The sequence below is a fragment of the Telopea speciosissima genome, chromosome 1 (genome assembly GCF_018873765.1).
Source record: "Telopea speciosissima isolate NSW1024214 ecotype Mountain lineage chromosome 1, Tspe_v1, whole genome shotgun sequence".
Taxonomy (NCBI): Eukaryota; Viridiplantae; Streptophyta; class Magnoliopsida; order Proteales; family Proteaceae; genus Telopea; species Telopea speciosissima.
The window spans coordinates 59,160,204-59,232,292 of NC_057916.1; the positions used below are offsets into that span (position 1 = coordinate 59,160,204).

Genomic DNA, 72,089 nt, shown 5'->3' on the forward strand with positions numbered 1-72,089 from the left:
GCAGCACGGTCACAACGTCTCCGAAGAGCAAAAAGAGCGGCCACCAATTTTGAAGAGTGTGGAATAGTTCCTGTATCAAAAAACTTTAGTGTGCCATCAATCAAAAAGATATAGGACCATCCAGCTGTAGTTAGTCCAGTGCTAGAGTATCCTGCACAAATTAAAATAGTAAAATTAAACCTAGGAAGTTTAAAAGAAGATGGAGGAATTGATAGGGAATCAACATGGTCCATTACAGCCAAGGACGAAGATGTGGGAGGGGGGGATATGTTGAGATCCGAAATCCACTTTTGAATGTTTTTTAAAACCCAAATAGGATCCGACTTTTCCAAAGCCACCACAACTCTATTTCTAAGAGCCCAAATAAAATAACATGTAATAAAGAAAACACTAAAAAACCATAGACATAGATGTTTGTTAGACTTGAACTGGAGAAAAACAGAAAGGCAGATGGATTTGATATCAGCCAAGGATATACGGTCGGTTCTTAGCCCCAAAGGACCTCCCGCCCAAATGTGTTTGACCCAATCACAAGAAAAGAACAGGTGCCATGATGATTCAACACCAGTTCCACATAAAGCACAAGTGGAGTTAATCTGGATCCAGTTCGAGAGAGTATCCTTAGTAATAAGTCCTTCGGAAGCGCTCGAACTTTCGACTCTGAAGTCTCAAGATTGCGCTGGTTAATAAGAATGGAGAGTTAGAGCGCTACAGCACATTATTCGGAATGGGCTAGCCGGCTAGGTAGATATAAGCATAATGTCACGGCCTTAGACCTTATTAAGCAACCGCGCTTGTACTTAGCACTCTTGCTAGTACTAAGTTAGCCTTTCACCACTCCTTGAGGGACTTGAGAAGAGAACTTAGAGAAGATAAGAGAGAGTTTGAAAGAATGACCTTGAATTGAACTTTGAAAGCTTGAGTACAAGGCTTGCTAACTTACTTGTTTGGTTGGTTGGGTGGTTGGATGGTCCAAACACCCTTGTTTTGCTGAACTGATCCTTCGGCTCCCGCCGCCACAGCTGGAGAAGAGCCAAATTGGTGTGTGCCAAACCCGCGGCGGGAATGAACCGTATTTGACGGGCAAAGTAGTGACGATGGATATTTGAAGCCGCTTCCCTGTCAACATGCTTTCCTCCGACGGAGCGCATCTGTAGCGACCCAATTCAACCATGGCCTTTCGTTTTTCACCATCACTTCCAATCCAAGAGAAGAAGAAGAAGAAAATCAGATGGAAAGAAAGGGGATGTGAAAAAGAGTCAAGAGTCGGAGAAAAGTATCATAAAAAGTTGATGGAAAGAGAGGAGAAGGGAATTGCAACTTTTGTTTCGAAATCTATTCGAATTCTCTCCTTCTATGTCTGGAATCGACAATCCTAAGAATAATGCATAAAAAGGAATCGGGAGTGGTCGGTTACTGAATGATTGATGGAGGAGGAGGAAGACCAGCTGAGCATCAGCAGTGCAATGGATGAGGAAGAGACGTTCGAGGACCCCGGAACGCCCCTTTCCGTCATAGCAGAGGCATTTGAGGAGCTCGCGAAGACCGTCTCCATCAACTCCGAGGATCTTCGCTTGGTTCCTTTCTGCGATGCCTGTTCCCTTGTCTCCGTTCTCTTTGGGTGCCTCGGCTTCGCTTTCAAATTTGCCGAATTGGAGTACGTCGCCAAGGTTTGTTACCTTAGGTTATTTTCTCTTTGTTTCTTTCATTTTGATTTTGCGTATAATGGAAAATGTTTTTTCATTTTGGTTTCGTTCAATGGGTGAATTAGTATAACTTTTGTATTCTAAAATTATTCTATTTGCAGCACACCTTTAGTAAATGGAATAATCATGTGATGCATTTGCGATGTGCGCAGCACTTGGTATATGCAATTCCGTTATCTGTGTTGGTTGTCTTAGATGGAAAAAATAAAACCAAATTGAAATCCTGGAGAACCCACATTTCCGAGAGTTCTTGCAATAATACCAATTAGAAAATTGGACGTATCATTCCATAGTTTACTCCATAAGCTGTTGAGATTTTTAATGCACACACTCTCACACTCCTAGTGGATTTACTCTCTTCTGGGTTGGATCAAATTCTTAACGCATTGATGCCTTGATCTATAGAAGACAATAGTTGACATCCAGAGTTAATGAAGAAAACCAAAAATAAAAAGGATCCTACTTTTATCAGTTGTACTTATATAGAATCTAAGCTTATGAAGTTGCGAAGGAGAGAAAGAGAGAGAGAGAGAAAGAGAGAAAGAGAGAAAGAGAGAAAGAGAGAAAGAGAGAGACTCGTGGTTTGGCAGTGTTGTTGGTTTTTGATACTGAAGGTTTGAAACCAGGCTCGAAACCAAAATATTTCTTCGACGAAACTATACACTTTTTCCGACAAGTTTTGATGATGGGTTTTGAGGGCCAAATGACCAAATTAAGTCCTGAAACTTTTAGGACACCCTATTTTAGGAACCCTTAGGTTTTAAAAAATACACCCAAAATGGTAGTTGGACTTAGGACCCTAGGTTGATACTAATATGGCCTATTCCACATAATGTTTAGTACTAGAACATATGCAATTCAAGTAAAACAACTTAAATATGAATTAGTAATGAATGGACAAAGTTATAAACCATTAAATAAATCACACATCATACATGGTTAATTACAAAGAGTCAAATATATTAGTGAACAATAAAAGCAACAAGTCACCCCTATGCCCATCCTAGAGTCCTACTCTCCTAGTACCACATCGAGTTTTGGGCATGATCAAAACCATTAGAATGATTTGCTGCCGAATCAAGTTATCTTTTGGCTGTATCACAAAAGTTGGTCATGTCATAATATGGCTGAAGAAACGCTCAAAGTCTTCCACAACAGCCCTATAAATGGAATCATCAACATACTGGAGGTGCACTAACCTAGGGTATAGATCTCTGAATTGTGAGGTACTTGATTGATAGCCACTACTACTGGGTGGTGGCTATGGAACCGTCCCCGGCATGTATGGTTAGGGGGCCAGGAACGAGAAGATATTTTGTACAAAATTTGACCCAGTGCGTGATTAACCCTCACTATCTTTCATCTTTCATTTGTCTTTTTTTCTTTTTTCATTTCTCACCTCTTTCCCCATCTCTCTTATCCCATCTTTTCTTCCCTTTTTTTTGGGGGGGGGGTTAGAACACTGTTTTCCCTACTTTGTTTTGTTTAGATCCATGTAGCCAACCCTATTAAGTTGGGATAAGACAGAGTTTGTTGTTGTTGCGTGACTAACCCTCATACTCAGAGGGTATTGACGATGAATAGCTAAACTGCCCATAGCCCCCATACCCAGCATAGTCGGAATCAGTTCTCCCTGTGGCATATGTTGGTGCACGCCATTGCCCCATACTACTCTCTACTTAGGACTCCAAGAGTATCAGTCAAGCTCATTACATCGACGTCCATGGACTCCATTCTATCATCCGCCTTAGGTGGTGGTATGAATTGACGATGCTTGCCTCTTGAGTAGCTTGTAGTATGGGGGGCACATGCACTGTTGTCCTCATCCTGGGTGGCATGATCGAATCGAGTCTCGTCTATGAAGCTGATCGGCTCAGGCTCAGGCTTAGGCTCTAGCTCCAACTCTGGCTCATGGTACCTCTTAGGCTCTCATATACCTATATGTCCACCGTCACCACCACCAACACCAATGGTAGTTCTCAGGCTGTCACACATCCCTATATGTCATCATCATCATCAGATGGGGACGCTGTGCGAGTGTAGCCACTAGAATGCAACAAGTAGATGTCCTCATCATCATCCCTGCTAGCATGATACTCAAAAGGTCGTTGTGTCTGTGAATGATCTTGAGATGTAAACTCGTTGCCATCAATACCCATCTGAGTAGCTATCTTGGGGTCGGGCATAGTTGTCATGGCGTCGTGGCGCTGGAGAGGGTTGCATGGCGACCCTCTTTGATTTCTTCTTCCTATCTCTCTTTCCCTCTTCGATTTCTTCTTCCTGTCTTCGATTTCTTCTTCCCTCTTCGATTTCTTCTTTCCCTCTTCAATTTCTTTCAATTTCTTCTTTCCCTCTTCGATTTCTTCTTCCTGTCTTCTTTCCCTCTTCGATTTCTTTCGATTTCTTCTTTTCCTCTTCGATTTCTTCTTCGATTTCTGAATTTTCTTCTTAAAACTTGAGAAACAATAGAGAAAAAATAAAACATGGCTTGAGTATACATCTATTAACACATTAAAAATAGAGAAAATAAAAAATAAAACATGGTCGACCGTTGCCATGGCGGGCGACATGTCGATATATCGACGTGACACCCCTCCACCGACTTGGATCGCCGTGACGCCGTGACAACTATGGGGTCGGGCCTACACCCAAGCCGATCCATGTAGGGCTGCCTCAATTCCTCACCCACTTGTACAGGGGATCCTCCTCCTCATTTGACTCCACTTGGAAAATGTTGGCAAGCTCGATTGGATCTTTATCATCCCCTATGCCTATGTGTATGTGTTGCATCTTCAGTCTCATGTTATAATACACATACACCAATTGCTCCAACCGTGCTTGATCCAATCGATTTCACCTCTTGGAGTGGATGAGTGAGAAATGTACTCTAGTTGCGCTCACATCCGGAGGCGGAACATGTTTAGAAGAGCACCTTTATTGCTATCTTTCTCAAGTTAGGTGTATCACTCCCATAGAGCACCCACCATTCACCTACATTAGGGTATTAAGATTATTCATGTTAAGTGATTGTACTTGGTACATATGTATATGAATTGAATGGAGACAAATGACAAATAATGCAGTGAACCTAACAAGAGTTGTGGTTTCTTGACCAGATTTTGTGGTTGCACGGCCGAAAGTCCCAAAAGCATCCTTGAAAGTCTTTATCTATACTCATTTCAAACATGCGAAATGTTACATGCCTTATAAATACTTGACAAACTAGTGACTACCAAGTCTCACCTCATTATTGCACCTCGACTGTACAGTTGCATTTGGCTCCAACTTGACCACCACATTTTCCACTGCATCTATCATTGATTGATGCATTCCAAGTCGGCGCTTGTATTAGTATTTGAAATTGAGATAGTATGTTGGGGGATAATATAAAGAACTTGTCAATGCTTAAGAATATGTAATGGAATGTAAATCAACTTGAGTACCTTAAACTAAAAATATAAATTCACCAGCCTAGACAGTGAATGGCATCAAGTGCTTCTCACATCGATCCTCAACAATCTTTAGGTATGCGCTCCCACCACGAGGTAGCTCTACCCTTGCATGTTCCTTTATCATCTTATTCATCTCTATGGCTATATATAGGTGTAGCTAGGGGTGCAAGTTTCCCTGTCGGCCTGAACCTGCCCTAGCTCGCCTTGAGCCCGAACAGGACTTGGGCTGAGATACCTGGATCAGGGCTGGAAATTTCTGATCTTGAGTCAGGGCTGGGCCAGGGTTGAGGCCTCTGGCTGAACCCGACCCAGCACAGCTCGGCCCTATTTACGTCAGATATATTTTGTTATATAATATATGGGAGAGGGTTGGGCATGCCGCTAGTTTTCGGTGTAATAGAGGCATGCACCAATCACAAGGCTGGACATAGGAGGGCAAGAGAGTCTTTTCCAAAGGGGGAGGAGAAAGGATGAGATGTGCTAGGCACCCTGGCGGCGTGCCCAATCTTTTCCCATAATATAATATATATGAAGATAATAAGTGATATAATATATTTTGTTAGGGTGTTTTTTATGTAAAATTGATGATTTTCTCCCCGGCTTGGCCCAGCCCAGCTCATGCATATCCCTTCCCCCTCCTTATGGTCAGGGCTAATCAAGATCAGCTCGGCCTGGCCTTGACTCAGGGCTAGGGTTGGATTTTTTAGGCCTTGGGTTAGGGTTGGGCCGGGCCTAGGCCCAGCTAAGGGGACTCAGGGTTGGGCTGGGGTTTTAAAAGCCCGACCCAATCTGACCCTATTGCAGCCCTAGGTGTAGCAGAGTAGGCTTCTTCTTAGAGTTGACCATCCTCAATACCTTTATCACTGGCTCCAGTATAAGAACGACCTTTTTCAGGTCTTGACAGAACTGGTCACTAAAGATGGTTGCCTGTGCTGCCCTACCTTGTGGCGAACTCGACTCCCTCCAACCAAACCGTTCCTCTGAAACGAACATAGACCTTTGACCAACCATCTTCGCTTCAAAGCTCTTCAATGCAATGTAGTTGGTGGCAAATCAAGTAATGCTAGGCCTCACCAAATCTCCCACTGTACTTCTCCCTCAGTAACTGTAAAGTGTATCCATGGTTATAGACAAATGTGGTCACATGTCTTGTCCGCTAGATCACACCCATTGGCCAATACCATGGATCTCTTTCTCATGTCCTTAAGCATGAGGTCAATGCAGAGGGTTGCACATGGTGTCCAAAAAAGGTGGTTACCTGCTGTTGTGCATCAATCTCCACTGGCCTCTTAAAGTTGTTCTTGTTGTCTGTCACCACTTGGACAACGTTCTGTACCCCTGCCTCTTGTACACCTTTCAGTAACTTATAGATGTACTTTGCATCCTTCTTCTCTTTGAATGCATCTATAGACTTCAGGAAGATAGTCCTACCATAACAATAGACCAGGAGTTGATGATGGACTGTGTAGCGGGTTCAGTCCAACCATCACACATCAGAGTCACTCAATAACTCTCCCACGTCTGGTAGTATGGTCCCTCAATGGCATTATCTGGGATGCTATGATAAAAGAACTTCGAATGGACATCGCCCACTTTACCTTTCCAATCACCCCAGACTTGCTTAAGCCTTCTCTATCTGGTATCCTGAGTCATGTATATGACAGGATCCTGCTAAAGGACCTCAATGGGATCATCATCATCATCTGGTACTTGTGGTGGGGGGTGCCCTCACACTCTGATCTCTTGAAAGGCAACTCCCATTGCCTCTGTTTCTTCCTCCTCTCCCCTGCCTATGGTGCAACTGGTCTAGAACGAGAGGAAGTAACTCCTTTCCCCATCTCCGCAGCCCTAACCCTCTCTACCTGATGCATAACTCGGCTCGTTGCCTGACCCTGTTGTATCTGTCTCTTCTCTGCCTCTGTCTCCACATCAGCAGGCATGTAATCACTATCAGAATCATCAGAGTCAGCCCCTGCCTCAACAACTTTTCCAATTTCCTTTGTCTTCCTCCCTCATGAGAGTAGCCATGGCCTTCTGTGCCTTACCAGGATCCTTGGAGCATTTATTGGTACTCCATGCTTCTATGCTATGTCTGCACTTCCGATGTCAACCATTGTGCAATCTTCTTAGTTCTTACACTGTTGCATCAAAAAATGCTATCATTATTAGCTATTCTACATCATTTAAAAGTAAAACTCCTAATCACATAGCTATTTTCTAGTTTTCCCCAACTCTTATATTTTTTTCTTAAGTAAAAATAATTTTTTTAAAATAATAATAGAATGAGATGTTAATCATCATTTTCAGTTGTAAATACAGCAACAATACTTTCATAAATTTTAAAGAATTTTAAAACCAAAACAGAATTTATTTTTCCCTATTTTTTTCTGAATTTTCTGTAATTTTCAAAATAATTTTAAAATTCAGAAATTAAATAAGCAAATTTTTGACAAAAAAAAGGACTTTGTGAGGCCATAGAGCTCCAAACACCAAGTATTAACCCTATATTTTCAAAATTTTGTTGCAAGAAAACAATTTTTAACAGAAAAGTTAAAAGATATTTTAAAAACGGAAAATAAAAATTCTGGCTCCATGAAGTCATAGATCAAGCTATGGTGTGTTAGCACTAAGTATTTATCCTATTTTTTGCAAAAAGTAGTTGTTGGGAAAAGTGATATACCTCCAATTTTGAATCTTGCCCAAATCTTCCAACAACACTGCAAATCGTCTCTTCCAGTGCATTCTTCTATTACCCAAGTACTTGTTTCAATCTTGTACAATAGTGATGTGGCCATGAAATCTCAAAACCTACTTTGTTTTGTTTGGATCCATGTAGCCGACCCCATTAAGTTGGGATAAGGCTAAGTTTGTTGTTGTAGGCTTTTGATGATGTAACTCAATTTCAGCTGGCTTTTCAATAGATATCTACGAAAGAGGAATTTGGTGAGGAGTTTCAGTAAATATTGCCAGAATCTCAATGTTTCAACATATATATGTCAAGTAACATAAAAAAAAATGGAAATGTCTGTATTTGTTTGATTTTATTTTATCCACCACCCCTCCCACCTCCCCCACCTCCCCCCAAAAAAAAAGAAAAAAGAAAAAAAAAGAGTAAAAGATAAAGAAATAGGAGAGAAAAAAATGAGGGGGAATTGTTGCCATAGTAATAAAACATGTCCTCATCTACACTGTGAAAAGTGCTACCATTTCACAAAATTTTTATTTTATTTTGTGCTTCTTAATGGTATGTTTGAGTCCAAATTTCTTCACTGAATCTAATGCAGTTCTGATCCATTCAGGTGCGTGATCTAGTAGAAGCATCCAAGATATTTGACACTCTAAAAAGTATTCTTGAACATGATATTGAAAATGATACAGTGAGAACACCGGGGAGCCATTCACGTAATTTACGTAGAGTTAGACAGGGTCTTGACCTCATCAGAGCTTTATTTGAACAATTCCTTACATCTGAGTATGTTTTACTTATTTTGTATGTGTTATCTTTTTACATTTATGCATGCAATGTTTTATCATTAATTGTTTAGCCTTCAGTAGTTGGGTACTGGTATGATGAAAATACAAGTTACAGATTCCATTCTCAAGTCTGTCTACATGTTGATGGTGATAAATCTGTAGTTCTGTTGTTTATATAGTTGAGGAAAAAGTTTATGATTAATTATTTAATGCAATAACTTGTTCCAACTGGAAAATCTAGAAGATCTGACTAGCAGAACCAGGATCATCCAAAAACAGAGTAAACTGAACAGTTTAAGGAGAAACTTATAACTCAAAGCACAGAGATCAGAATAGCAAGTTCCAGTGGTGTCCTAATAGGTTTTAGACTTTTAGCAGAATAATTCTAACTGAAAGCTATAATTAATAGGATGACAGGTTATACGAAAACAGAATCAGAAATAACAATTTCAAAAACTTCAGGTAGAGAGATCAGAATGGCAAGTAGCCTCAGTCTATGGGTTAATGAGATTAATAGAATAGGTCTTCAAAAGTCTGAACAGTATCTGATATCAAATCAGTAGTAGTCTGAGAAATCCTATTGCTAGGAAAACATAAAGCGAAGCAGAATTGAAGCATCAACCAGTAGAATAAAAAACAGAAACTCAGATAGAATAGACTGAAGTTATGTTAATACAGTTGATAGTTTTAAGCAGATCTTATAAGTAGCTGATGCAGTGTAGGGCCAGTCCAAACAGGCCCCTTAATGGTCCACATGGGTTTGGTTATAACCAGCCCAAGCCAAGGCCTATTCCGACCATTGGTTTAAGCCATGATCAGTCCCATATTTGGGCTCATGTAGTCATGTGTTGGTGTTAAATAAACCCAGGTCCAGTCCTATCTGCCCTCAAAATAGCCATTGATCATCAGTATTTAAAGATGAGATTTTGTCAGATTTTTATGGGGTCAGCTTGGCTTTTGCATGGAGGTTTAACTGGGTGATTGTTTCCTTGATTTGGGAGGATTCTTTGAAAATATTTTGTCAGATTTAGTGGGCCTCATAGGGTCCTTGCATGGGAGAAGATCTAGGAAGATTTTCCAGCTGTGGTGGAGCCCATACTGTGATACTGACTAATTGCGTGGGAGTGATTTCAGGAAGACAGTTTCTGCCTTGCATGGGATAGTCTTAGAAGATCTTGTGGGTCCCATTAGAAGATACCAAGTGGAGAAAGATTGTATCCTAATGGTTCCATCATTAGTTTCTATTTTCAATAAATTTCTATTATATCCTATAATTTGTTTATTTGATGTTGATTCATATTAGGTCATTACAAGCATAATTTATATCATATTGCATCTATGGCTTCTATGTTGCATATAAGCATTAATTATATAATTATCTTTTCTATATTATATATAGCCATATACTGAACTCTTAGGGTGCCTAGGCAACACTTAGGCAAGCGCCTTGTCGCCTAGATGCCCCTCAAACGCCTTGGGTTGCCTAGTTGCTATGACAACTATAGTTATGACAGCTATAGAATTCAACTGCATATTCCTTGAAGGGAGTACTAGGCCCAACATTAAATTTGCAATCTGAAATCCTATGACCATATATGCATTGCATTTGAAACAATAGCCAGGAAAGTGAGAGTTAAACTTAGGTTGTGGCCTTCTCCAAGTTGCAGGAGCCATGTATGTTCTTGGCCTATGGTGGGTAACCTTGTTGAAGCCATTGTGCTCAGCCTTTCTACCTCTCCATTGAGTCCCCTTTTTCTTCACTTGATTTTCTCGAGGTCTCTTTTCTTTTATACTCAAAGGAATTTCAGGTTATGCCCTTGTCCTTTGCCTTAGTCTTTTACAGATTCATTTGTGTCCTTCACCTTAGTCTTTTACAAATTCATTTGTGTCCTTTGCCTTACTTAAAATTCCTTAGTCTAACTTGTTGCTGGTTTCTTCATTCTCTTGGTGAATGCTTGATTTCTTCAGCTCTGCCAACTGTGCTCTCAGTGCTGTAATTTCTTCTTCAAGTTTACTACAGTCCCCAAGTCTTGGGATGAGTTGTGCTTCAAGACCTTTAGAGATCTTCTTGGTCTCCTCTACTTGCACCTTCTGCTCTAGGATAATCTCATTTGCTTACTTGAGATTTTTGGTGGTTTTCTTGTTTTTCCTTCGTTCGAAACTTAGCCCTTCTAGAGCTGCAACAAGTTCTCCTTCTAGGTTGATTTCAGTCTTTATTTTCTCTCCACCGGACCTTCCTTATCTTCTTGCTCTTCCTCTTCAAAGGCCATAAGTGAGGACTCAGTTCCTTCATCCTGAGAGTCATTTCAGAAGAGTCCTCTGATGAATTGTTGCATTTTCTTGAGATGAAGCTTCTTTTTGGCTTCCCTTTCTTGAGGAAGGGTTCCCTCTTGTCACTACTCTCTTAAATGAAATGTCTTCATTATTATTCTTTCATTTGAGTGGACATTTTGCAGAAAAATGTTCTACACCTCCACAGTCAAAGCATTTGAACGGTAGCTTACCTCTATACTTGTCGTTACTTCCTTTTCAGTTTCCTCACAAAGTTAGCTTACATTTCATCTTCAGTGTCATCCTTTTCTAACTCTTGCTTGGTCTTGTGACTTTTCTGAGCTTTAAATGTGGCTTCTTTATCGGTGGATTTGGATCTACCAACCTTCATCTCATATGCTGTCAAGGAGCCGTGCATCTCATCCATGCTAAAGGCATCTAAGTTTTTAGACTCTTCAATAGCTGAGACTTTGGAGTCAAACTTGGGAGGCAGAGATTGAAGAACCTTCTTCACAATCACAGAATCCTTGATTCCTTCTCCAAGTCCTCTGATTGCATTGATTACTTCATTGAATCTCAACATGTAGGCTTCCATGGTGTGTTTGTTGCTTTGCCTCCTTAATTCTTTCATCACCCTCATGGATACTCCTCAACTTTCCCAAATTTTTCTTGCAGTCTTACAGCCCATGTAGTTTGACTAGCTCACTGCCACCTCAGAACATAATGGCATTCTTGGCCTTGCAGTCAAACTTAAATATTGTCTTTCCTGTTGCATCAGTAGGAGAATCAGCAGGCGGGGTGTATCCATCCATTACTGTGTTCCAGATGTCATATCCTAAGGCACTTGGAATATGTCTCCATCCTAATCCTCCAGGAGGCATAATTTATTCCATTAAACAATGGTGCATTGTTTGAAGAAAAGCCTTCACCTAAAGCCATATGAGTTCTGTGGGATCTTCCTTAGTTGGTTTAGTCAATTAATGGTACCGAGAGCTGATACCTATTGTTGAACTCATTGCATCACTAGGAGTGGGTGAATTTGTGATTCTAAAAAAATTCTTCCCTTTGGAGATGAACTGCATTGCAAGTGTTCCATTTAATTTGTTAGCAATAGTCTCTTTAAAAAAAATTTAACATCAGGATCAGCTTAATTATGGTTGAATGAGTTATCTATGGTGTATAAAGTCCAAGAATCAAGATTCTAGAATTAGTGTTTAGTATACGGTGGCATTATCTCCTTCGTAAGTTTAGAGACAAGTTTTTATTATATTTTGTGATAAATCCAGATTTCCCCCCACTTTTCTAGGGCTAGACTTGTCTAGAAGTTGTTAAGCCCTAAAATATATTATTAAAGATATGAGTGGTAACTCAACTGATGTAAATTGTTACTCCATCCCAATAACACCCTGATGCAGAAAAAGGTTGATCAATCTGCTAGAGATGGGCTCACTTAAGAGATGTGAAGGTGAGATCCTGATCTGACGGTTAAGATCGCTCAGATCTGACGGCCAGAATTTAGGAGGATATCTACCAATATCAATATCCAATTTTCAAGATTAAAGGCAGAGATTAGGAGTCTAATTTTTTTTTGGGTTTGCTGTGGTGGAATGGAAGAGAGAAAGGCTGATCGATGGTTATTAGAGAGAGAAGATAACCATTGAGGGGGAGAAAAGGAGGATAGAGAAATCTGTTGTGCTTATATAAAACAATAGGAAAGAAAGAAGGGGGAGAGAGCGAGAGAAGATAACCAACTTGCTACCTTTTTGGCAACAACCACAATCAACCAAAATTATCCATTCAATTTCATCGTTTGTGTGTGTATGTTTCATATTTATAGGAAAAAGTAACATAAGAAACACAATCCTTTCTTAAGTAGGACTCTTGGACTAAGGATTCTAGAGTGTATATTTCCTAAATTAACTCTTAGATAAGGATGCCAATATCCAACATTATCCACAGCTTGACGCGGACTTACAAGGTTTGGGTTGAGGGAAATTCGATATGACAAAATTTTGACATGACACGACATGGCACACTAAATAAATGGGTTGGGTTAGGGTTGAGTGTTCGTGACACACTTAATCCGTTTGGCATGATAAATTTTTAAAATTAATACATATTAGGTGCAATAACAATTGGTGATATGAATGGCACAATGTTTTGATCTATGGTTTTTGTGAATTAAGATTGAAATTAAGTATTTTCTTGTCAATTTTTTTTAATGATAATGTACCGAATTGAAACAACCTGACATAAATTAGTAATAATCTAACATTACCTTTTGATCTAAATTTACTATGGTATTAACATGATATATTCTTATAGTGGGTTGTCACGAACACAATCCATTAATTAAATGGGTCGGGTTTGGGTTGAGATACTTTGACACGATTAAGAAGTGGTTTGGGTTATGGTTGAGGCAACTTTGACACGACACAAACATGACCTGGCAATGACCCATTGCCACCCCTATTGTTAGACTAATGACAACTAGTCAAGAAATTAAAAAAAATATATTTTAAATTCCTAACTGACCACTAAAGAAAACCCGAACAACCAACTCTTGATACATAATATAAAAGTGTGAGGGAACCAAATATAAACCGTTATTTAGGAATTTTTGAAGGAGCTGATCGATTAGATTATAAACTGGAACATGGGTGGGCACACTTGGCAAAGATCGTTGGACCAGAATTTCCCCCATTATCATATTATGATCCAGACATAAAGAATCATTCTATTATTAATTTCTAAGAAGAAAAATGACAATAATGTTTATATGGGGCATGTAAACATGGTTGTCTACCCCTCTATTGTATCAGTTCCATCATGATCTTTATGTAAGTGAAAGGTGTACAGATCATATCTGTTATGCAATGATGTAGCTAGTACCTGAATTTGATGCATAGGCCTAACATCGCCCTCATTTCTGAACTTCAGTACAAGTAAGACTTTTAGTAAAGCTTGTAAAAACTGTTGGAAACTTTACATTTTGAAGAAAACTAAATGAGTAGAACTACAATGGCAAAAAACCCAAACATGGACCAGATAACATAATTGAGACACCCAATGATCTCTTAATCGGTCAGATTGGTTATATTAGTCCTACATGTGGTTCAAAGTATTGAACACAGATGGTCACTGGGGGCAGGGGTGAATCAGTGGTGTCCAAAAATCAAAACCAACTCATTCCCTCAGATCTCTCAATTGCAGGTGATGACTTCTCGTAAACAGCCTTGATATGAATGCTTGAGTGATTAGAATCGATCACCCAAGCCTCTTTATTTATAATAACTTGAAGTAAATCTAATCAAAGTACAAATAGGAATAATAAAACCTCAGTCCTAGTCCTACTAGGAATTCCTAATACAACTAGGAATGCCAGAATAGGACTCAGCTGAGGGTAAAACAATAAAAATAAAATAAAAGAAAAGAATCTAATCTGACTAGTACTACTCCTAACATGACTAGGACTAATCCTAATCAGCTAGGAATAGTAGGACTAATCCTAATCAAACTAGGACTGCTTACCCCAATCGTGTAAGCAGCCTATTTCAACACTCCCCCTCAAGTTGGAGCAAATATGTCGATCATGCCCAACTTGACTAGATTGGGATGAAACAATTTTCCAGACAATCCCTTGGTGAAGATATCAGCAAGTTGATCCGCAGATGTCTCAAAGGGAATACAAATCAGCCCAGCTTCTAACTTCTCTTTGATGAAATGCCTATCCACCTCAACATGCTTGGTACGATCATGTTGTACTGGGTTGTGTGCTATGCTGATGGCAGCCTTGTTGTCGCAGTACAACATCATAGGAAGACGAATAGGAACACCAAGATCTTGTAGCAAACCTTTAAGCCATAGTAACTCACAAATACCTTGTGCCATAGCTCGAAACTCAGCTTCGGCACTAGAACGAGCAACCACATTTTTCTTTTTGCTACGCCATGTGACAAGATTTCCACCTACAAAGGAGCAATACCCAGAAATAGACTTCCGATCTGCAGGACCAGTCCAATCAGCATCAGTGTATGCTTCTATCCGTAGATGACCATGAGTAGACAAAAGAATTCCTTTTCCAGGAGCTGACTTCAAATAGTGCAAGATACGAAGAACAACCTCCATATGAGAAGAGTAGGGATCATGCATAAACTGGCTCACAGTACTCACGGCGACAGCAATGTCAGGACGCGTGTGTGAAAGATAAATCAGCTTCCCTACAAGTCTTTGGTACTGGCCTTTATCAACAGGCTCACCTTCTTTCTCCTTGAGTCGAACAGTAGGGTCCATAGGAGTATCTGAAGGATGACAGCCTAGCAACCCGGTCTCAGCCAATAAGTCTAGGACATACTTCATTAGGAGAGAAAAATGCCTTTAGAAGATCTCACTACTTCAATCCCAAGAAAGTATCGTAGTTTCCCTAGATCTTTAATCTCAAATTCTTGTCCAAGGAAGGTCTTCAACCGTCTGATCTCATCACCATCATTGCCAGTAACCACTATATCATTAGCGTAGACTATAAGAACAGTGAGTTTTTCACCAACCCTCTTTATAAAGAGTGTGTGATCAGCATTACTCTGCTTATAGCCCACAGAAATCATGGCCTTGTGGAACCGGCCAAACCATGCTCGAGGTGACTGATTCAGACCATAAAGTGCACGCTTCAGTCTACATACTTTTCCTTGGTTTCTGTTACAAGAGAACCCTGGTGGAATGTCCATATACACTTCCTCATCCAGTGTTCCATTTAGGAAGGCATTTTTTACATCTAGCTGCTGCAAATCCCATCCAAGGTTGACGGCACAAGATAATAACACACGAATAGTATTTAACTTTGCAACAGGTGCAAAAGTTTCTTGGTAATTAATGCCGTATGTCTGAGTGAACCCTTTGGCCACGAGTCGTGCCTTATACTTATCCACAGTGCCATCCACCTTCTGTTTCACCACAAACACCCATTTACATCCAACGGTTTTCTTCTCAGGTGGAAGAACCACAAGCTCCTATGTGTTATTTTTCTTCAAGGCGTCCATTTCTTCCATCATAGCTGCCTTCCACTTTCCGTCTGATAAGCTTCCTGCCAATTGTTAGGAATACGAACAGAAGAAAGAGAGGAAACAAAGGCACGACAGGATGGGGAAAGGGAATCATAAGAAACAACATGAGATATGGGATACTGAGTGCAAGTTCTAACACCTTTGCAAAGAGCAATAGGTAAGTCAGGATCATTACCAGGTGGAGAGGCAGGTTCTGGATCCGGGTTCGGCAATTGGATGGGTACTGGAGCAACAGTTGATTGAACCTGCTTATGTTTCCTTGCATAGGTCTTCACATTACTGGCATCAATCCTCCTTTGAAATTCATTAATAGTCCTCTGGATAGGAGTCTGGACTGGGGTAGATTGCTCCCCCTGAATAGAAATGGTCTCCCCCTATATAGGAACCTCTCCCCCTGACTCAGGGGGAGTACTAGGGGCAGACCGAACTGGTTCAGACTCATGGTAAACAGACTGAAGTGGAGGTGGAGAGTCAATAGTCAACACATCTTCACTAACACTCTCCCCCTGAAGAGGTGGGGATACATAATATGGAACATTTTCATGAAAGACAACATCCATGCTGACAACAGTCTTGTGGGATGGAGGGTAGTAACATTTGTACCCCTTTTGGGTAGCAGAGTAACCCAAGAAAATGCAGCGGAGGCTACGTGGGTCAAGTTTACCAGGGGACCTTGTATCCCTAGCATAACAAACGCAGCCAAACACCTTAGGTGGGACTATAAAGGAAAAAGAGCCAAGTAATAGCTCAATAGGGGCTTTTGAAAGAAGAACCCGATTAGGCAGCCTATTAATTAAATAGGCTGCAGTAAAGACAGCATCCCCCCAATAAAGGGAAGGGGCATTGCGAGCAAACACAAGGGCCCTAGCCACCTCCAGGAGGTGGCGGTTTTTTCTCTCAACCACACCATTTTGGGCTGGAGTGTCGACACAGCTGGTCTGATGGAGGATTCCATATGTAGCAAGGTATTTTTGGAACTGACCGTCCATATACTCTTTCCCATTGTCACTCCTCAAAATTTGAAGAGTGGCATTAAACTGGGTCTTAATCAGTTGATGAAAGTGTTGAAAACATAAAAAAACTTCACTCTTTGTGTGCATAAGGTATACCCAAGTGAACCTAGAATAGCAGTCAATGAAAGTGACATACCACCGATGGCCAGTCAAGGAAGCTTTCCTACTAGGCCCCCACACATCAGTATGAACAATATGAAATAAGGAAGAGGATCTTTTATTAGAAATAGGATAAGTTGAACGCGTCTGTTTAGCCAAGACGCAAGGCTCACAAAAAAATTCTTCCTTATTACAGTCTTTAACTAATGCTGGAAATAAATTTGATAAAGTACCTAAGGGGGGATGGCCTAGTCTAGAGTGCCATTTATGTAAATCAGAAGAGAAAGATGCCGAAGGTGAAGCCTAAGTAGGATCGCCATCAAGCAGGTACAATCCGCCATGCACTTTACCCGATCCAATCGTCTTCCCCGAGTCCAGTTCCTGAAAAACACAGTGAGTGGGAAAAAAGGTCACTTTACAATTCAGGGATTTAGTGATACTGCTAATGGAAAGAAGGTTAGTTGTAAATTTGGGAATATGCAACACAGATGACAGTGTAAGGGAAGGAGAACAACCAATGGATCCTTTCCCTGAGATGGAGGAGAGGGACCCATCAGCAATTTTGACTTTATCCTTACCAGAGGCAGGAGAATATGTATTAAAAAGGCTAGAAGAACCTGTCATGTGATCAGTAGCACCGGAGTCTATGATCCATGGAGTGGATACTACTAATGCACAATGACCAGCAAAAGAAATACCTGTACGGGTAAAGAAGGAACCTGAATTGGCAGCAGACGTAGTAGAGGCAGTTGATGTGTTCAACATACGACGCAAAGCCTGGAGTTCTTCATGGGAGAAACCAATGTCAGCTGTGGGAGTTGGAGCTACACTTTCAGTATGATTAGCTTTATTTTTAGACTTAGCACGACCACGTTTGGCCTCAAAATCAGCTGGCTTCCCATGTAATTTCCAACACTGAGCCTTAATGTGATATGGTTTGTGACAATGCTCACACTTAACAGGCTCTTTGGTAGTAGTAGTGGAAGCAGCAACACTATCAGAAGAAGCAACAGGAGTGGGACCAGCAGTCTATAAGGTTGATCTCTCAACTTTAGGAGTCATCATCATGGCAGCCCTTCGTGTCTCTTCACTGTGAACATAAGAAAAAGTCTCCTCTAAAGTGGGGAAAGGAACCCGTCCAAGGACTTGCACCCGAATAGAGTCATAGTCATCATTGAGGCCAGCCAGAAAATCATAGACACGGAATTGGTCTACATAGGTGTGGTAGGCAGTAATATCAGCAGTAGTAGTAGGCCAGAATCGAGCATAATGATCCAATTGCTGCCATAAACACTTGAGGGCAGCACAGTAACAGACATCTCCTTCTGAGTAGTGGTTTGGAGTGTCTTCCTGATTTCATAAACCTGAGCACCACTTCCTGATCGACCATAAGTTCCCTTGACAACAGTCCATATCTGAGTAGTAGTGTCAAGGAGGAGATATTGACTGGATAGATCAGTGGTCATAGAATTTAAAACAAATGACATCACCATAGCATCGTTCGTAGCCCATTTAGTACGGGCAGCACCTTCTTCAGCTGGTTGTTTGGTGGTGCCAGTAAGATGGCCAGTGAATCCCCTACCAGCCACAGTCAAGGATAGTAATCTGGCCCAGATTAAATAATTCGTACCATTAAGCTTGATGGCAGCAGCATAGGGAAGGAAGTCATTCCTAGTTTGACCATCCCCTCCAGAAGTAGCAGTAGTTGTCTCTGAATCTCCCATAGTTCAGGTAGAAACCGATCCACAAATTTGAAAAAAAACAAATCTTCAAAAAACTGAATCATATCTGAAGTATGGGTTTTGAAGTGGCAGCAATTGTAGCCGTCAGAATAGGCTGAAACTTGGATCGAATGCCCTGCAAGTGGTGGAGAATAAGCCTGCAAAATATCAGAAAATTCTGATGATGCAATAAGAAACCCTAATAGGGCTGGTTACAGTATCGAGTGAAACCCTGGGTTTTGAAACTGTATGAGTTTCAGCCGTCAGAACAGGCTGAAACAAGGATCGAGTATCTCCCTTGTCGTGGAGAAGATTCCCTAAAAAAATTGGCCCCTTTGGATGAGCCAATAAAAAGCCCTAAATTTAAAAAAAAATTTAGGTATATCTGAATGTAGGTAATTGCAGGTTCGAATCAGATGTGGATTAAATTCAGATCTGCAATCTGAAATATGTAAGGTGTAGATAAGCAAGTGCAGGGATCAATCTCCAAAAACAGAAATCCAGCTTGAATAATGTAGCAGCCTGATCTCGAAGGGTTGGAGGAAACCTGCGGTAGTTTCAGATCACACCAGTGTTTGTATAATCTTCAGTGAGGTGTCATTGAGGGCAGCAGCTAATTCTTCATTGAATCACCTCAAAGATGCTGCCCTGAATGAAATAGAGAGTCCGAGAGAGTTGGAGAAGAAGGAAACCAGTAGCCGAGAGAGTTGGAGAAGAAAACCAGAAAAAATCGAGGGGGAGGCTGCTCTTCAGATCAGAGATGGCTTTGATACCATGTAAACAGCTTTGATATGAATGCTTGAGTGATTAGAATCGATCACCCAAGCCCCTTTATTTATAATAACTTGAAGTAAATCTGATCAAAGTACAAATAGGAATAATAACACCTCAGTCCTAGTCCTACTAGGAATTCCTAATACAACTAGGAATGCCAGAATAGGACTCGGCTGAGGGTAAAACAATAAAAATAAAATAAAAGAAAAGAATCTAATCTGACTAGTACTACTCCTAACATGACTAGGACTAATCCTAATCAGCTAGGAATAGTAGGACTAATCCTAATCAAACTAGGACTGCTTACCCCAATCGTGTAAGCAGCCTATTTCAACACTTCTCTTGTACTCAAGTCACTCAATCACAATGTCTGACAGCCCTCAATCATGTACACACATTTCCCAAGAACTGATTGGTTGGCACTGGCCTTTTTACTAATCACACACACATATAGTCGTGTGACACACCTTACCTCTCAACCATAGGTATTCACAACCACATGGCAAGGTCTAACTGGTGTGTACACCCATCCTGTAGAAAATGCACTCCATATATCCATCCACACATACAATGTTCAAGCAATCACCCACAACACAGAATTTTTATGGTTCGGCAGTGTGCCTACATCCACGGTGCAAATGGCATAACCTGGCCTCTGTATAATGCACAGTACGTTGATTTAACCACATCTACGGTTAGGAGCTACAACCCCTAGTTTATGGAGCTACAACTGCAAGGAGCACCTACTCCCGCTACCAAGCTACCAAGCACCCACTTGGTAGCCAAAGATTATAAACATTGGCCTTATATAAGTTGCCTCAATGAAGCTCATGAGTATGTACAAATCCCACCCAATGGCTTACAAGTTACAAGTAACAACTTGGGCAAAAACACAAACACTAGCCTACAGTCAATTACAATAAAAAGAATTTGAAAAGGTTACCTACATAACCGGGTAAGCTCCGGAGGAGCTGTAGATTGGACATCTTCAATCAATGAACCATTCCTTATCCTCTTCTGTCTTCCTCTTCTTCTCTTTCTCTTCTTCTATCCTTTTCTTCTCAAACCCTAGCTAAATCTTTATGGATTCTTCAATCACCTTCTTGGAACTATCAATAGAACAATAACCCTCTCAAGAATGATGAATAGAAATAGGGTAAACACATGGAAGCTCTCTCAAGTTCTCCCTCTCTTTTTTCTCTTCTCAAACCCCAGCTAGATTTTCAAAGCATTTCTTCAACCACAGATCTTCTTGCATTTGATGGAGATTGTAGCACTCAAGAATGATTGATAGCTTATTTCCCATTTCGTTCCTCTCATTTCTCTCCTCTCTTCTCTATCTTCTATTCTATTCTCCACAGATTTCTTATTCATTTCTTCTCAGAAATCCCGCTTTAAACATGACAAAAAACAAGCTATTTTCTGCTCTGGTTGAACCGTGTGTGGTTGGACCAGTTTCTGTGCACTACCGGAAAAATGACCATATCTTTCTCATTTGCTGTTGGATTGACTTGATTCCAGCGACATTGGAAAGAAGACTTGAGCTCTGCAATTTCATGGTTTAAGCTTCAACCCATGCAGTGAAGAATACCTTGAAAAACGTGCTGCAAGTTGCTGTATGTGCAAACATAGTATTCTGGTCACAGCTCTGGGATGGACATTCGAAATGGTTTCTCCCTCGTCCGAACTCCGATTGAGGTGAGACTTAAGGCACTTGAATCTCCATTTTTTTTTTGGCCCGAACTTCTCTGGGCCCCGGGTCAGCCCTTAGATTTTATTAAAATCCACCAAATAATTAAAGAATACAAGAGGGGGACAGGCCGCCTTACCTCAGCCCATAGCTCACATCACTAACTGCCCTCAGAGGGTAAATCCCACTCCCTATGCAAAAAATAAACTGCACATTAAAACCCAAAGACAGGCATTCCTGCCTTGTCCTCTCTGATAATACCTGTGAGTCCCCCACTCGGCAGCCTGTCCTGGTAAAACGTGGCAGAAGCACCTACTTCACAAGCGTGATTGGCCAACCAATCCGCTGCTCTATTGCTCTCGCGAAACGCAAAGGCCACATTAGCCTGTGTTGCTGAGATCAGCTCCATCGCTTCATTGAACCAGTACCAACCCTTCCAGGATAAGCACTTCTTTTGGTTGATCATTCTCACCGTGGTTGATCATTCTCACCGTGGCGGCAGAGTCAGAGTTAACCACAACCCTCTTCAACTGGAGGTCCTGGCACAGTCGCAAACCATCTCTCAGGGCCCTGAGCTCTGCTAAAGAGTTTGTGCAGACTCCGTAAAAGTTTGCAAAAGCTGCCAGCACCTCCATTCCCGTCTCTAATCACACCACCCCCCCTTCCCTGACTGGGATTTCCTTTACAAGCATCATCCACATTCAATTTAACAGAGCAAAAAGGAGGGCACCAATATATGGGTCGGGGCAGTTTCAGCGTTAATGGAGGCGCCGAAATACCAAACCATTGAAGAATTAAGTCGTTCCTTGCGGATCCCTGCCTTTCTGACTTGGGAGGCATGCTCACCTCCTTAACCTAGCCTTTCACCCGCTCTATAATGGCAGCCGCAGTTCGCCGTCTCTCACCGTGCCTCCTGTTGTTCCTCTCTTTCCAAAGCTCCCAACAAATTAAGGCTGGCATAATTCCTGTTATAAAGTCACTCATGCATCTGCTTCCTACAGACTCATGCCACAGCGCAATGCGACTTCTTACATCCTAAGAGGGCAGGAAAGGGATGTCAAAGAGCCTGGCAAAGAAAACCCAAACCTTAACAGCCACCACACCCAGGCCAAGGATGTGCTCCGTTGTTTCCATCTTTGGCTGTCCACAACAGTTGCATCTGGACGCCAAGGGAATACCAAGAGCCATGAGAGATTCGTCAGTGGGAATCCTTCCTGTAAGCAGTTGCCAATTGAAGAAGCCCATTTTTGTGGGCAGCATCTGATTCCAGATCCATTTAGCGAAAGGGACCCTAGGAACTCCTTGCCGGACCTCATTCCAAGCTGACTTTGTTGTGAAACGTCCATCGTTGGCAGGGGACCACACCATGACATCCTCCCTGTCAGAGAGCACAAAGTTCCCCTGAATAATGCTGTTCCTGACTGAGTCTGAATCAATGATGTCTAAAAGATCCTCCCTCCAATTTCCTTCCTCATCCACCGCATCCTTCACACAGAGTTCCGGGTCTACAAGTAGGCCATTATCAACAAAATCAATCAATGGCCCCACCCCCACCCAGTTATCGAGCCAAAGGAGCACTTTACCTTCCCCAAGCAGCCACCTCGACCTTTCCAACATAAACCCCTTGTATTTCAACGAGTTACGCCAGGTTTTGGAAGCATTCCCCTCTGTGCCTGCCAACGCCACATGCACATTTTTAAAATATTTGGCTCTGAAGAACCTGCTCCACTGTGACTGCTCAGATAAAGCTTTCCAGAGGCTTTTAAGCCTGAGCGAGAGGCCTACCTCTTCTAGAAGCCGAATTCCAAGCCCTCCTTCCTCAAGGGGCCTGCAGACCTTTTGCCAATTCACCCAGTGCCTGCGGTTGCCCCATTCAGAGCTACCCCAAAGAAAATTAGCCAAGATCCCATAAATTCTTCAAGTGACTGCTTTTGGCAGGTCCAAAGTGGTGAGAACATGAATGGGCATTGAAGAGAGGACATGCCTAAGCAATGTTACTCTCCCCCCGGTCGACAATAACCTGCCTTTCCAGCCCGCCACCTTACTTCTGATCTTCTCCACTAGCCCATCAAAATACAAATTTTGAGCCTGTCCGAAAAGAGTGGCGCCCCCAGGTATGTGATGGGTAGAGACCTCCTAGGGAAGCCAGTGACCAAACCAACCATACGAGCTGCTGCAGCTGTAGCCCTGTCCCCCACCACAAAGCGGCTTTTTTGCTTGTTGACCATCTGACCTGACAAGCCTTCATATCTTCCAATGAAACCCATTATTTGAATCTCCATTTATTGGGTATTTTAGTTTTAAACATTTGCACAGGAACACAGTACGGTGCTGAAAAATGAAGCCAAATTCAAATGTACATGCACTGTTCTCTGAAAACACAGTGAACCATGCATGTTGTCTACCTGTAACTCTCTCTGAATCACTCCAAATCACTTGACTTCAGTTCCATTAGAAGAGAGATCCTGGCAAATACTCCAACTCTCTTGTTTTAACTTTTGTTAGAAAATCAATGTATCAACTTAAAAAAACCGCTCGAAAAATTCTTGTGGCAATACCATTCTGTGCTGTTACCACATGCTGCTGCCAGTGCCGCGCGACAATATGGAAATGTTTATATCTCTCTCGTCTTGAATCCGATTGATGCGATTCTTGAACTGGTGGAAAGCTGACTCAGAGATCTACATTTCTTATGTTTCAATCTTCTACAAATTCCAACTAGAAGATAGCTCAAAAAATCCTTGAAGATGCTGTACAAGACAGTTACAGTATTCTGAATAGTGTGTACCAAAACTTTTGTCCAACATGTAACTTCCTCGTCCTGCGTGGGATAGACCTGATTCTTGAGACACATTAAAGACACCTCAAAGGGATAAAATTTTTGTTCTTTTGGGTTCAATCTAGAATATTAGTATGAGGTATGAAACTGGGCGTGAAGTCGTCGGATGAGCAGAAACAGAGTGCTGAACTCCCATGTCATTTTTTATGTTTGAACCATAACTTTCAACCATGACATCCAATAAACATGATTCCAGTTGCCAGTGAAAGATGACTTGATTTCCTCAAAATCTCGTGTTTACCAATTCATGGTCTGACCAACATAAAAGAATATGTAACTCATTCAATTAACTGGCTTGACATTTGTTACCTGAGAAAATCAGAGAAGAGAAGAGAAGCTCACATAGCCGTGAGCAGTATATTCAATCAAATAATAAAAGATGTACACAGGGATATATAGGGCTAGGGGCAAAGTAGGAAAACCAGAGAATAAAAAGACCACATAAAATGAGACCCAAAAGGGCTCTCGGTATTAGTGCCAGACGCTAATCCCGAGAGCCATAATGGGCCCACAACTCCTCTTTTCTAACACTCCCCCTCAAGTTGGAGCATATATATCAATCATACCCAACTTCTTACAAATATAATTGATCCGCCCTCTACCTAAAGGGTTTGTAAACACCTCTGCAAGCTGCTCTCCAGTTCTAACATGACTTGGAAGAATAAACCCATTCTGCATCTTCTCACGAACAAAATGGTAGTCAATCTCAATATGCTTCGTCCTCTCATGAAACACAGGATTGGAAGCAATATGAGCTGTTGTCTGATTATCTTACTACAGTTGCATGGGAAAAAGTTTTAAAACCTAACTCAGATAACAACTACTGTATCCACATCAACTCACATGTCAAGTGTGCCATAGCTCTATATTCTGACTCAATGCTGGAATGGGCTACAACACTTTGTTTTTTGCTTTTCCGAGAAACCAGATTTCCTCCAACAAATGTACAGTACCCTGTAGTCGACCTCCTGTCAGTTGGAGATCCTGTCCAATCAGTAACTGAAAATCCTTAAACTCAGTTGTGACCATGATCTCGATATACTATCCCTCTACCTGGAGCTTTTGGAGGTAGCATAAAATACAGATGACAACATCCCAATGAGAAGTCCGAGGAGAAGAGAGAAACTGGCTTACCATACTAACAGGAAAAGCAATATCTGGTCGGGTAACTGTTAAATAGCTCAACTTACCTACCAATATTCTATTCCTCTCAGGATCATCAAGTACATCTCCTCCTTCAGTAGTTAAGTTTCACATTGTGATCCATAGGAGAGTCAATAGGCTTGGACCCAAGCATGTCTGTTCCAGTAAGTAAATCCAAAACGCAATTTCTTTGTGAAAAAAAAACTCCCTTATGAGATTGATCCACTTCAATTCCCAAAAAATACTTCAACTTTCCCAAATCCTTGGTCTAAAATTTCTATTGAAGATATGACTTTAAATCCACAATACCTACTGAATCATCACCAGTAATGATAATATCAACAACATATACTATCAAAAAAATCCTCACTATACGTTTGTAGAAGAAGAGTGATCACCATCACACCTAGACAGACCAAACTCAAGAACAACTTCAGCAAAGCTACCAAACCACGCACGAGGAGACTGTTTCAGTCCATACAAGGACTTTTTCAGCATACAAACCAGACCAGACTCCCTATGAGCAACAAATCCTGGTAGTTGTTCCATATATACCTCTTCATGCAAAGTACCATGCAAAAAAGTAGTTTTGACATCCAGTTGAAACAAGGGAATGATTAGAGACATCAAGAGAAATTAGAATATGAACGGAAGCTAGTTTGGTAATAGGAAAAAAAGTATCTAAATAATAGACACCATACACATGTGCATAACCCTTCGCCACAAATCTCACTTTCAACCGAGCAAGAGAACCATTAGGGTTAACCTTCACGGCATATACCCACCTACAGCCAATGGCAATCTTCCCCTAAGGCAGCGGAACAAGTTCCCAAGTTTGATTCACTTTTAAAGCCAACAATTATTCTTCCATAGCTGTCCTCCAACCAGGACTAGATAATGCTTCTTCCATAGACTTAGGTAGGGGATGGGCCTCAACAATGGACAAAAAAGAACGAAAAGGATAAGACAAACCAGAATAAGAAACATAATTAGAAATAGAATGCTGAGTACAGCTATGAGCACCTTTCCGTTTGGCTATAGGGAGATCAAGATAAAAAACAATAGGGTCAGCTGGAGGAGTACTCTCATCAGGACCCACTGTGGAAGAAGATGTGACAGAGTCCGGAAGTACAGGAGGGGCAGCAGCTACCATCAGGACCAATTGCTTCAGCGGGAGCTGCTATCGGTATTGAAAACGTCCTTAGTTCCTCAAACCATTCCGTGGCACGAAATCCATCATTGGCTAAACAATCATTTGATTATGCTATTTTGGGCTTTGCTCTAACCGAAGCTATTGTATCGCGGCTATCGCCTGCTGTGGAAGAAGACGTGACAGAGTCTGTAAGTATAGGAGGGACAGCAACTACCATTGGTTTTCGACTGTAAACATTGGTGACAGGAGGGCGTTGACGAGGAGCAATTCAAGCAGGACCCTGTGGCAAAGTAGACTGAATAATATAGACAGGAAAATCACCATCTAACTCGGGTGCATCAATTGGTTCAACATGATATGGAGTGGATTCAAAGAAAGACACATCAACCGTGACAAAACATTTAAGCAAAATAGGAGAGTAACACCGATACCCTTTCTGGGTACGTGAGTAACCAAGAAAAATGCATTTGATAGCTTTAGGATTCAATTTAGACAATCCTTGCCGATGATCACGAGTGAAACACACACATCCAAAATATGAGGAGGTAATGTAAACAACGGTTTAGTAGGAAACAACAAGGAATGAGGGATTCCTCCCTTCAAAACAGAAGATGGCATGCGATTAATAAGATAACAGACTGTCATCACAGCATCAGCCCAAAAAGTTTTGGGGACTTTCATCTTAAATAACATAGAACGAGTAACTTCCATTAAATGCCGATTCTTCCTTTTAGCCACACCATTCTGTTGAGGTGTGTCAGAATAGGAAGACTGATGGATTATACCATGCTGAAAAAGGAGCCAAAAATATAATTTTTTGCATTGTCACTACGCAAAATTTTCACACAAACACCAAATTGGGTATGAGAAACAATGCACAAAAAATAGAGAGTAACTCGGAACAATTTTTCATTAAATATAACCATGTAACCCTTGAATAGTCATCAACAAATGTAACAAAATATTTGAAACCCAAATTTGAAGTAACAGGACAAGGACCCCATACATCCGAATGAACTAAAGAAAACGGACAAGCTGAACACTTACTGACTCTAGGGGGATAACTCACACAATGAAGTTTCCCAAACTGACACGACTTACATTCAAGACTAGAAAGAGACATAAAACTAGGATCTAATTTTTTAAGACTCTCCAACGATGAATGACCAAGCCGGCAATAAATTTGGTGATGAGAAGCCATACCGGAGCCAACAACAGAGTAAGAACCGTCAAGCAGATACAACCCTTGACTCCCGTCCTCTACCAATCATCTTCCTTGTAGCAAGATCTTGAAAGACAAAAGAATCGGGATAAAATGTCACAGGACAGTTGAAGGCTTTGGTCAATTTACTAACAGACATAAGGTTAAAAGGAAAACTGGGAAGGTAGAGAACAGAAGACAAGGATAGAGATGAACTAGGATGAACAGTGTCAGTGCCTTTAACCTTTGCTAAGTACCCATCAGCTAAAGTAACACTGGAAGATGACGGAGACAGAGAAGAAAAGATACCTGACATTCCAGACATGTGATCAGATGCCCCTGAATCAATAATACAAGGACGAGGTGTAGTAGAAAGACAAACAGTTGCATTACCTGTCCTCACTAGAGTAGCAATCGAAGAAGTGGGCTGTGAAATCTGGAACTGATTGTACCGTGCAAACTCCTCCTCTGACATTACGACTACCTTACCCTCAGAGGGTTGAGGCTGAGGGACTGAATCACTACTATTAGCAGAATTAGCCAACTGCTGTTGTGCTGGTTTCCCATGGAGCTTCCAACAAAACCTATGAATGTGACCAGGTTGGCCACAATGATGGCAAGTCCGTACAGTACCCGAGCCATCAGAAGAAGTACCATACTGGCCAAAAGCTTGTCGATTTTGACCCCTTCCTGTGCCTCGACCACCACCACGGCCACCTCCATGGCCACGGCCTCCCTCACGGCTTCCACCATCTTCTCGTCCACCTACACCAGCCCCTGTTTGTGACACAAGGGCAGAACTCTCAACTATAGGTGTAGCATCACGAGAACTCTCACGAGATACTCGAACTCGAGAAAAGGTATCCATGAGTAAGGCAACAGTTTCACCACCAAGGATCTGTGATCTAACCGACTCAAATTCCTGTCCAAGTCCTCCCAAAAAATCCATAACGGCCAATTGCTCTCTTTGCTTCTGTATCTGTTTCACATCAGAAGAGATAGAAAGGAGTGAATGTAACTCTTTATACATCCTCTTGTAGTCAGCAAAATATTGAGTGATAGAGCGTCCCTTCCTCTCAGTCCGATAGAATTTCTTAGACAATTCATAAATTCGAGACAAGTTGTTTTGGCCAGAATATAAAACTCCTAAATAATCCCATAGTTCCTTCACAGTATTGATGTGAGTAACCCAATCCACTATATGATTCTCCATCGAATTCAACATCTGTCCAAGGATTTTGGCATCAATAGTATCCCATGTCGGATCACCAACAGGTTTGGTTCCTTTTAAATGTGCCTGCTGATCACGACCTGTCAAAACAAGGTTCCCAATTTTTCTCCACTGCTGAAAATTTGTGATACCCTCAAGTTTCTTTTTCGTAATCCGATTGGAGGATGAGGACACAACCTCCGTAATCACTGCATTCTTCTGATCATAATCACCCATACTGTCCCCTTGGAGATAATACCAATGGAATCACCAAAAAATTGATAGACAACCAATCGGCAACCTGCTGCCACCAATCTGATCGAGTATTACACCACACACACCAATCTAATCACCACAAATTGAAAAGAAGTAACAAACCAGCAACCTGCTTCTATCAACTCTTCACACTCACCACCATAAATACCAAAAAATAGCAATCCAGCAACCTGCGGTCATCAATCCTTCACAAAGAGCACCATAAACACCATCCAAAATCTGCTTTTGTGTTGTAGAATAAGCAGATTTAATCCATCATCAATGTTATCGAACCCGCAGCCAAAGAACAAATGAAAAGAAGGGGTGAAACCACCGCTGTTCTTAAGATCGCAGACCTCTGGTTAGGTTAACCAGAAATCGCAGAAAAGGAAAAGGGAAAAGAGAAGAAAAGAAGAAAGACGGAAAGGGGAATCTCGCAAGTTGTGCACCAGTCTTAGTGGATCTGCTCTGATACCATGTTACCTGCGAAAATCAAAGAAGAGAAGAGAAGCACACACAGCCGTGAGCACTATATTCAATCAAATAATAAAAGATGTACAAGGGGATATATAGGGCTAGGGGCAAAGTAGGAAAACCAGAGAATAAAAAGACCACATAACACGAGACCCAAAAGGGCTCTTGGTATTAGCGCCAGGCACTAATCCCGAGACCCATAATGGGCCCACAACACCTCTTTTCTAACAACATGAAACCTGAGATCTGCTCACTTCAACCAAGACATCCACCTCAACTCCATCAAGCAACATCACCTCATGCACTAAGGACTTGCACATGCCTCCTCAGCGCGCCAATCACATTTTTTAACTGCCAACTGACGATGATGCCATTGTACCAACCCTACTGCCAACTGTAAGCTATTCCAATTAAGCCATCCATCTCACTGACACTGACAATGACAACTGTACATGATGCCTTGCCAACTATACCATCTCAGCACTATCTATTGCCATATCACCTGCTCAGTAGACTGCTACTCAATGAACTGCACATCTCCATAGGACTCACCTTAACTCTTCTGCTCTGCTGCCCTGCCTGACACAGTGTGTTGACAACAATGACAACAACACCTGCTGGTGTGGCCAACACAAATCAGACCATCCTCTTGGTAAACCAAAAAAAGATTACTCTCTGCTATTTATTAATCTTTCAAGAATCAGAAAATATTCAAAATATGTATAACCATTATCTTGACTATGATTAATTAATGGGAAAAGAAATACTAAAACAAAGCATATATTAGAGTATGAAAAGATGCTTCCTCCCACTATTGGGAAGTTTACATTTTGAAAACATCTAGATGAGTAGAACCAAAACAAAGCTTATATTAGAGTATGAAAAGATGCTTCCTCCCACTATTGGGAACTTAAAATTTTGAAAACATCTAGATGAATAGAACTACAATGGAGAAAAACCCAACATGGACCAGATAACATAATTGAGACACCCAATGATCTCTTAATCAGTCACATTGGTAATATCAGTCCTACATGTGGTTTTCAAATCAGACCATCCTCTTGGTAAACCACAAAAAAATATTCTATTTATTAATCTCACTGTACTTTATACAGGCCTTAAAGAACATCTTTCTATAAATTCTTCCATCTAAGAGATGTCTTCCCAAAAAAAAAAAAATCTGCTATTTATTAATCTCTCAAGTATCATAAAATATTCAAAATATGTATATCTGTTATCTTGACTATGATTCGTTAATGGGAAAAGAAATTCTAAAACAAAGCTAATATTAGAGTATGAAAAGATGCTTGCTCCCACTGGAATAAAATCCTGGTTTTGCCTCTGCATGCTTTCATCTTCATGCAATGCAAAAGCAATCAGTTCCCAATGTTCTTTTAAATAACCGTGAGCAACACTTGTAAGTTACATATGTTTATAATACACATTTGCAAATTTATATAAATTTATTTCAAACTTCTTTTGCAATTTACTGTCCATTGCCTTTTGGATCAAATATTACAATTGTAAGTGAAATTCAAGCTTCTGTATAGGTATGCATTTCTTTCTTTTTTTTGCTTTTCCTATTGGTGATCATGTGCATTGCAATCAATCGAGAGTCAATCTGACCTAAAAGTGGGATAAAGAGAAAGGAAATATGAACGAATAGCATTTGTCAATTTTGTTTTCTTTGAATATCCCTGCCCTATGGGGTTATCAAATCAATGAAAATTTGCAATTTTAGTATAGGTTCTTGCATATTGTTGTTGCTACTTGCTACTTGCTACATTCAATTATTTCATTGTATTTTATTTCATTGTATTTTAACTTTGATGGTTTGTATTTTACACTCCTTGCCTCTTCCAGTGATTGTTCTTTGAGGGAAGCAGCTTCAACAGCTTATGAACGGGTCTGTGCCCCATACCACACATGGGCTGTCAGGACAGCAGTTTTTGCTGGAATGTTTGCTCTTCCAGCAAGGCAGCAACTTATAGAGCAGCTAAATGAAACAGGTGAGTTTTGATCACATGTTCAATAATAACTGTTTGCGTATATAGGTCACTTTTGGAAGAGCAATCTAATCAACCCTTTTCGGTGAGTATTTGGAATGAGTATGAAGCTAGACCACAGTATATATGGGAGCTGATATGGATCTCAACTGTGGGTGCCCGTTGTTTCCTCATGTTTCTGTTTTTCCTATTGGCGTTGTTCTTAATAGTATTTCATTGGTAAATTCACTAGTGCATCCAGAATCCTGCCCAAAGTAAATTGAGGGGCAAGTTGGACTTTTTCACAAGAAAAATACCCTCGGTTAGCTCGTTGGGATCACTGCAACTCAGATGCCTTCATTTCTTTTGGGTTTTCCCTCGCATCTAGGTCAGGCTTTCTTGCATGTCATTCCTACCCATGGTTGAGGGATGATCATGCAGCCAGTAGATTTGCATCTGATATGGGGCGAGATGTAGCAGGGTTCATTTTGGCATCAATGTGTGTGGTCTTCTCTTTGGCATTCTCAAATCCAGTGGGCCAAGGTGCGGAATAGCAAGCTCACATGATATGGCCACTTAGGACTACAATTTCATTTGTTTTTTTGGCACCAGACAGGAAGCAAGCCAACTCCACTCCCCTTTGTATGCCTCTTAAATCAATTATAAATTCTAAGGAACAACTCTTTGAGTAATGTCAATTTCACCAGGATGCACTTTGTTGGAGATCTAGTCTGAGAAGGAATGTGAATTGTGATGATAGTGGATGGAGTAACCCCATTTAGGGAAGAGGAGATTACTGTTCTACCACTCCACGTGTAAAATGGAGGGAAGACCTCTCTTTCAAATTTCTGGACAGTATTACCTAAAAGGTGTAACTTACTGTAATTTCCCTTGATCAGAAAGTAGTCCCAGTTGTTGGTAGGGGTATAGGTCATCCTATGCTACTTCGCCTGCATGGATGACCCCTTACTTTCCCCAAAGTTACTATGCTTATGTATTACTTGAGATCCAAAGTAAACGGATGCAATTGTACTAGTCAAGAAAGCCCAAATCTGGGTATAACTGTACCTTATTTGTATGTTCTATATGTCACTGACAAAGATGAGCCATGAACCAAGCTTTGGACCCAATTTCACCACAGCCCTTGACTGGAATCCAACCCAGGTCAGAATCAGAACCAACTGCGCAAACACTTGTCCTAAACAAATTTCCTTGTAAAGGATCTAATGTTATGATTCACTCCTGGTCTAATGGATGTGGATCAGATCTATTTTTCTGTGTCTCATGCCCCTGCATTTGGGTTTCTATACTTCGGTTTCAATTTTAATTTTCTAGGTAAGTAATTCAAGTACCAATCTATTATATTGCTAGGAAATTCTACATTTCTTTGTGCTTTCCTGTTATTGACCTAGTATGTATACCTTCGTTTTTGCTGCAGACCACTCAGTAGAGAAGGAAATGAGAAGATACATTAATGCCTCCCTCCCAGTAATAGAATTCATCGATAAGCTTTACATCTCAAAGAATATAGACTTGGACTGGTGACCTGAACTGTTGTTGTTTATCTCGTACTGTAGCAGCACTGAAGTCCACCTTTTGCAATTTTGAAAGTGTGATTAGGTGTAAGAAAGTCTGCAGCTTTTTCAAGGCAAAGTCAAACTCCACAGTATATAGCTCATTATTTTCCTCTGATTCTGTGTTCTTTGGATATGTAATACTATTCTGGTTTGTGTGAACTTTGAAACGTTGGTGTTTGATGCCAAGCACTGTCGTGATAGACACAGCTGTGATGCTAAGTATGGTCAGTTGTAATTCATATCTCTAAGTACTCCATATGTAAACAATGTCTCATTACTAGGTTACTTATTTTGATATTGTTCTATGGACACAAATGGAGGATTAAAATATTTTATATTAAACAATGGCAAAATAACATTTTATATTAAATTATGGTAAAATGCTTCCTACATGGCAAGTAAGGCATTGTGTGCATGGTTGGCCTTGTCGCGCAGGATCCAGATCCTCTATTGTCGAGCTGCCCGGCAGGACCATGCTGCCCAGACACGGTACTGCACGCAAAGACCGCCTTACCCCCACTTGGGCAAGGCGTTTGGGCAGGGGTAAGGTGGACATTGCATGCAGCACTGTGTCTGGGCAGCACGGTCCTGTAGGGCAGCTCGGCAGTAGAGGATCCAAATTGTTGTCGCGCATGCATGATGCATTGATAGGAAAAGTATTCGAAGAGCGGATACCGTGGGGTGGCCACTTTTGAGTCAAATTGGCCCATGAGTGTTTACCTGGTAGGTTGGGCCACAATGAGGACCATGTTGGCAGCATGGCACATTTCCGGGTGTGAGAGCAATGACCTGGATTCAAAGGTTTTTTTCTTCATGGTCCTCTTGGGGAATATCGAATATTCTCTTTTATTTGACTTACAGTAGCCACTTAGAATAGGGATCTAGGATCCATATTCATTTCTTTCAAAAGTGATTTCATTTGAATTGGTCTGACTGTAAGATTGGGTATGGGTCAGGTTACGAACTAGAGAAGATGTTAGGAATCGTGATCCACTTAGTTAACCCGGTTTTATGAATTGCTTGGCATTTTATTAGAATAAGAAAAATTTTCTAAGCTAGCACAAACATAAGGAAACACCCACAATTCAAAATCTAAAATTTCTAAAAAGGACGGATAGGAAATTTACATAATTCCAGCCACGATACAGAATGAAAGTTAATGGGTATAGCCGTATAGTACAATTCTATCTAAATGAAGAAAAGGAAAATGTTCTCTGTTGGGGTGCAGGCACATCCAGACACAATGGAAGGTAAAATGACCGTTATACCCCTATGAAAGACAAAAATCCTGTTCCTTGAGATGCCAGCATGTGTAGCCCCGGACGGAGATACATTCCCCCATAAAGAAATGTTAGAATCTTACTTGGATCCAGTCGTACTGCATAAGGTTAGTGGACACGACATAATCATACTGAAAGTAAATGAAAAACACAAAAGGATATGAAGTCCTACAAATGATTATGTTTGTATGTAAGATTTTAAAATTAGTTAGAATGTCCTACAATGCATGAAAATTACAAAAAGTGGATAAAATGATTAAAATGAATTTTAAATATTATGATTCTAACCATAGTTGGAAAATCAGGTTTTGATTGGGGCGAGTCGTCCGAGTAAAGTCAAAATCTTGGAAAACCTGGTCAAGAATTGTGTAGACTAGGTCAAGGTAAAAAATGATGAGATTGGGTCATAAATTGTCCGAGTCAAATAAGACTCGATATTTTTACCCAAGTGATGACAAACTCGGTGAATTTAGCTGGTCTTTTTTAAAAGGGGAATTATTAACATAACAAGGGTCTGTTATTTTTCCAAACATAACAAGACAACAACTACCCTCTTAAAACTACCCTTAGAGACACATATGAAAATAAATTCATGAGGACAAATGAGTGAAATCACATTCACTGTTAAAAATAAAGAAAAAATTCGAAAAAAATAAACCTTTAACTAAATTTCTTAACTAAGGGTTAATTCGTAATTCAACTTCGCCCCTTCTTCCTCTTCCCAGGTCTTAGTGTCTTACACGTTGAATATCGATCTGCCAGCGACCCCTTCATGTTTTCCATCTCGCAACGACCCCAATCGAGGAGGAAACAACTCCAGAGTTAAATCGTAAGTTTAGCACACGATTCCTTCGCCCCTTCTTCCTCTTCCCAGGTCTTACACTTTGAATATCGATCTGCCGGCGACCCTTTCATCTTCTCCATCTCCGACAGCCTTGCAGCGACCCCAATAGAGGAGGAAACAAATCCAGACTCTGCCCTGGTTCTCCTTTTCTATGGTACAAGTGAATCTCTTCCCCAATCCAGACTCTGCCCTGGTTCTCCTTTTCTATGGTACAAGTGAGTCTCTTCCCCAATCCAGACTCTGCCCTGGTTCGCCCCTTCTTTCTTTCTCTCTCTGTGTGAATATTTTTTTTCTGTTGATATTAAGTAATTAATTGAGTAATGTAGAAAGTGAGAGTTTTCCTTAGATGATTTTTTCGTATTTATGTAAGATTCGACCAAGAAATATATCCTGTTCCAAAACAAATCATTATCTGTATAATCCTATCTTATTCCCTGCTTTTACGTGATTGAGCTCTGTTACATTGGATCTCCTTCCTACAAAGCAAATGAGGTTTCAATGAGAGTGCAGTTCAAGTTCGGGATGTTTGACAGGGCCAGAACCCATTTCAAGTGTCAATGTTTCTTTGCATCTGTTGGGTCCTTGAGTATCAGAACTACGTTGCAGTGACTGATTTATATTGGATCAGAGGGTACAAGTATTGGACTTATCTGAGTTTGTTATGTTATTACTCTGATGTAATTTCTACAACTAGCAGGAATTTAGAGTTCACCTTAAGCTGTGGAGTTTGAGTTCTGATGAAGCATGGGAATTCCCTCAAGTAGTGGGAGTTCAATCCAACAGCTCTTGTCAAACATTTTTCTAAAATCGTTTGTTAGTAATCCTAAAGAGACGGGAGCTTCAACTCCCACTACACAAACAGATGCTTAAAATCATTTGGTGGGTCATAACAATATCAAGTTTTGATTTCCAAAACATCTCTTTAATGGAATTCCCAGTTCTAGCACTTTTTAGCCGTATAAATCTAGCTGAAAATCATTGTTGCACCTTTCTATTACCATGCTTCTACATCATTGATACTCCCTTGGCAAATGTATTTGAATTGTATTTTCTACACTTCTGGTTCCCTTCCTGGGTGGTAAAGTTATTTCAATTTAAGTCCCCTTATCGGTCATTTTGTTTATTAGACATTGTCATCAAGATGCCTTCTTCAAATGCCAAAACATTTGGAAAGTTTCAAAGAGCTTTTCCCCCTCAAGAGATATGATAGACTTCAAATTGGTATTTGGTTACCTGTCAAGAAAATTTTCAGCTGTTGGACATAAGAAAATTGGGCATAGTTGATAGAGATCTTCTTTGTGAATTGGTTGGCTTATGGGGCACAATCATTTGCTTTATATTTGTGGTTGTGATTCTCATTAGGTGACTTTGTTCCTACATATTGGTGCGCTAATCCCCACCCCTCCATCCCTCTTACTGCTAAGAGAAATTTAAGCAATTTAAAGTTCAAGAAAAAAAGAAAAAAAAAAGGAAGAGAAACTAACATGTAAAAATTGGAAACTGGTGTGGACACAACATTGATACCAAATTTACATTAATATTTAAGTATTTGGCACACGTGCAACTCCGACACTGAAGCATCTGGATAACATATCACGGCTTCAATAAGGAAACAAGAAGACTCTCCAACTCAGGGAAATCATTAAGCCAAAAAACTAGGATGGGTGGCTGTTCATTGATCGAACCTAACCTTCCCCCCCCCCCCCCCCACCCCCACCCCCACCCCCACCCCCACCCCCACTTTTACTTGTCCTGTAAACATGCTAGAATAGTTAGATTAAGCAACAAAATTGAAAGATATGATTACATATTATTCCTCAATAATCTCTGTTCTTTACTTCCTTAATGTTGTAGACACACAGTAATGTCTTTACTTCCTTAAATGCTGCCCATGAATGACTTTTAATAGAGCAGGACTTGTTCTCAGACTTTATTCAATAATTTTGATGAACTTTGAACTGGTTCTGCTGTTTTCTTGCAATTTTCTTTAATTGCTTTAATAAAAAATCAAGACATCTCTTTTTGAGCAAAAGAGATGAATATGCACTTGTAATTATGGGCTTTGAAACATTGTCATATGATCATTTGTTTGTTAGTAGGTGAGTCTTTAGCTCAAAAAAGGAAGAGCACCTGGGTTTGTTCCCAGGAGATGATGGTTCGAGTCCATCAAGACTCGTATAGCCTTTTCCATTTGGTGGTGTCTTCTTGGTCATTTTAGAGGAAGAAGGTGAGTTTTCTCTTAGGATGTTTTGGACATGGAAAGAGATAAGTGAGATCTTTTTCTTGGAAACTGTTAATTTCTGGAAAGATGCTTTTACATTTTGCTTATCATTTCCACAGTAGTATCAAACTGTTCGTCATATGTTTATATGTTTCAGTACAGTACAGTTGCTCAGATCCAGGTCCTGAGTCGGGTTCATGCAATTCTTCTTTCATTAAAGTGCTCAGACTTGATGAAGGTGAAAGGGAAGTGGTTGCTTTGATAGCAATGGTATTTGGGTACAGGTTATTGGGCTATTTCTGGATTTTTTATCCTCTGCTGTCCGCTGCAGGGTGCTGTCCCCTTACATGGGGGCGAAATGACCATATAACCTCCCTGCCCAAACACACTGCCCGAGGGGAGGTTATATGGTCATTTCACCCCCATGTGAGGGGACAGCACCCTGCTGTCTGGTCAGCGGACAGCAGAGGATAAAGATTCGCTATTTCTTGCTACGGGGAATGAAATTGAGGGCCAGTTCAGCTTGCTTCACAAGAAAGTGAAAATTCTCTACTGGCATTGATACATTACTACTTAAAAGCTTGTCATTTCCTTTAATATGGATTTACGGAGATAATCATTAACCTATCAGTATTGTACCAACTGAACGGTTTCACTACTTTCTGATCACCAGCTGAAGCGCCCATCATGAATCCAAATCCAAAACCCAGAATTGAAAATAATCATTAACCTATCAGTATTGTTGTGTTTCTGGTCAGATCATTCCATATATTCCTCCTTTTTAACTCTACAACTAGGCTAAGTAACAAAAAAATAAAAATTAAAGGCTGAGTTTTTATGCAGCAGCAAGCTTTAGTGCATCTGCCACTGCCAAGATCAGTGTAGATGCTTCCCTTGTTGGAGAAATCATTGGAATAGCTTGTGACATTATTCGTTCAACAGTAGATGCCATGAACACCTCCTCCGGCAGCAAGCAATTTCACGACAAAGCTGTGTGAGAACTTTGCTAAGGGATGCATCTCTTGCTGAGTTTATGCTATCGATGCATTTAAGCAATAATGTATGCTCCTAAGCCCAATACTACTAACATCCCTGTTGAAGTATATCGAGTACAGGGGAGAAGAGGAATTCTCAATTCTCAAGATTCCTATCTCCATCTTCATGTGTTTCTCCTAGTTTGAGTCTCTGTCTTATTTTCCTTGTTCTAGTTTGAGTTGTTATTTTATTTCTCTGTTTCTATTGTAATTAGGAATTTCCCTTCTTATTGTAACAAATTATTATAAATACAAACAAGGTGAGAGAGGCTGTCATATTCGACAGTTCTCTTCTCTTACTCTCTTCTTCTCATAGCCTTGTAACTCATTTGCTTTTTGTATGAGAGTCTTTAACTCAAACTGGTAGAGCACTTGGGGATTACCCAAGAGATGGTGGTTCGAATCCATCAAGACTCATTGAAATTTCTTATAGCCAATTTTTCTAATTCCAATGGCATGAGTGCAAATGACAATTCTCATGCATGCAACATTGTACAATTGAAAATATGGGCAACGTAAGATCCATTTGAGTCATGAATGATCATGGATGCAGAGGCCGGCATTCAAAGGTGAGGTTGACATTTAAAGGCCCTGACTCTCTAGAAAGTGACTGTTGGTCGACGTTCCTATCTTAAATGTTTGATTCTCGAGGAAAAGAAAGTTTACCAGTTCCTCTGGTCTGCTTGTGAACGAAGTGAGAGGCACTGTGAGGAGAAGTGTTTGCGAGAGAGGCCGAGAGAGAGAGAGAGGGGCATTATGGGTTGGCATGTATTTGTCGTTGTTAGTCCTAATGCCTCTGTCTTGAAACAGTAAAGAGCTACATTTTGCTTCTTTTTTCCCCTTTTCCTGGAATCATAGTTGGGTTTCTTTTCTTCCTGTACTTCTTTTTCCTTCTGAGTTTCTACTCATGTTGGGTCTTGCAATTATAAAGTTGGAAGTCTGAATAAGAATAGCTTGGGAACTACGATAAACTTGATGAAGATTTGTTTCATTTCATTTCTTTTTTGGTATATATAAGCTTGATATGATCTGAGAATTAAGTGGAGTTGCCCGAAATTTAGATTTGAGATTTTCCTGGTGGGGGAATTAATTATCAGATACAGTAAGGACTTTGATTGATCAACTGAGAAATTATGCAAAAAGAGCCAGATATGGAGAAAGCTCACGATGGTGCTTAATCTTTCAGTGAGGAAATAAAAATGTTAAAATTTTCAGGTTAGTATTAAGAAAGTGCTAAATATCAAACCTTAATATTGTGATAAGGCAGACATTTCTAAGCCAGTGGTTGTGTTATAAGTAGTTATAGGCACTAGAGTTTGACGTTGTTTTTTTTCCCCAATCAAATTCCTCTACAACTTATGGAAATTGATGGAATGAGTAATTAGATCTAATAATCAATTGAAACTCTTGTTGTGAGTCACACTAATTGTTCTTTTTTCTTTTTCCTATATTCCATTTTTTTTTTTTGAGACAAAGATGTTCCATGATCAACTTGTGTTAGATAATTTTTGCTACTGTATATTGTAATAATTTTTGCTACTAGATTTGCATGTAGTAGAGTTGCATCAGTTTTTTGTTAGCCGTCCAAGAGGGTATATTTGAACCTGATCAAATTATTTAGCGCATCCATTAATAGTTTTTTTTTCTACTCTTATGTGTGTTTATATGTGGATGGTAGATTAGGATGGATCTTGTATTTTTATGCTGCATAGAACTAGATAATGACAGATAGACGAAATGGATGTTTTTTTGCTCCTGTCAAAGGTAATTGCACTTTTCGAGGCCATTCTGGACTTCGCTAGGCCTGATTACGGTGACCATTGACATTTACCTCAAGGTAAATTTCAGTGTGATAATTTTCTGGGATCTCCCTTAAGCTTTTCTTTATTTAACATAGAATATGGATAATAGAAAACCAGTTTTTTTTATCTCGAATCTTCTTTCCATTTTCCTTTTTCGTGATTCATGAATTAGCACTGGGCAGTAATCTTTCACTTGATTATCAGATGCTGTCACACATTTAATCTTGACCATCATAAGCTACATGCTCGTCTCGCATACTGAATAACTAATCTGGGCCTCACTATTCAGTGGTTGATTCTTTTGGCAAATGAATCCTATGTAATGTATACATGCATGCAGTTTTGATGTTCCTATAATGAGTTCCACTTGGGAGGTCAAATCAAAACATGATGTTCTGAATCTCTATTCCTTCCTTCAACATTTGATGAGGGGGGGGGGGGGGGGTTTGTCTCTTAAGGGGGAGCTTACTTCTGTAATCATACAATCAGAATGAATTTTAGTGTTACTGAGATCTCTATTGACAAGAAGTACTAGTCCCCCATCCTGTGTTTTTTGTGTCAAGGAAGTCTTTCTTAGAGAATAATGGACACAAATCATGCTTCAAGTATGGATTTTACCCATTTATTAGTAAGACAAAAATCACTTCTAATGCGTATAAATTTCTCTCTCTGTCTGATCATTCAGGTACACAGAAACCTCAACAAGAGTGAACGTAAACAGTTGTGCCGCATCCTAGATTGCAAGACGCTTTCAATGGAAGCATGCATGCATGCAGCACAGAACGAGTTGCTGCTACTGAGGATGGTGGTACAAGTATTTTTCTTTGAGCAAGCGCGTGCTGTCGTGGCAGGTGGCCAAGTGACTGAGCTGCCGAACACTATCAAGGCACTTCTATCCATATTCCACACAAGAACATGACCCACCAAGGCATCCACCACCCCTAGACTTGAATACAACTGATCTGGTAGATGATGAATGGAGTTTCTCTTGCCTTGAATACAGTTAGAATTCAGATATCTTACTGAATACTGTTTTTTTGCATGTGAAAAATCTTATCAAAGACTTGCTTTTCTTATCTTTCTAAACTCCTATCTTCCACAACAGATTAGAACTGAGCTTCACATTGGTCACAAGTTCGAATTGAGAAACAGCCTCTTTGCGAAGCAAAGGGTAAGTAAAGTTGTGTACATTATAACCCTCCCAAGATCCTACAATGGCGGGAGCCTTGTGCATTGGGTATGCCCTTTTTTAGATTAGGACTGAGTTGCTCATCCCAAATCATGTAGACTTGCACCCAGCAATTGCTTCATTTTTTTTCCATTCCCCATGAGGTTGCTTGTAAGCCATACAATATATTTAGGAGAAAATTTCCATTCACTGCACGGTAAGAAAAAAGACAGCCATCAATGGCTGACAATGTCTACCCCTCCATTTACAAATGGTCAAAACTACCACCCTTATGTTGCGCGATACCCCTATGGACACCATTCGAACCCCTCGGTCAAGGGATTGTCCCATAAGTCCATGACATTGGGTGTAGGAAAGCTCAGTCCATATCTTTACACAAGTCCTATGACAAACTTTTCGACATTTACAAGTCCCCATTTCCCAACCTTAGAAAATGACAACCTTTTTCTCACACCTCTTATCAGCAGAATCGAGGAAGTTCTGATACACAAAATTCCCATTTTGAAACCATAACAATAATAAATAGGAAGAGAGTGCACCTCCACCACACACTTAACCTCACAGGCACTTTGAGGTGCCACCCCTTGCTTGGTGGTAAGGTCTCCAATCGGTTGATAGCGGAACGCCCAGAGATTGTATTCCACCACAGTTGGAGAGGTTTGGGTTGGGAATAATGGGGGTTGATGGGTAGTCATTGCCTATTAAACTAATCCATTTTTTTTTCTGCTGAATATTAAACTCCCTGAAATTTATTTCAGTTTCTATTATCCTGTTTTATTGAGGTTCCTAACAGCATCAGGAAACTCTTGATCTCAGTAGCTAACCTTTGGATTAATCTGAGATTTTATATGTTGGTCTCCTTTAATAGATTTACGTTCAACATGGTTTGACCAAAATCAGATTCACTGATCTGCTGTCATTTAATTTCTATTACTCTTCGTTTTGGGGGGGGTGGGGGGGGGGGGGTGGGTTTGGTATGGATATATAGAGAATGCTGTTTTTTTTGTCACCTTTTTTCCTGTGTTTCTATATGTAGGTGATTACACTTTGGTAAAAATTCTCTCTTTGTATGTTTATGTTACATTGTATCCAAATAATTCAGTTACTCTTGCCAATGAGAAAAATGAACTATTTTATCATCTATCTCTGCTATGGTATCAGTCAAATTATGGTTCAGATGGTTGCAAGCATCATATTTCTTGCAGCTTAGATTGGCCCTTCCAAACTTGGTGCTTGTAGTAAATTCCAAATATTTTGTTAAAACTCAATAGGGATTACAGTGGAGCGGGTGTAAGCATTTATGTGCTTGCCTCATCCCCACGGATCGGGAATTGTTAGACCTTCATTGGGTACAGTCGGTTATTTTTGTGTACCCACCCCTGTTACCTTGTGAAATTATGAGCCCCATGAATGTTTAGCAGGTCAGGTTGTTTATGGTTTTGCAATATTCCTAAAGGGTGGGGGTATGGTTTAGTGAAACCTGCCCTTGCCATCACTAGTTCAGCTCCTTGCATGTATCTGCAAAATATTTTTCCATGGCAGTCGTTAGTCATTCATGATGTGAACTCATGATCACTGTCTTTATTACTTTTGTATTGCCTTACCGAGTGTAAATAAACATTCTCTGGTTTCAAATCTTTTCTGCTAATAAAGGTTCAATATGCAGTTGAATATGTCATTTGCTCAGAGAAGATTCACCCTTAGAAGAGGAAGTTTGATTATTTTTCATATATTGGAAGATATATGCAGTTGAATATGTCATTTGCTGGTACAATATAATTTTTTATTCTTGGCATAGTGTTCGGAGGATTATTTAAAACCATGGGGACATGTGATTTGCTGGATCATTGACATATCGATTCTTCTGATCCAGTGATAATGGATGAAACCATTGCAGCCTTAGAGTATCATAATTTTCAGGAAAGAGGGTTTTTCAGGTCTTGAATAATTTATTTACTATATGCTGTAACAGTGGTAGCAGCAGCTTGCACTTCATCTAATGATCAAACCATGTAGGTGAGTCTTTAGCTCAAAATGGAAGAGCAACTGGGGTTACACCCAGTAGATGGTGGTTCGAACCCACCGGGACTCCTATTGAGTTCTAGTTTTAGTTCATGTTTGTAGTTCATGGAAGAGCAACTGAGGTTTCTGTTTGTAGTTCTAGTTTTAGTTTATGTTTCCAAAAGCTAAATCGATTTTCAGAAATCCTACTTCTAGTCAACTTCTTCAAAATTCTGATTTTTGAATTTCAAACATTCTTTCTCTGATTCTGATTGCTGTTACTGTTAAATCAGTAATATAGTTCAAATCCACAAAGTTAAAATCTTTGTATATAAGTTCTTTCAATTTGTCTCTGTTCTGGAGATGTTATCTTAGATGCTTACTTTTTAGTGGATTTTCTTGGCATTTCATAACAGATTTTTTATTCAAACCCAAGTTGTGATTCCATCTCCAAGGAATTTCAGAATAAGATTTTGACTTTGGAAATGACATGAAATTTCAATTTCCAGTGGTTTTTTAATGTTCTACTTTATGATGAATTTACGTGATTCATACTAGGTACCCTATGCCCCTGCAGCCTTGATAAAATAGAACTCCACTCCTTCAATAGTTCAACATTCCAAGCCTATGAGTTCTATATTTTTTTTTTCAAACAAGGAACTGAAGGACAATAAAATTATCTTTTACATTGGTCTAAAGCAACAATTAGTTGCCTAGAGTTTGTTTATGGAGATTGGAAGAAGATACAATGACCCAAAACAGAGACATACAATGAGAGAGATTGCTGCCCAATTAATGGAGATTACAATGAGAGAGGTTACTGCCCAATTAATGGAGATTACAATGAGAGAGATTGCTGTTTCCATCTAGCTGAGGAATTCCAAGCAAAAAAAAAAAAAAAAGCCATATAACACATGAGAGCTTTGATGGGTTTGAACCATCATCTCCTGGGGGTTAAGTTGCTCTTCCTTTTTGAGCTAAAGACTCAATTTAAGCTAAGAACTAATCCATGTTTAAATAATTACAATAAAGATTTTCACTTGGAAGACAAATCATATTGATGCAGCTTAGAGTTTGTTTATGAATTTTCTAAGTTATGTAATACTAATAACAATACTATATGGTTTCATTTTAAGCCGATACAATAAGCCACCACTGCTAGAAAAGCATTTCAAATTTTGTGGGACTTGCTAACAATGCCTAAACAGTCCAGCAATGAAGTAAGTCGTAAACTTCCACAACATAAGCAATTGAATTGATTTGTCCACAAGTCTGCTGCTTTCAATTCAAAATCTCAGACTTATGGTTGCTTTAGCTCTCAAGCCACCTTTTTCCCAGCTGCTGCGGGTTTGGGAAAAAGTATAGAAGCTTAAGCACAGTTGTAACCAGCAGAACCAACCAACAAAAATAAAGAATAAAAACGGGGGGCCCAGATTCAAACTTGGAACCAGCAGAACCAACCAAAAAATCCAAAACAGAGCACTTACGGCAGGTATATGGGTGATTTTGCAGAAATCACAAATGACAGGTTAGAAAACAGGAATCGAAACCTTCCCAGGAGATGTGAGGGTGTGCCGGACTGTTGAGAAAGGAGACTGTGAGAGAGGCAAGCGGCGATCAAGTTAGGGCTTTTGTGCTGCCTTCTCACTCGAATTCTTCCACAGCGGAATGAGGCTACGTTCTCCGGCGGTTTCTCCGGCAAGCGATCGAGTGAGGGAGAAGCACCTGCGTGAGAGAGAGGAGAGATCCGCGGGAAAGAGGCAAAAAGAGAACTGTAATTGCAATCGTGTATTAGAGAGGTATTGTAGGTTGTTAAATGATTCAAATATCCTTTTAAAATATTATTTTACATTATAAATATGAGATTTTAATAAAATAATGAAATGTCCATATTATCCTACTTAACGATACTTATTTGTTTTATTTTTTATTATATAATAGTCTTTTCACCTTTGTGTTCTATTTGGAAAAGTAACCCACCCTTGTTACGCTAATAACAACCCTTTTTACAAAAACTATAAAGCCAGTTCAATTAGAAACTGAGTTGAGTAAAATAATAAATCTGTATTCTAAAACAGTAAGAAACCCTCAATTGCTCGACTCCCTTCTCTTGTTCAATGGTTTAAACTCAAAATGCATTGATATATGATTCCTTGATATATATTTGTGTTTTTTTCCCTGGTTTTCCTAAATTTTTCTGTATTTTTTTTTATTTTGCCTGTATTTCTTCTATTTTTTTTTTTTTACTAATTTATACATATTTAGTGCATTAAAAAATTTAAAAACATGATTTGCCTTGACCGGGTTTGACAAGGCTGAGTCAGCAGTTTTTTTTTAAAAGACGAGTCAAGTTAGAAAACCTGATTTACCAACTATTTCTAAGAGAAAAGTTTTTTTTTTTTTTAAAGAATCAAATAGAGTTGAAGAATGGCCAAATGAACAAAATGCTCCTCCATGCTACGTTATGTAATAATACAAAATAAATGTTGGAAGAGGAAAAGGAAAGAGAAAAGTACCTAAAAATATGCAAAAAAAAAAAAAGGGAGAGAGTTCTCTGTCCGTGAGTGTGGCCTACGCCAGCACTCCCATGAATCTATCTATCTCCTCCTCATATGAAAAGACAACTCTGTCCCCTTGTTTTAAGGAGGAGAGAGATAGACACATGGGAGTGTTGGTGTAGGCCACACTTCCGGACAGAAAACTTTCTCCCAAAAAAAAATTATAAAATGTTAGGTAACTGAAAATATGACCTAAACATGCCTTCTGGATGCTCAGGAATGCAGAAATGGCATGGATTCAAAATTAGAAAAAAAAAAAAAGGACTTAGATGTTGCAATCTGGACATGACACAAAAAGGATGGATGAAATGGAAAGGGGCGTTTGGAGTGCTGTGTGATTGGGTATAATCCTCTAAAGCTAAAAGGAAACTTTTGTAGGATTGTCATACGGCCGACTATGATGTATGGTGTGGAATGTTGGGCAGTTAAAAAGTGTCATATGGATAAACCAACTGTCACAGAGATGAAGATGTTGAGATGAATGTGTAGCAAAACTAGGAAGGATAAAGTTAGGAATGACCATATTAGAACTGAGTTGGTAGTAGCGCCAATGCATGATAAGCTACCAGAGAGTCCTTAAGGTGGTATGGTCATGCTCAACGGAGGTCTTGGGATGTTCCAGTACGGATGAGTGATTTGATTCGGATTGAAGGAACTAAAAGATCCAGGGGAAGGCCTAAAATAACCCTAGGAGAAAGTGGTGAGAAAATCTATACATAGCTTAGGCCTCATATCTTGTATGACTTAAAATAGAGTTGATTGGAGAACAAGGATCCATGTAGCCGACCCATTTAGTGTTGTTATTGTTGACATGATCACATGACACAAAAGGGAAAAAAATCAAACGACTATAATTAAAGAAAAATTACAGAGGATTCTAAAAATTAAGAAGAGGTTAGTAGCACAATCTAAAGATAAGAATCTACAAAATAGAAGAATTAAAATTTGTTTAGTCATGTCCACACCACCCTATGGAGGGCAGCAGTGATATACCCTCAATCAGCATTGTTTTGTGCATCCTAAGGTGATAAAATGGGGTGTCTACACTATGTCTCTATAGACTCTTCAGCTGGTTGTGGAGTTGGATTTGGATTTATCACAACGTCATCCTCCCGCAAGACTACTCTCGGAGGGTTTTGAGTATTGCCTTGTTGTTCATGAATCTAACTTTGATTGAACAATCAAGATTGTGGAGTTGTTTGACCTTCAACGAAGCTTTTGAGTATTGTGTTCTCTTCAAGCTTAATCTTCCAATTGGTTGCTTCCAACTTTTCATTTCATTTCTGTCTGAGCTTTTGGATCATCCTTCAAGTGAATGTTATGATATGTCATTCAAAGGTTTCTCAACAACTTCTTCCACATGCTTGGGCTTGGTCGTCACAAATCCTTGATGCTTTAAAGAGGACACCAAACTAATGCATTGAAATTTTTCATCACATAAAAACAAGTTAGTTATCACCAAAACATTTAATAAAATATAATATCACAACATACGCATGGTAAATATGATTTTTTTTTTTCTAGTTTTAGTAATTTTCCAAACTTAGGAAGGTGATTTTGCACCATTTTGGATTCAAACTTAGATCTCTCTCTCAATATCCGATGGTTTGAGATGATTCAAGTTGCTAAGACTTCCATAAGAGGAAGGATTACATCCATAGATACAAATAGGACCCCACCCCACATCCTAAATAGTATTGGTAAATGTACTATGTATCCGTAGATTATTATATTTTGAAGGAGGAAGGGATGGCAACAGGAGGTGCGAACCAAGGAGGTCCGATCTTAGGTGCCGCCCAAGACCCCAATGGACGGCAGGTGGTCGATCTAGGCGGCTTCCTTGGGTTCCCGGCTTTACACCAACAAACCAAGGAGGTTGTGGCGCCACATGCGACCTATGCTTCTATGACTAAACCCTCTTTACCGGAGATAGAGAGTTTACCATCTCTAATCAGGGATGGCTTTCTTACGCGAATCAAGATCCCTCAGTCAGCGTATGTGACCCAACTTGATAAGGTTAAGTTCTCGCTTCTGGGGAAGGTGAACTTTAGGTTCACAATAATGGTGAAAATACGTGAAGCCTCTCAGAACTGGGGCCTTCGGGATGAAGTTTTCATGAAGTCCCTCGGTATAGGTTTTGTTATTTTTCAGTTCACCAACTCAGAGGATATGACCAGCATGTGGAGACGAAGTCCAATTCGGGTGGATGGCCAAGTGCTGAGATTCCAGCAATGGCGAAAGGATTTCAAGGTGGACGACCAAGCCATTACACATAGGTTCTCTTGGATTCATTTTCCGAATTTACCACAAGAATATTGGCATAAAGATGTGCTATTATCAATTGCTAAGGTGGTGGGGAGACCTATTTCTATTGACAGAAGGACTAAGGATTCCCACTACGGCCATTTAGCTCGGGTGTGCGTCGACATCGATGATGCTCTTCCCCATGTTGAAGAGGTCTTTGTTGAAAGAGAGCAGGAGGGGTCTTCCAGGATGTACGTGTTCAAGCAAACTGTAATCTTTGAAGATCCACCGTCTCGGTGCCCTAGTTGTCACTGCTAGGGGCATCGAGTGGAGGCCTGCCCTAACCTTCAGCAAGATAAGCAGGTAGACGCGGAGGTCCCAGGCGCCAACTATGTGGACCCTCCATTACATTCCTGGCAGTAGCACCAAGAGTGGCATCCACGATCTACTCTGGCAAGACTGGCGGTGGTGCAAGTTGGCAAGGATGAAGTTCATCCCAATCCGGATTCTGTGGAGCAGGTTGCGGATTTGGTGGAGCCAATTTTGGAAACTTCCAATCAGCGGGCTTTGCTGGTGGGGAATTCGAGTAACTCCAAAATTCTAACTCTATCTATTTTGAGAGTCTCAGACTCTCTTTCCAATTCCAACTTTGCTGCGACGTCTTTCCTTAATAACCCTGGTAGTGGGGCTATATTACGCGATAACGTGGATGACGAGGAGTGTGCCAGGTCTCCTCTACGGTCTGGGCCGGCTGATCTGAACCGGGCTGGCTTGTCTGTGGCCCATGAAGAAGGCTTTTAGAGGTGGTTCTCTCTCCTATCTCCGTCATAAGCCACGACAATAGGAGAACGGCGGTTGTGACTCATTCTGCTTCTGTGCTAAGGGATGAGGTGGGAACCGATGCTCCTTTCACTGCTGTTTCTCAACATCGGCATGTGCGCGACAAGCATATTGAGTAGGCAAATATCATCATTGGCGCTCGCCGTCGAGGCAAGAACATTTTGGAGGTTGATTTGGTCGCTGTTGGTCTACAAACCTCTCAAGTGGGCGCTATCGACAGACGTCTTAAAAACTCCATCTCCCTGTGATCATGCATTGCATCTTTTGGAATATTAGAGGGGTAGGTAATGTAAGGGCCAGAGCTCACTTGCATTTGATCGTGAAGGACTACAAACCGGACTTTTTGTGTCTAATTGAGCCTAAAATAAAGAGCGACAGAGGCCCCAAAAGGTTGTTCAATTTGCTCGGTATGTAGTCGGATTTTATTTCTAACTTTAAAGATGAGGGCTTGCCAAACATCTGGTTCCTATGGAAAGAAGGGTTATCAAGGCCGTTTGTAATTCTTGACTCCAACCAGCACATCTCTCTCCAGGTTGAGATTAATGGGGTTAAAAGCTTTATTTCAGTTGTTTACGTTAGTTTCTTAAGAGCGGCTAGGCGACAACTTTGGTGCGTTTTGGTCTCTTTAGCAAGAGCAGCTTGTCCATGGCTAGTGATTGGGGACTTTAATTCGTACCTGTATGCGAATGAAAAAAGAGGTCAGAGCGTTTCAACATTGGGTCTGCTGAGGACTTTGGGCAACAAATTCACTTGGACAAATAATAGAAGAGTAGGGAAAGTGCAAGCAGTTCTGGATCGCAGCTTTTGCAATGATGAGTGGTGGCAACACTATGTAGACACTGTGCATCGAGTTCTGGTTAGGGGTTCCTCTGATTACTCCCCCCTACTGGTATTTTGTGACACTTTACCACGTCCTCTCAATGTTTCTTTTTGCATGCAGTGATTTTGGGTGGAACATGAGGATTTTTAAAGCTTTGTTAAAAATTCTTGGGCGGCACCAGTGTTTGGTTCCCCTCTATTTGTGGTGGCAAAAAAATTGAAGCGGCTTAAAGGGCCCCTTAGGGAATGGGCTAGAGAGGTTTTCCCTAACATCAATCATGAGGTCTCTCGCACCAAAGCTTGCTTAGAATCCATCCAAAGCGAAATTGATACTGATGGATTTTTAGATGCTTTATTTGATAGTGAAGTTGAAGCCCGAAAAGATTATGATAAGGCAGTTGGGCTTCAAGAGAAGTTGTGGAGTGAAAGGGCTAGGGATAAATGGATAAAGTATGGGGACAGGTGCACTAAATATTTCCACTTATCCACCAGAATCCGGTGAGCTAGAAATGCTATCCAGGAGATAAAAAAGGATGATGGTTCAGTTCTGTCTTATGCAGGGGCGATTGGAGATTTCTTAGCAACTCATTTTGAATCTTTCTTCAAAAGAGGGGCATCCGCCAGAGATGATGATTTACTTTCAGTAATTCCCAGTTTGGTCTCTATGGGGGATAATGAAATACTTGCTAAAATCCCAACTCATGAGGAGATTAGAGAAGCGGATTTTTCCTTGGACCCTACCAGTGCCCCGGGCCTGGATGGCTTTCCAGGGACTTTTTTTAGAGTTTGCTGGGATTTTGTTCGTGGAGATGTCTGTAGAGGAATTCAAAATTTCTTTCAGGAAGGAGTTGTTACCAAGGGGGTGAATAGCAACTTCCTGAGCCTGTTCCTAAAGACTGAGAATGCAAATAAGGTGGGGCAGTTCCGTTCGATATGCTTGGGGAATTTTTTCTTTAAAATTATCCCTAAGATCCTGGCAACCAGGCTCTCTTCTATTTTTCATATTCTGCATCTTGATTTTAGATCTCATTTCAACCGTGGAGGTGAAGACTGCTAATGCATCAACGAACTAGTTATTGTCCCTTAGCAGATAAGCGAAAGTGATTTCCTTGAATTCTTTGGCCAAGGCATCTATGTTTTCTTGATAGGGTTGTAACTTTTCATCTTTTCTTTTCTATTTCCGTTGCATTTGGCAAATGACTAACGAGGAATCCCTATAGACTTCTAGTCTCTTGAGACCTATAGATAGTGCTACCTCAAGTCCTATGGAGCAAGCTTCCTATTCTATCATGTTGTTTATACATAAAGTTTAGTTTAAATGCCCAAGGTATATGGGATCCATTAGGGGTTATCAACAATATACTAGCTCCGCAATCCTTGTGATTGGCTTCTCCGTCAAATAGCAGTTGCCAGACCATTTCTATGTCTTCAGGTTCTAATTTTTCTATGTCTTCATCAGGGAATATATCCTCCAATGGCCTAGTTTCAGGGATGGGCTGTGCCGAGAGATGATTGACAATCATTCAACCTTCAACTTCTGTGTTACATGTTTGATATCAAACTCAGATAGCAACAATAGCCATCGAGCGAATCTCCCTGTTAGAGAAAGCTTATCAAATAAACACTTTATCGGGTTCATCCTCGAGATCGAGAGTACTGGATGGGCTATCATGTAAAGCCTCAATTATCTCAAACTTTCTCAAGGGTTGTATATTTGACCTCGTAATTAAAAATTTTCTTACTTAAATAGTATATGGCTTGTTTATTCTTGTAATCCTCTTGGTGTCGTGCCAACATGGCTCCCATGGTAGTATCTATGATAGATAAGTAAAGTAACAAAGGTTTTTGTGGTATCGGGGGGGTGCTAACACTGGCGGGTTCGCCATGTACTCTTTGATTCTCTCACATGCCTTTTGATATTGTTCATTCCATTCTTTTGGATCATTTTCCTTGAGCAGTTTGAAGGTTGGTTCTCACACTATTGTTAATCGAGCAATGAACCCACTAATGTATTGGATCTTTCCTAAGAATCCTCTAATTTCTTTCTCAATTTTTGGTGGTGGCATTTCCATTATTGCCTTTATCTTGGTAGCATCTACCTTTGTTCCTCTATGTTTGACCATAAGAGTTTTCACACAATGGTTCCAAAAACACAATTTTGAGAATTTAATCTCAACATGTATGTTTTTATCCTCTCAAAGAACTTTCTTAGGGTCTCTATGTGTCTCTCATGCTCCTTAGATTTGACGATCATATCATCAACATAGATCTCAACCTCTTTATGCATTAGGTCATGGAGGATAGTGGTCCACCCTTTGGTATGTTGCCCCAACATTCTCGAGCCCAAGTAACATCACTTTGTAACAATACGTTCCCCATTGAGTGATAAAGGATGTCTTTTGCATATCCTTGGGTGTCATTCTAATCTGATTATACCTTGAAAACCCGTCCATGAAAGATACGAGGGTGTGTTTGGCCATATTGTCTATGATTATATCAATGTGAGGTAGAGATCGTCTTTTGGATTAGCTTTGTTTAAGTCTCAATCTACATACATTCATACTCATCCATCTTTCTTCAGTACTAGCAGTATGTTGACCAACCATTTAGGGTATTCTGTTACATCTAAGATTCCAACATCTAATTGTTTGGTATACTCTTCCCTAATTTTCAAGATCTATTTTGACCTCTTTCGTCTTAGTTTTTTCTTTGACGGTTTTGCCCCTGGATACAAGGATACACGATGAGTAATTATGTTGTTGTCAATATCAGACATACTATCGTATGACCATGCGAACAATTCTTTGAACTCTTTTAACAGTTAAATTAGAGGTTGGGCCTCTTGCTTGCTTAATGTAGAGCCTATTTTTATTTCTCTTGGCAATCATGGCGATACTAAATTAACCGTCTTAAATTCTTTGAAAATTTTGTGGGTCATAGATGCTAATAATCCAGGTGGCGACTCCCAACATTCAACTTACCTCTCTCTTCTTCCCTAAAGAGGGATGAGGTGGAGTACAGGTGGCGATCCCCCACTGCCATATCATTGTCCTTATAATAGGTCCTTTCTCTTGTATTTATTTTCTTGTGCATAATGTAATACAAGGTCTTACCAATTATCATAACACCAACCGTGTGATGGGATAATTGGGGGACGAAATGACTAAAACCATGCCCCCTATTTGATGCATCGTAACCCTCCCCCTTATCTGACTGTTCATGAAAACCCTACCCTAGTTCTATTATGAGAAAAGTTAACTGGTTATTTGAGCAGTTAAGGGTTTCTGTGTACAACACCACAGTAGACCACGTAGTTGGAATCATTACTTCCATCCCTATTCAGGAGTATTCAAAATGCTCTTAAATTCACAACCTTGTGTCCATAATGCCCCCAAAAGCAAGTCATTCACCTTGGTCACGACGATTTATCCCTTACCCTTTTTATTATCTTATAAAATTATGTTTAAGAAAATTTCATATGTGTGACTATTAAGAGTCTACCTTTCTAAGCCACATGGAGGGCGATCTATGATCAAACTGACAATTGGAAGGGAAGCCCTCCCCTTTAAGTAGGAACATCTATAGTTTCGGGTCATCTCCTTCTATGACTCATAACGATAGAGGTCTTTTACCTAGAATTTTTTGTGGTTAACCAAACTTTTCTAAAGTTCAATTTTCAATAGAATTTCAAAATTTTATGTCGCTATATGGGAAAATGGGATTAGGTTGAAACTTAAATTGATGATGTAATGGATAACACATCCATAAAAACATTTGAGTTCCAACATAGATGCCATATGACATATATTTGTTAGATTCTAACCTAAAAGATTGAACTATTAGGTCGAGGGCTCAACTAGTATATGAAGACACTCAATGTCCCAAACATAACTGATGTTGGTTTATTCCCAATAATATGTCCTTAATTTTCTTTATTAAAGACATCTATAAAATAAACAACTCAAAAGTAAAATAAGCATATACCATGGATATGTGCCAATGAGTTGATACAATAAGGAAATCAACAAAATTTCTGCAGGATTAACCTCCTTCCCATGAAAAAAAAATTGTTATTAGAATTATGAATAATTTGGGAGCAACATAGAAATGGGAAGGCAAATTTCTTAAAAAGACTCAATTTGAACCAAAATATTCTAAAGCATGTGTACCATAGAATTTATGCACAACAAAAATATCTACCAAGTGGCAAGTCAATTGGCCGGTTAGGTGAGAGTGAAACTTTGTGGACAAGTAGACCCCAAGGTCTTTGCTCACATGTCAAGTTTCAACCCAACAAAAGTTGCCAAATTGCAAAATAATGCTTTGGAATCCAATAAAAATCTTGGGACTTATTGAAAGAAATGAATGACTAAGTGTATGTTTGGCTAAGCTTTTCGGACCTTTTGTTTTTGAGCCTATTGTTACGGTCGCATAGATTCTTCCCAATCTCATATTGACCACTCCTTAAAGTGGTCTATGAGGATCCCCTAGTGATGGTACCAAGATTGAGTGGTACACTGTAGTGTAGGTCCCACACAGGGAATGAAATCTTAGAGAAAGTGCCAAGGATTGAGCAGGGGAGTTGTCATGCTCATAAATCCCCCCTTTGGGTTGTCTGTGGCTTATAAGTGGGGAAAAGAAACCCTCCCCCAATGGGTACATCTTTTGAGCGGTGGGTTGGACTAAGACACTATGATAATAATTATGAGGTTTAAGAAGATGGATCTAATAAAAATATTTTGTTGAAATGTTTACGACTGTAGATACTGAAATTTGTCATCCTCAAAGACTCTTCATCCAATACTGAAGGATGTACTATTCACTTTTCCTAACAAAAAAGGGCCATTGGGCCAGCGAAAATGCCTCTTTTTACCAATGAACACAGGGGCATTTTCGTCGGTGAAAATTCATTTTTTTTGCCAACAGAAAAAGGAGTATTTTGCTAGTGAAAATTCAAAGAAAAATGCTGATAAATAGCCCCTATAAAATGAAAAATGACAAGGAAATATCAAAAGAATATCTCTAAAAACACCGAAAACACCCTTGGAGTAAAAATTCTACTAAGAATGTAAAGAATGCACCATAACTCTGCAAAATTGAAGAGAGCCAAAGGCAAGTAATTTCTTCCCCATTCCTTATTTTCAACCATTTCAATTTTTTCTAAAAAATATCCTTATACACTAATGTAATGGCGAATTCTCCTTAAATAGTTTTTTTCTTAAAATGTCTTCTTTTAGCCATCATAATGCTAAATTAGGATTTCCCAAAATAGATAAATCTCATTTTCATCCGTTATGCCACCGAATTGGGGCTTTCAAAATAGACAAACATTCCCCTTCTTAGCCATTATGCCACTAAATTGGGGTTTCAAAATGCTTTCTATTTATATTTCATGTCGTTATAATGGTGAAATTTACAAGAATAGTATAAATCATATCCTTCTGACAAGGGTGCTCCTTATTGTGCCTCAACCCCTAGGGACATAGGGCACATCATACTAAGCATTATGTGTTCATTAGATTCTGTCAGTTACTCCCCGGCCCCAAAACAAAATATTTTCTTATAGAATTTCAATTGACGCGTAGTCTGTCGTGTTGGTCTCTGCTTGTCAAGAATAGATATTCAAAGACCATAAATTATTAGGTACTATGTATGACTTGATCCTTACTGTGGGTATGTATGTAGCTTGAGCCCGGTCCACCTTTTCACACACGCACACACGTACAATTTTTTATCATCTGAACTACATAATAACCTGATCCCTAGTAAGAATATGTAGGCATCTTGGCAATATATTACACTAACGTTTGGTCTCTCCCATATATATAATTATTTATATATTTTATATGTTCTTTAGTGCTTTCCAACATAGATACCTAGATTAGGGTTGGATTTGATGTTTTAATGTGTATGCTCAATTACAAATCAGTAATGATCCAAATAGAAGGAGACCGGTCTTCAGCCGGGCAAGGCTTGGTGCATAAAACTTTCTCAACAAGTAACTTGATACTTATTCAGAGATTTGGGAAGACATGTGCCTTGTCCATTTGAGTCAAATCTCTCTCTCCTGGGGAAGACACATTTCGGGTCCTAGACCCTTATCTAGATGACGACTCCTAAGACACATATTTGGTCTCTCCGTAAGGCGAAACCCCGAAGGTGCAAAATCCATCATTTGTACTTACAACGGCCAGAAATTTATTTTCTCCCCAAGATGCTTAATCAAAAGTGTCATTGAAATACAAGAAGAAAATGCCAACACATGGAAAGATGTACAACCAAATTAGAGCCTGTAATTAGAGAAATCAATAGATATATCACTCAAAAAAAATTCAACAATTGAAGTGACAATATCACTACTTCGAAGGTAGACGATCCATAAATTCCACAAGAGGACGATAGAAAAGCTATAACTATGTTTGAGTCTCTAAAAGTGAGTGGCATATCCGGGACCGAAATGACATTTTTAACCATGCAAATTTTTTTGACCAAGTTTTCCTTAAGCCACGGTGAAGGGAAATCCTTTGACCGTGGATTTTGAATAAGCGATAGAAGGTCACGTACAACGGAAGTGATCTTTTTAGTTAACGTTGCCCGCGCGGTGAAGGAAAACTTTCTATTTCTATTAGATAAATAAAGACCACCATGCAAAAAAAAAAATAAATAATATATATATATATATATATATATATATATATATATATATATATATATATATATATATATGATAAATAAAAACCATTCATTGAATTGATTACTGGCAATCATGCACTGAGTGGCCCAAATACGTTAGTGTCACTTTCAGACACTAACGTATCACTCTCAGGCTGAAATGCGCCACTCTTCACCTCCTTTTCTGCGGGGAAAAACAGGGGCAAATAAGCTCCTTTTATTTTCTTCCTTTCCTTGTCTTTTTGTCAAGGAACAATCTGTTCTTCCCAACTCTTGCTGGGGTGATTGATAGGAAGTAAAAGTGGCAAAACAAGGTACACACGTCTCACTCAAGGATGGTTCTTCCATTTCAATCCTGCCCAAATGGAAACTTATAAATTTTACAGCTCTTTTTAGGTTTTTTTATTTATTTTTTTTATCACTTTATGAAATCACAAACCCATCTTGACTGAGTTCTCAGTTTCTATTTGATTGAAATTCATAACTAGCCAGGGGTTTCCATTTCAATATTTATGTTCTTGTTATTAAATATCCATTTTATTTTTCCTTTTCTTTTACCCTTTGAAATCTGCCAATGCCATTTTGAATCAGAGAGAGACGAGTTGGGGTGGGGGATAAACTTTTAATTTGGTGGGCCCTTGGTAAATGGTTTACAGTTTGTAGATGTTTTTTTTTTTTGATGAAAATAAAAACCTTATATTAATTAAAAAGGAAAGTGTACATCACTGGGATATGGAGTAGTACATTTTCTAGATGTTGCATTCCTTATCCATAATGGGTTTTCTTCAACAAATTTAAAATAGTTCTTTGTTCTTCTTATTGACGAATTTTGAATAAATTGATTAATTGGGAATGAGGGAGGTGATGTTATGGATATTTGGGTTTTGGGGGGGGGGGGGGGGAAGGAAAAAAAGGAAAATAAATATTTATATTGAGCTCAACTTTTCATTGCTATAGTTGGTAAAGCTGCCAAAACAAGCCTTATTTAGTCTTCATGTCGATTTTATCAGTACTAAACCTATGTAATTCGAATGGTATACTGACATTGAAAATCAAATTGGTATATTTTGAGTTCTCAGTCTGCTAGAATATAAAATGATGAAGAAGAAGAGGATTATTGTTATTAATAATCCTACAATTCTATAATGATAACATTATTATATTTATTCATAGTGCTGAGGGAGTAATAAAATTGATAATACAAATCTAGTATTCCATCCCAGGGTAGATACTCATGCCTCCTGGTTAGTACAAGTGATTATTTGGACATTAGTTGGTTGCTCTGTACTTTTCCTGTTTTTGTTATGGTGCCTCAATATGTGATCCTCATTTGGGATGGTCTTCAAACTTCTGAGATTAGGAGATTCTAAGAAATCAGACCTGCATTTTGAACTTTTGCTAGGTTGTTGAAGCTTCGTGATCTCAAAGAGTACTCCTTTATTAGCTTTGAGAAGAATGAATCCTCTCGTTCTAGCAGTTTAGCTGGTGTGTCATACTCCACTACCCTTCCTGCTCACCGAAGAAGGGGTTAATTCTTACTGTTATCTAAACAGAGTCAATAACTTCTACTTTTCCATTTGTTAAATTTCAAAATTTAACTGGTCAATTAAAGCTTACCATCACTGAGGACTAGAACAAGATCGCTATCTATGACTGTGTGAATTCTATGAGCTATGGTGACAACTGTACGATCTTTGAACTCCCTGCTTATAATCTTCTGTACCACACCATCGGTTGCAGAGTCAACAGAGGCTGTGGCTTCATCTAAAACAAGAATGCTGCTTCTCTTTAATAAGGCTCTTCCAAGACAGAATAGCTGCCTCTGGCCCACGCTCCAGTTCTCCCCGTTCTCCACCACTGTGAGAGCAAGAAAAAATTAGTAATTTAAACTCGTAAGGCATGAAATTGAAAAATGATTTCAGTTCACAAGTTTAAATGACCTGTTGAATCCAACTTCTCTTCCTTTGCACGCACTATATCTCCAAGTTGACATTTATCCAGAGCCTGGAAATTTCACCAGTATCTCAAATATTCTGACTTTTTATGAAAATATGAAAAACATAGAAAAAGTTTGCAATCTTTTCAGGGCTTGTTCCGTTATTTTAGAAAGACAGTAATTTACTTATTACAAGTAATATAAATATTGTGATAATTCAGATTGGCCACATCATTGTTTCAGGAGTCTTGTTAAATGAATGGGTATTTGATAGAAGTAATCACCTCCCATATATCATTGTCAGAGTATTTCCCCAATGGATCAAGGTTTCCTCTTACTGTCCCTTCAAACATTGTTGGGTCTTGGGGAATGATGCTAAGCCTGGATCTCAAGTCATGGAGGCCTATCTTGCAGATATCCACATCATCAATTTCGATGGTTCCTTCTTTTGGTTCCACAATTCGGAAAATGGCTTGTATAAGAGTTGATTTTCCACTCCCTGTACGTCCCACTACACCAACCTTCTTCCTTCCAGGCAAGGTGCAGTTAATATCTCTTAAGACAGATGGAAGATGTTCAGCATATCGGATCTGTAACATGGATGGATTGATTTGTAAGTGAAAGTGAGTTATAAACATCTTTGAAGAGGAACAAAAGCTTATTGGAATAACATGGATATTGTTATAGAAATGGTGTGCACAACAAAAAAAAAAATGAAGAGTATATGAAAAATTTATTTCTATGGGAATTGGTGTCATACCAATAATTTAACACAAAGATTGCATAAATAATCACATGCATACCTGTATGCAAATTTCTATTTTCCGTCTTGAATCCAAAGATGCTGAACAGTTTTTTACTAAATGCACAAAACTCCATGTAAAGCATCTATATTTCCATATTTTTTTATATATATTTATTTCCCATATGTAATACATAAAATTTTATATTCCTCCTGAAGGTGAACTATACCTGAACATGTCCTGTACTGTATTTTCCCATCCCTGAATTTACTAGATATGATTGAAAAGATATCTGTGGCCAGGAGGATCAATAGGAAATATGCAAGGGGCAGTCAAAGAGCATAAACAGTTTCAACCCTGAATGGTTAAAGTTGGCAATTGAGAATTTAATTTTGTCATGAGATTTCTTCTATGTTCTAAAGCAAAGAAGGTTATTAACATCCTGGAGAATGCAATTCGTGGTGGAAATGATCAAAGGATCAGTGGATTCTTCATGAATTTTGGAAATAGTTAGTTGTTTTGACACAGATAATTGTTTTCACTCCTACATCCGAAAATATGCTTGTTTATTTTCTGGTGGTCCCTCTTTATTGGTAAGAATTTTCTATTGTAGGGTTCTCCCCCCCCCCCCCCTATTTATTTAGTTCGTAGTTTCATTTCCTTTTTAATTTCTTTCACCCAGAGAAAGTTACAAACATAGAAATTTAATACTTCCAGATTTTGAACACTATAGTTACTGCTCTAGTAGTATTTCTTTCACTTACATAAGTAGGGATGTAAATGGTGCAAATTCTCTGCAAATACACCAATATTTGAATTTGTATCCAATTAGTATATATGCTATCCAAATCCAATCCAATATCTGATGGACATTTCATCTAAGTATCTGCATTCGATCTGCCAAGGAGTCGGATATCTGAATTAGAATCCAATAATACCTTATTATTTTTCTTAATATAATATTAATAAAAATAATATAAAAGTGATACATAATTGTTTCTACTTGATGAAAGTATATATAAAATTGGTAATTAATTATGGATAAAGTATTAAATTATATAATTGGAGCAGATATTATCTAAGTGGATACATTAATATCCAAATCCATATCCAATTATCACCCGGATATCAGAAGGTATCCAAATTTGTGTCTGATATCCAACTATCTGGATAATATCCGAAAACAGATACGAATTCGAATAAAATCCAGATTTTTGACTATCCATTTACATCTTTATATAAGCATCCAAATTGGCTGACCTTTTTTCTATATTCATTTTGATTCTTGTGTCCTGTAGCATGTTCCCTTTGGAAGCCGCAGCAACTCCAAGCTATGTAACCAGGACAAAAACACACATATAATGTCTGATGTGGCAACCCTAAAATACAGACACACAGATGTATCTGTATGTAATTTTGTTTTCCCTGTAGGCAATTACTTAGGTGCACCTATAAATTATGTTTCCTTTGTCTGCCACTGTATATAACATATTTCCTTTTGTAGGTAAGATCTCTCTCTCTCTGTCTCTCTCTCTCTCTCTCTCTTTCTCTCATTCTTTTTAGTTTGACTTGTTTAAAGGGGAAAATAAGTGTTCAGGTAGTATGGACACATGTTTCAGTGTCCAACACTTGTGATTACAACTAGAAAAATTAAGAACAGGTAGTCTTTGTTACATAGACTCCAAGTGTTCATGATAGGAATATTATTCTCTCAATGCTTTACCTGCAAGTTTTTGAAGCAGATTGTTCCAACTTGTGGCCAGTTGTTTGGTGGTTTGCATTCTTCAATCACCAGAGGTGCTTCACTAGTGAGTTTTGAATATTGCAGAATTCTTTCTACTGAGATCATTTTATTTTCCGCATTGCACATGTTCCATATAACAGAGGCTTGCAGAACGTTCAGATTCAATCCATATGTCACTGCCAAACCTGCAATGCCTGTAAATATCCAATTCTTATAAGCATTCTCTGTATCTTCTGATTTAGAACTCACAGCCAACAACTTAATAATTTTGAGAAGAAACTGAAAGGAAATTCAAAAGACTCTTTAGGTTGACCATAAGATGCATGAGCAAGGGAGTGGGACCAGTCAGCTTTATGCTGCAAAAATTGATAAGTTATCTTTTGCTTTTGGGTGTGTGTTGGATATTTCTTTAGACAGATGCATTTGATGTCTATAATATTTACTGGTGTACTGTTTTTATTGCATTTATGGTTCACCAGACTGCCTAAAGAAAACTGTTACTGAAAAGCATAGCTGTGATCCTTACTTGGATTAATTATTCCTTCGGGGAGGCTCACAAGCAAAACCAATGAGAACACAAATACAAAATTGGACAGTAAGTTTAGTCTGAAGGAAAGCCACTCCATTGCTGACACATTATGGAACCAGGGCCTAGAGTGGTCATCTATAAGTTTGAGGTTTGCATTAGTGAAACGGTCTTCATGGTTGAAAGCTCGGATTGTTGCCGCTCCCATTAATGATTCTGCAAAATGGTGGAGAATTGGTGTTCTTTGAATCCCAGCAAGGCGGGCCAGTTCTCTTGCAGTTGGTATATAGTATTGCTGCAGTGATCACCAGAAAATGATTAAAGAGGGAAAAAAACGTGAAATGAAAAAAAAAAAGAAAGAATCAGATAGTTTATGGACAAAAACTTCAAGAACACGAAATGCAAAGATTCCCACTAACATCCTAGATTGATCACAAAAGATTAAGATGGAGCATCTGTAATCATCAATTAATGGAACAACAATTACAGTTGAAAGAACTGCTTACTTGGTACCATACGCATATTCCTGTAACTGGAATGAAGATTGCAAACACTTGCCATGCTACCTGTGACATCACGGCAATAGTACCTAGAATCTGTATTATTGAGAATGCACACCAACCTAATTTTCCTGCCATCTCCAAGTCTAGCACGCTTTGATCTGTAGAAGCCTGCAATTAAAATAGTAAAGGATATCATTAAGATGGCCAGGTTATGTGTACCTTGCAGTTCATCTATATGTATAGAAACACATACAAATGTTTCCTTATTAAAGATCTTAGGCATTACTATTACACATTTTCAGAAGCTCTATTAGCATATGGTTGGTTCCATTAAACGAAAGGGTGCTAACTCCTAAGGAGATCCCTTCACTGATAGTTAAGGTAAGGAAGCATTCTTCATGTCTCAACAGGTTTTCTGTAATCCTTTAAAACTCAAATATAACGAAATATGGGTAAGAGACTATGAGTCATTGAATTGAGATCTGAAAGTCAGAAGCTCTTTTTTATGTATTCCTCTGTTTTAGGTATGTGGCTGCTGCAAATATCATTAGTGCCTCCAAATGATATTTAATGGTGTAAGCATAATTTTTTTTTTTTTTGGTGAATGGTGTAAGCATAATTTATTATGCAACTCTTTCTTTCCCCTTTTCTCCCCTATGAAGTTTTTCCCTTAACTTATTTCCAACCTCCAGCATTTTGATTTCTGTAAATTATCAAGGAAAAGAATTAAGATACACAGACATACTGTTTTAGTCTCATTGAATTGACATTAGAAACGAGTAAACAATGCTCCAATCAATGTTTTCGCAGGCGTCAGACTGTTCTGGTCTGGCAGTCAATGGTCCAACTGTCTTTTCTAACAGTATGGACATTTGAAATAGTGAAGTACAATATTTTCTTGGTAATAGTATACATTTATAAACATTCACATCTAAGAAGCGAGTAACACACCTGGTTTGGTTGTAAGAGGGTAGATTTGGTAACTATGGCATCATGAATTCTAGTCTCATGTTCTGCTTGTATCTGTCGTTTTATTCTTTAATAAGAAGCACCCTGTACCTCACTGCTTGGCATTTCAACCATCCAGTTCAAACATTTTGGATAGACTCATTGTTCAGATGAGATGGTGCATTGACCAGTCAACTGTTCACGGCCTGGTTAAGGTATTGCCTAGGCAACTCCTTGGCATCCAGACACCCTTTGCTGGGAGGATGCTTAGGAGGCACCACCTAGGTGCCTAGTTGGTGTCGCCTTGACATCCAGGCCCCCTTCAACGCCTTGGGTCACCTAGATGCCGTGACAGCTATGGTTCTCAGAGAACCTCCAGTCTAAGGGTTGGCCAAATCGTTTTTATCTGGTGGGTGACACTCCAAATGGTCCCACCACAGTCGGACCACTGAGCCCAACCATCCATGAACATACACTCCAATATATCAAATTCAGAAGCGTTCATATGCATGCAAACATATATTGAATGTCACTGACCCGATTTAATATCCTTCCAGTTGGTGTTGAATCGAAGAAAGCCATTGGAGAACGAAATATACTGTGCAACATGTTTGTGAAGAGCTTTTGTGAGGTTAGAAGGCCAGCTATTGCAACTAGTGTGGCTCGGACGAGCACACAAAGTGAACTTCCAACAGATAGCATTATATACACAAGGAAAAGAATGTTCAACCCCACTACAGGCTCAGCCTCAGTTGTAGGAGGAGAAGCCCATGCCATCCAATAGTTACTGGCTATCTGTAATACTTGGAAGAGTGACTGCGCCAGGAGTATGATAGGGACTAAGGCCCCACCTTTCACTGCAGTCAAGTAAGACCAGTAGACATCTTTACCAATGCTTCCTTTCTCTCTCTCTTCATCCTGGACTAATTTCCCTCCATTGTCTGTTGTCTCTAGGGTAAGATTATGTTCAGAGTCATGATGGCCACTACAAAATCCTGTATTTAAGGTGGGTTCAACATCAACATCTCCATCAGATAGTAGCCTTTCAGATGTTCTGCTTGAATTTTCCACCATCAGAATTGACTCTAGAGCTTCGCTGTGTGCACCAACTAAAACTTCAAATCCTATGTTCTGTTTTAGTAATTCTTCAAACCGTCCTGCCTGTTTGACCCTTCCATTTTGCATCACCTGTTAATATCATTATCTGTCGTCATTGGTACTTCTTAAAGTAATAGATACTACAGCTATTTATTTTAAGAAATGGAGAAAATTAGAGTTAAGTTATGCTGTATTTTGTATACCAGAATGAGGTCTGCAGCCGGAAGAAACTCAACTTGGTGTGTCACATAAAGTATAGATTTGTCTTCAAGAATCCCCATCAGGCAGTCCTGCACAGAAAATGCAAAGAAAATGATGAAGATATTTGAAATTCCGAACTATTGGGCAGTCATAGCATGAGGAGATTCAACCCCCTCCCCCTGCTTGATTGCAGTTCAACAAGTCGGGAATCTAGTTGACAGGGTTAGGACTCACCCAGTCTTTGAAAAGAACAATATTACCTATGTTTCAGGGTTGTATGGACGTACTCAGGTATGCACTATAGGTGCTGAACTTACCTGAGCACCAGAATAAATGTTCCAATGCCATTCTTATGTTAGCTTAATAGTGGTTATCTAGGCTAGTTTGGAGAATGTGACTCCAATGATGTGGTAGCTATTCTCCATCTCACCATGGGGCGAGACTGTTGCTGATGAGTAGTTGAGAAGCACAATTCTTCTTGTTCGTGATTATATTATACCTTTTCTTGACTGAACCATTGCTAATTTTGGTAAAGGAGGGCTGACTCGTAGCAACTAGCAACTGAAATTTGAGCCATCAAACCTTGAGTATGAATCTATGATTGGCTGAAGAAAACTAACCTGAAAGAGTTGGGTGCCTGTATGAGCATCAACAGCACTGAAAGGGTCATCAAGAAGATATATGTCGGCATCCTGATAGACTGCACGTGCAATTTGTATTCTTTGCTTCTGGCCTCCACTCATGTTAATTCCCCTTTCTCCAATCTCTGTTAGATCACCAGAGGAGAAGAGCTCAAAATCCTTTTCCAAGGCACATGCCTTAATTGTTCTCTCATACTTGGCACTGTCATATGGATTTCCAAAGAGAATATTCTCTCTGACATTTCCTGACAATATCCATGGGGACTGGGGAACATATGCTTTAGTTCCCCTAATCTTCACCATTCCTGAAAGCTTTGGTATTTCCCCAAGTACGCAAGAGAGTAGACTAGATTTTCCTGATCCAACAGTCCCGCAAATGGCCACTTTCATCCCCCTTTTCACTTTCAACTCTATTCTTTCAAGAGTTGGGCCTGTCGATTCTGGATTCCAGCTGAATTTCCCATTCTCAATTTCAATCTCAAATCCTGATTCGTCTTTTGGGGCAAGCACTACTGCATCTGGTTGAATTTCATCCTCCTGCAGGTATGATGCAACCCGATCAACTGAAACTTTAGCCTGTGCAATCACTGAGAGCAAATCAGGTAGATTGAAGATAGGATCCTGCAACATCCGGAAGGTCGCCAATGCAGATAGGACTCTCCCAGCTGTGAGTGGGATCCCCAGAAGTATACATGCTCCAAACGTCACAACCGAAATGAATGTGGGGGATCCCCAGAAGATAAATGCTGAGATTGCTGATAACCGTAACGACTTCCATAACCAGTTATACTCGTCTTTTCTCTGGCTTTCTATCTTGTGGAGAAACTGAGTATCCCAGGCTTGGAGTTTCAGAGTCTTCATGTTTCGGAGAACTTCTGATGTAGCTTTCATCCGATCATCCTTTACTTCCATGATTTTGGACTGGAATCTTTTTTGGATTCTTGTGATGGGTATGTTGCAGGACATGACCATTGCTGTTGCCATTAATCCTGCCAGTGATCCAGAACCCAGATTCATATTTAGAATATAGATTGCTAGGGAAATTTGTATGGGTAACATCCAGATTATGTTTAGGTACCAGATGAAGTCTGTAATACGTTGGATATCAACACTCATGTAATTAATGATCTCTCCACTAGTATGGCTTTGGCGTGACTGGCTTGATAGATGCAAGCCCTTTTTGTATATGTGGGATATGAGAGCTGCACGAAGGCGAAGACCGAGTTGACGGGCCCCGAAAATCCACTGCCTCTGTGCGACGGTCTCAACCATTTTGGCACTTAGAAAGGCTATTGCTAGTAAGTACCCGTCCTGTAATCTTTGCTGTTTTTTCCCACTTAAAAAGTTTACAAAGTCATCAATCAAGTATGGTCCAACATATGATGCTCCAGCACTGATGACTGCAAATGATGCATTAATTGCTGCTTTCTTCCTGATAAACAGAAAGATTGCCTTGTAGATGGATGGATTTGTGGTGCCGTCCTTCTCCTTGACATGATTTAGACAATCATCAAATGAATGGGAGACGAATCCAGCAGAGTCTTTCACATCAATATCTGGGATATCATCCTGTTCGAGTGGTTTCTTGAACCCAACTGAAAACAATGGGTTGAGCCAAGAGAAGGTAATGAGTTGGAGAAGGGTAGCCCGGCCATATGGAGAATCCTTTTTTCCTTCTTCTTTCTTTTCAGTTATCCCATTGAGAAGTGGATCAGTAAGGACATTCTTGAAGAAGCTGATGCCTGTGGTGCCTCTGATCGAAATACCCAACAGGTAGGTGGAGGCAAGGAGACTGAAGAAATTAATGTAATCTCCTACCCCAGGATATTCCTTGTCAATAAGAATGTACTGAATATCAAGAGCTGTGAAAATAATGGACAATGCGAAGCCGCATATCCACCAAGTTCTTAGAAACCAAGGAAGTTTTGGTGAACTTGCTTTCCGGGTATTTAGAACTGCAATTAGTGAAATCAACCATGATAACACTTGCATGATTTCTTCCAGAAAAACCAACATGGTAGATTTGCAATGTGTCCCACTCCCATTCAACAACATCAGAATAATGAGCAAATGGCTTCCCAGTAGCAGGATAGAGCAACCTACATTGGCTTTGTAGGTGAGACCTTGCTTTACCATACCAGGGTACTCTGTTCTTTTCTCTGTAGGTTTTGATCTCTGCATGCATGACTGACATACTATTTTGTGTACAAAATAGACTAATAAGCTTCCAAGGAAACCAAGTTGGAGAATAATGCTGAAATTCTCCCAGAAACATGGTGAGCTCAACTTCAACTTTGCTTCCCAATGTTGGAGGAGTTCCAAATCTGATGCACATGAAGCAATGATGTTATATATCAGGAAAGCATTTGAGAGAAGAGTAATTACCATTTAATCACTAGTAACTGTAAATTCCTTGAGACAAACTTCAGGGTCATATGCAGTACAGCAGTAGGTAGTCATTGATCTTTATGAGATTGATGTTTGACATATTAATGCTGATCTGCTTAAATGAGCCATAGTGGTAAGTTCTGCTTATAGGGTTCAAGATTCATTTGACAATGAATACATGCATGTAATTTATCCAAATAACTGTGTACTATCTTTAGGGAAGATACAGTTAAGGAAAGAGACATGGACATATAATGGACATGAAACTTGATGTCCACGTTCAATGTTGCCATAGTAATCTCATCTCTTATATGAGGATATTGGATAGTAGGCATACCATTCTGTCTGTTGTAGTACTTTAATCAGAAATCTATTTAATCCATAGTTCTAGATATTTTTCTTGTTAAGGACATCATCTTTGCTGCATTCCCAGGTTTCATTCCTTGAAACATCAGTGAAACTTGAGTCCGTAGCCAGGGGCAAAGAAATTCTCAACTAACTCCAAGTCTCCAACCTCGATTGAATTGAGAGTCTTTTCTTTTCAATATCATAGTGCTGTTTTTGAGCCTATTTAATTTCCTAAATTACATCCACTTGTTTCTATTTGTATTTAGATCATAGATTAACTGCTCTTGCATATCTCTTATGTCAAATTTCCTGTAACGTGGTTATAGGGAAATCCAGTTTTAAATACTGCGAGGGTTGTTTCTTGACAACTTCCACTGCTCTTATAGTGCACTTGGAATTCAGTTTTTTTTTTTTTTTTTTTAAAAAAAAAACTAATAAAAGGACATGCTAATTTAGAGATATGACATACACATTTTCTCTATGAAGAAAAGCAAACAATTGGTAATTGTACATACTTCTCAATATCTTTCTATAATTCCTCCCAGAAGCTTGGCTTTGGATAACGAACTTGTTGACTATTTAAATTTTCTCTGATATTAGAAGATTAGTTTTGTCGACTGAAGCACAAGAAGAGTAATTTCTGTTCTTATTTTTGGTGCTTAGACCCCTTCCAATAGGTAGTTGATGCTGATAATGTATACAAAACTTGTTAGAGTGCAGAGGAAACTCTACCTGAGCTATAGTGGTACTCAAGGCACACTTCACGGGAGAGAAACCAAAATTCAACAAGTTATTTGAAACAGTTTCTTCTTACTACTTCCATGTGGTTTAACTGATGTAAGAGAACAATATGTTTGTAAATTTATGGTCAAAGAATCTCTGGGTATGTTCATTACTGCTTCAGATTTACTCAGGGTTTGCGTCACTGTTCATGGAGATTATCACACTGCATTTTACAAGACTAAATGGAAATAATTCCACAAACAACATTACAGGAATTCTAGGGTTAACTAGAGGTTATTTCCATTGTAATAATCAGAAAACTTCTAGTTTTACTAATACAATCAAAGTCATTAAAAATTTGCATAGCATGTATAGAGTTAACAGTACTACTGCAAATATATATGTCTAATACAGATGTTCACAGCATGTATAGCCTACAGAATAGAAAATCACCTCAAGAAGTTAAATAATGGATGTATAAATTTGTGCCAAATAGTTCATATTTCTTCCCCCATCCTCCAAAGAAACAACTGGTGTGGGTAAGAAGATATCTTCTTTAATAAGCTATATAATTACAAAATAACAAATCTTTAATTTGCTTCCATAAACATATATATAAATTGCTAAGAACAGTCAAAAAGAAGCTTACTTGGTTCACTGTTTAAACCAGACGTGGTTGCCTGAAATAATAAATTGCTCCAGTACTCCATATTATTCCGAGTCCTTTCGCCTTCGACAAGCAGCATCAATGATGATGCTCTGCTTGTCTATGGCTCAAGAGTCTTAACTATTTGAAAGAGAAGCCTACCAGTGTGTTCTAACTTCTAATCAAAGTGTATCATAAATCTGATTTTATGATTGCAGAGAATGAGAAAGAGAGAGAGAGAAAGACAGAGACTGAGGGCAGAGACAGAGACAGAGACAGAGACAGATTAGGATAGCTGAAGTATAATTCACATGGGGGAGGGGAAGGAAAGGGAGAGGAGAATATTGTTTGGTAGAGAGAGGTACATGACTTAATGTAGTCATGGAATGGAAGAAAGAGTCGTGTAGGAATTGGATTCCACGTGATGATTGTTGTTTAGACTCATTTTGTTGTCGTTTTGCCGTGTAGTGTGGGAAGCAAACAAAAATCTGGTGACGCTCTCCGCACTCACTCTGTGAGTGAGAGTGTCAGAGAAAAGAGATGAGACATTTTTATTTGAAACGAACACTGACACAGTGAGATTCGCAGAGAGTATGTGATTGGGCCATGACTGGAAAGGAGAGAGAGAGAGAGAGAGAGAGAAGGAGAGAGTTTTAGGTCTTTTATTCATATTCATAATGGTTATTGAGAACTTTTGGGATAAAAGAACCAGAGATGTATTCTAAAATAATAGGGGTGTCAATCAGTCGGTTTGGGTTGGTTCGATTTGAATTGGTTTCGGTGTGAGAATGGTGAAATCGAAACCATACCAATAAGGAAAGTTCGGTTTTAGGTTTACATTGATTTCTTGAATCAGTTTGTTATCGGGTCGATTTCGGTTTCGACCCAGTACCCATACATATTTATATAAAACTATAAAAACAATATGCTTTTTAATGGGTATTGGGTTGTTATTGTTTTTTCAGCGGGGTAGATCAATTTGTTTTCAGTTTTTATCTGGGTTTTGAGCTGGTTTCGGCCCGGTTTGGATTCAGTTTACTATATACATTTATATAAAACTATAGAAAAATATGGTTTTTAATGGAATTCGGGTTGTTACTGTTTTCTTATGGGGGTAGATCAGTTTGGTTTCGGTTTCTATCTGGGTTTTGAGTCGATTTCGGTTTGATTTCGGGTTCTTTTCAATTTGGTTCGATTCGATTCAGTTTTTTGTAATCCCCCAAACCGAAACCAGCCCAATTAAGACTTTGATTCGGGCTGATTTACCCAGTTCGGTCCCAACTTTGACACCCCTAATTCTAATGCTCGTTAAACTATTTGATGGTCCCCATCCTAAGATACATATGATACATCATTTGGGTCCCTACAAAGAAGATCCTTATGAAATTCTCTCAATTACATTGCCCGTACTTGACGTTAAGTACATCTAATAGAGGGAGGTGGATCCCACCTCGGGCAGTGTGTTCGGGCAGGGGATAGGATAGTCATTTGTGCCTCCTTTATTAGATGTACTTGACGTCAAGTACGGGCAGTGTAATTGAGAGGATAAAGACCCGATTCTTATATTCCATATATCATCATCAGAATGAGACTCTGATTAGATGATTTTTGTCTTTTCCTTTGGATATATATGATCTTTGCGGATCACGCAAAAGTTAAACGGTATAGATAAGGGGTAAAATAATAAATAAAAAAAACCACCTTTCAAAGAAAACTAAAGGTAAACTTATCAGATATGCTGAAATATGCCGATACTATATCGGTATCGTATTGATTTTGAAGGTGACCCATACCCGATCGTGAGATAACCTCAACATGTGTATCCCTATTAATATAATATCATTATCATAACAGATCTTGTGGTTTGTGGTCATATCAAGAATTTGTTTTTGAAATATATTCTGAAGAGATCTTGATACAATGTACTTGGAACATTAATAAATTGCTTTTGTAGTTTTTTTTAAGAAATTCAAGATGTATAAATAATTAAGTATTTTATTACCTTTCAATGAAACAGATGGAGATGATAAACTCGATTTGCACTGAAAGGCCAGTGAACCAAAGTCCAATTTAGAAACTGGTTCAGGATTTGTTTGACCAGAAGAACCGGTAAAGAATCAGATAGTGAGTTAAATGGGTTTCTATATATAGTGATTTATTTTTCCTGGTGATTGAAATAATTTTGACATTTTCATCTTTTATATCAATATTGAAAAACCTAAAAAGAAAATGATCGAATTTTTCTCCACCCACCATGAATGGGATCCCATTCACCATGGGGGGGGGGGGGGGAGAGGATATCAGGAGGGTATTTTGGGAACATACTAAAACCATATAAAGGTTTGTGAACCCTAGGATGGTGGGTGAACCGTTCTCTATAGGTGGAGTTGAGGGAAACTCCACCTAGGGTTTTAGCATGTTCCACAATACCCTCCGGATTTACTTTCCCGCCCTCTCCAGCCTTGCGGTGAATGGGATCCCATTCACCATGGGTGGAGGGAAACTCGATCTTAATTTCTATATCAATTGGACTTTTCCACCGAATAACTTAAAGCTTTTGGGTTTGCCACTTCAACATACACATGCCACATGTACGATCACTCAAAAGAGGTAAACATGTGAAAGGGAGTACTGGGAAAATTTGTAAAAAAACACTATGATGAGACCTTGGATGTCATATATCATTGGGTCTCTTCACTTAATAGTTTAAGTTTTTAGATTAGACATATCAACATGGTATTAGTCTTAGAGTCACTACATTTATAATACATCTCTATACGGTCATTTGAAGGGGCCACAAATGCTACTTCCATTACTCATCAAAAGACAGGCAACACTGCTCAAATTGCATAGCATCATATAGCTATTCGGATCAGGAAAGCATCCTTGCGAATAGGTGTGGATGAAGTGGAAGCGAGAATGTTGTCTTAAACAACGCAAACATTGGTGAGACTCCAACCCAAATACCAAAAATTTCGTCCACGAGTGAAGGGAAATGTATGAAATAATTATATATTAGAAAACTCTAAGATTCTAGATGCCT

At 39.4% G+C, this 72,089-nt stretch overlaps 2 protein-coding genes across 2 annotated transcripts; one reads left to right on the forward strand and one right to left on the reverse strand.

Annotated features, from left to right (window-relative positions):
• Nucleotides 1-1,364: 1,364 nt before the first annotated feature.
• LOC122661513 (ACD11 homolog protein-like) lies at nt 1,365-33,285 on the forward strand. Its single transcript, XM_043856928.1, has 4 exons — nt 1,365-1,670; nt 8,458-8,630; nt 31,399-31,544; nt 32,959-33,285. The coding sequence occupies exons 1-4, from the start codon at nt 1,428-1,430 to the stop codon at nt 33,063-33,065; spliced, it is 669 nt and encodes a 222-aa protein (XP_043712863.1). The 5' UTR covers nt 1,365-1,427; the 3' UTR covers nt 33,066-33,285.
• Nucleotides 33,286-57,620: 24,335 nt separating this feature from the next.
• Nucleotides 57,621-69,182, reverse strand: LOC122661860 (putative ABC transporter C family member 15). Its single transcript, XM_043857373.1, has 11 exons — nt 69,050-69,182; nt 64,921-67,265; nt 64,303-64,389; nt 63,539-64,189; nt 62,057-62,221; nt 61,551-61,845; nt 61,004-61,218; nt 58,822-59,127; nt 58,542-58,605; nt 58,219-58,458; nt 57,621-58,110 (listed from the first exon to the last, which is right to left on the reverse strand). Exons 1-11 carry the CDS (start codon nt 69,144-69,146, stop codon nt 57,968-57,970), a joined length of 4,608 nt encoding a protein of 1,535 aa, XP_043713308.1. The 5' UTR covers nt 69,147-69,182; the 3' UTR covers nt 57,621-57,967.
• Between the last annotated feature and the right edge of the window lie 2,907 nt (nt 69,183-72,089).

Coding starts and splice junctions, on each gene's coding strand:
- LOC122661513 (XM_043856928.1), top strand. CDS start 1,428: ATGGAGGAGGAGGAAGACCAGCTGAGCATCAGCAGTGCAATGGATGAG. Junction 8,631..31,398: donor GAACAATTCCTTACATCTGA/GTATGTTTTACT, acceptor TGCCTCTTCCAG/TGATTGTTCTTTGAGGGAAG. Junction 31,545..32,958: donor AGAGCAGCTAAATGAAACAG/GTGAGTTTTGAT, acceptor TTTTTGCTGCAG/ACCACTCAGTAGAGAAGGAA.
- LOC122661860 (XM_043857373.1), bottom strand. CDS start 69,146: ATGCTGCTTGTCGAAGGCGAAAGGACTCGGAATAATATGGAGTACTGG. Junction 61,846..62,056: donor GAATATGCGTATGGTACCAA/GTAAGCAGTTCT, acceptor TGATCACTGCAG/CAATACTATATACCAACTGC. Junction 58,459..58,541: donor AGAGAAGTTGGATTCAACAG/GTCATTTAAACT, acceptor TTGCTCTCACAG/TGGTGGAGAACGGGGAGAAC.